Below are 67,577 nucleotides of genomic sequence, written 5' to 3' on the forward strand. Positions count from 1 at the left end.
AAGGAGGGAAGGTTTCTACACACTACAAGCCCCTTCGCGGGCGGAGACTGCAGGTGGCGGAAGGGGAAAGCTTCGGAGTAGCGGAGTAGAGCACAGCAACAGGGGTGCGGAGGGCAAAGCGGAGAGATTCTGGCACAGAGGATCAGTGCCCTCAGGCACACACCAGCCCGAGAGGCTTGTCTGCTCGGCCGCCGTGGCGGGCGGGGCTGGGAGCTGAGGCTCCGGTATCGGCTTTCAGTCGGAGCGCAGGGAGAGGACTGGGGCTGGCGGCAGGAAGAGAGCCTGAAGGGGTTAGTGCACCACGGCTAGCCCGGAGGGAGTCCGGGGAAAGGGTCTGGAGCTGCCGAAGAGGCAAGAGACTTTTTTCCCTTTTGTTTCCTGGTGCGCGAGAGGGCATTAAGAGGGCTGCTTGGGGAAGCGCCGGAGACAGGCGCGAGCCGCGGGTAAGGCGCGGACCACGGAGACGGGCGTGGGACGCTGGGGCCGCCGCCGCCGCCGCCACGCGGGGCCTGAGTGCGAGCGCGGGTCACTGTCCGCCCCGCCTTCCGGGGGGCCTGTGCACCCCGCCACTGCCGGGGTCCCGGGACCCGGGGACGGCTTTCCCGGGAATGCGCACGGAGCGCCACGGGCTGCTGCAACGTCACGCCGGCCTCTGCCGCCGCAGGCCCGCCCCACACTGCGCGCCCCTCCCTCCCCTCTGCCTGAGTGAGCCAGAGGCCCCGAATCATCAGCTCCTTTAAACCCGTCCTGTCGGAGCGAAGAACGGACGCCCTCCGGCGACCTACGCGCAGAGGCGGGGCCAGGTCCAAGGCTGAGACCCGGGAGCTGTGAGAGCAGAGACAGGGAAATCTCTCTGTGCAGCCTCGGAGGCAGCGGATTAAAGCTCCACGGTCCATTTGATGTGCCCTGCGTCTGTGGAGTACATGAATGGACAGCGAATCATCCCAAATTGAGGAAGTGGACTTTGAGGACAAGATTTAAGACTTTCCCCCCTTTTCCTCTTTTTACAACGAATTATCCCAAATTAAGGAGGTGGACTTAGAGAGCAAGATTTCAGACTTCTCGCCCTTTTCCTCTTTTTACAACGAATTATCCCAAATTGAGGAGGTGGACTTGGAGAGCAAAATTTTTGATTTTTCCCCCTGCTCTCTTTTTGTGAATGTGTATGTGTAATCTTCTGTGTAAGATTCTCTCTGTATAGCTTTGCTTCCACCATATGTCCCAGGGTTCTAATGGTCCGTTTTTTTTTTTTTTTAATAATTACTTTTTAATTTTAATAACGCTACTACATTTCATACTTTATTCTATTTTACTTTACCTGCTCTTTCTTTTTTTCCTACCTTCCCTTCCTCCCTCCGCTCCTCCTTTCCTTCTTTCTTTTTCTTTCCTCCCTCCCTCCCTCCCACCCTTCTTCTTTCCACTTACTTTTTCTTTCCTTCCTCCCTCCCTCCCTCCTGTCTTTCTTTCTTTCCTTCCTCCTTCCCTCCCTCCCTTCTTCCATTCACTCTTCCTTTTGCTTTCATTCCTCCCTCCCTCCCTCCTTTCTTTCCTTCTCTCTTTCCATCCTTCCTCCCTCCATCCCTCCTTTCTTTCTTTCTTCCTTCCTTCCTTCCTTCCCTTCTTCCTTTCTTTCCCTCTCTCTTTCTTTCTTCTACTAATTCTTTCTTTCTGCTTTTTCTCCCTGTTATTCTGAGCCGGGTGGATGAAAGGCTCTTGGTGCTGCAGCCAGGAGTCAGTGCTGTGCCTCTGAAGTGGGAGAGCCAACTTCAGGACACGGGTCCACAAGAGACCTCCCAGCTCCACATAATATCAAGCAGCGAAAATCTCCCAGAGATCTCCATCTCAACACCAGCACCCAGCTTCACTCAACGACCAGCAAGCTACAGTGCTGGTCACCCTATGCCAAGCAACTAGCAAGACAGGAACACAACACCACCCATTAGCAGAGAGCCTACCTAAAAACATAATAAGGCCACAGGCACCCCAAAACACACCACCAGACGTGGACCTGTCCACCAGAAACACAAGATCGAGCCTCAACCACCAGAACACAGGCATTAGTCCCCCCCACCAGGAAGCCTACACAACCAACTGAAACAAGCTTAGCCACTGGGGACAGACACCAAAAACAACGGGAACTACGAACCTGCAGCCTGCAAAAAGGAGACCCCAAACACAGTAACATAAGCAAAATGAGAAGACAGAGAAACACACAGCAGGTGAAGGAGCAAGATAAAAACCTACCAGACTTAACAAATGAAGAGGCAATAGGCAGTCTACCTGAAAAATAATTCAGAATAATGATAGTAAAGCTGATCCAAGATTCTATTTCCAAGATCCATAATCCTGGAAATAGAATAGACAAAATGCAAGAAACAGTTAACAAGGACCTAGAAGAATTAAAGATGAATCAAGCATCGATTAAAAACACAATAAATGAAATGAAACATACTCTAGATGGGATCAATAGCAGAATAACTGAGGCAGAAGAACAGATAAGTGAGGTGGAAGATAAAAGAGTGGAAATAACTGATGCAGAGCAAAATAAAGAAAAAAGAATGAAAAGAACAGAGGACAGTCTCAGAGACCACTGGGACAATATTAAACGCACCAACATTCGAATTATAGGGGTTCCAGAAGAAGAAGAGAAAAAGAAAGGGACTGAGAAAATATTTGAAGAGATTATAGTAGAAAACTTCCCTAATATGGGAAAGGAAATAGCTAATCAACTCCAGGAGGCACAGAGAGTCCCATACAGAATAAATCCAAGGAGAAATACGCCAAGACACATATTAATCAAACTGTCAAAAACTAAACACAAAGAAATCATATTAAAAGCAGCAAGGGAAAAACAACAAATAACACACAAGGGAATCCCCGTCAGGTTAACAGCTGATCTCTCAGCAGAAACTCTACAAGCCAGAAGGGAGTGGCAGGACATAATTAAAGTGATGAAGGAGAAAAACCTGCAACCAAGACTACCCTATCCAGCAAGGATCTCATTCAGATGTGATGGAGAAATGAAAACCTTTACAGACAAGCAAAAGCTAAGAGAGTTCAGCACCACCAAACCAGCTTTACAACAAATGCTAAAGGAACTTCTCTAGGCAAGAAACACAACAGAAGGAAAATACCTACAATAACGAACCAAAAACAATTAAGGAAATGGGAATAGGAACATACATATCGCTAATTACCTTAAATGTTAATGGACTAAATGCTCCCACCAAAAGACACAGATTGGCTGAATGGATACAAAAACAAGACCCATATATATGCTGTCTACAAGAGACCCACTTCAGACCTAGAGACACATACAGATTGAAAGTAAGGGGATGGAAAAAGATATTCCATACAAATGGAAATCAAAAGAAAGCTGGAGTTGCAATTCTTATATCAGACAAAATAGACTTTAAAATAAAGACTATTAGAAGAGACAAAGAACGACACTACATAACGATAAAGGGATCGATCGAAGAAGAAGATATAACAATTGTAAATATTTATACACCCAACATAGGAGCACCACAATACATAAGGCAAATACTAACAGCCATAAAAGGGAAAATTGACAGTAACACAATCATAGTAGGGGACTTTAACACCCCAGTTTCACCAATAGACAGATCATCCAAAATGAAAATAAATAAGGAAACACAAGCTTTAAATGACACATTAAACAAGATGGACTTAGTTGATATTTATAGGACATTCCATCCAAAAACAAGAAAATACACATTTTTCTCAAGTGCTCATGGAACATTCTCCAGGATAGATCATATCTTGGCTCACAAATCAAGGCTTGGTAAATTTAAGAAAATTGAAATTGTATCAAGTATCTTTTCCAACCACAATGCTATGAGACTAGACATCAATTACAGGAAAAGATCTGTAAAAAATACAAACACATGGAGGCTAAACAATACACTACTCAATAACGACGTGATCACTGAAGAAATCAAAGAGGAAATTAAAAAATACCTAGAAACAAATGACAGTGGAGACACGACGACCCAAAACCTATGGGACGCAGCAAAAGCAGTTCTAAGGGGGAAGTTTATAGCAATACAATCCCACCTTAAGAAACAGGAAACATTTCGAGTAAACAACCTGACCCTGCACCTAAAGCAATGAGAGAAATAAGAACAAAAAACCCCCAAAGTTAGCAGAAGGAACGAAATCATAAAGATCAGATCAGAAATAAATGAAAAAGAAATGAAGGAAACGATAGCAAAGATCAACCAAACTACAAGCTGGTTCTTTGAGAAGATAAACAAAATTGACAAACCATTAGCCAGACTCGTCAAGAAAAGAAGGGAGAAGACTCAAATCAATAGAATTAGAAATGAAAAAGGAGAAGTAACAACTGACACTACAGAAATACAAAAGATCATGAGAGATTACTCTAAGCAACACTATGCCAATAAAATGGACAACCTGGAAGAAATGGACAAATTCTTAGAACTGCACAACCTGCCAAGACTGACTCAGGAAGAAATAGAAGATATGAATAGACCAATCACAAGCACTGAAATTGAAACTGTGATTAAAAATTTTCCAACAAACAAAAGCCCAGGACCAGAGGGCTGCACAGGTGAATTCTATCAAACATTTAGAGAAGAGCTAACACAAATCCTTCTCAAACTCTTCCAAACAATATCAGAGGAAGGAACACTCCCAAACTCATTCTACGAGGCCACCATCACCTTGATACCAAAACCAGGCAAGGATGTCACAAAGAAAGAAAACTACAGGCCAATATCACTGATGAACATAGATGCAAAAATCCTCAACAAAATACTAGCAAACAGAATCCAACAGCACATTAAAAGGATCATACGCCATGATCAAGTGGGGTTTATTCCAGGAATGCAAGGATTCTTCAATATATGCAAATCAATCAATGTGATACACCATATTAACAAGTTGAAGGAGAAAAACCATATGATCATCTCAATAGATGCAGAGAAAGTTTTCGACAAAATTCAACACCCATTTATGATAAAAACCCTGCAGAAAGTAGGCATAGAGGGAACTTTCCTCAATATAATAAAGGCCATATATGACAAACCCACGGCCAACATTGTCCTCAATGGTGAAAAACTGAAACCATTTCCACGAAGATCAGGAACAACACAAGGCTGCCCACTCTCACCACTCTTATTCAACCTAGTTTTGGAAGTTTTAGCCACAGCAATCAGAGAAGAAAAGGAAATAAAAGGAATCCAAATTGGAAAAGAAGAAGTAAAGCTGTCACTGTTTGCAGATGACATGATACTATACATAGAGAATCCTAAAGATGCTACCGAAAAACTACTAGAGCTAAACAATGAATTTGGTAAAGTAGCAGGATACAAAATTAATGCACAGAAATCTCTGGCATTCCTGTACACTAATGATGAAAAATCTGAAACTGAAATCAAGAAAACACTCCCATTTACCATTGCAACAAAAAGAATAAAATATCTAGGAATAAACCTACCTAAGGAGACAAAAGACCTGTATGCAGAAAATTATAAGACACTGATGAAAGAAATTAAAGATGATACAAATAGATGGAGAGATATCCCATGCTCCTGGATTGGAAGAATCAATATTGTGAAAATGACTCTACTACCCAAAGCAATCTACAGATTCAATGCAATCCCTATCAAACTACCACTGGCATTTTTCACAAAATTAGAACAAAAAATTTCACAATTTGTTTGGTAAAACAAAAGACCCCGAATAGCCAAAGCAATCTTGAGAACGAAAAATGGAGCTGGAGGAATCAGGCTCCCTGACTTCAGACTATACTACAAAGCTACAGTAATTAAGACAGTGTGGTACTGGCATAAAAACAGAAAGATAGATCAGTGGATCAGGATAGAAAGCCCAGAGATAAACCCACGCACATATGGCCAACTTATCTTTGATAAAGGAGGCAGGAATGTACAGTGGAGAAAGGACAGCCTCTTCAATAAGTGGTGCTGAGAAAACTGGACAGGGACATGTAAAAATATGAGATTAGATCATTCCCTAACACCATACACAAAAATAAGCTCAAAATGGATTAAAGACCTAAATGTAAGGCCAGAAACTGTCAAACTCTTAGAGGAAAACATAGGCAGAACACTCTATGACATAAATCACAGCAAGATCCTTCTGGACCCACCTCCTAGAGAAATGGAAATAAAAACAAAGATAAACAAATGGGACCTAATGAAACTTCAAAGCTTTTGCACAGCAAAGGAAACCATAAACAAGACCAAAAGACAACCCTCAGAATGGGAGAAAATATTTGCAAATGAAGCAACTGACAAAGGATTAATCTCCAAAATTTATAAACAGCTCATGCAGCTCAATAGCAAAAAAACAAACAACCCAATCCAAAAATGGGCAGAAGACTTAAATAAGCATTTCTCCAAAGAAGATATACAGACTGCCAACAAACACATGAAAGAATGCTCAACATCATTAATCATTAGAGAGATGCAAATCAAAACTACAATGAGATATCATCTCACACCAGTCAGAATGGCCATCATCAAGAAATCTAGAAACAATAAATGCTGGAGAGGGTGTGGAGAAAAGGGAACACTCTTGCACTGCTGGTGGGAATGTGAATTGGTACAGCCACTATGGAGAACAGTATGGAGGTTCCTTAAAACACTAAAAATAGAACTACCATATGACCCAGCAATCCCACTACTAGGCATATACCCTGAGAAAACCATAATTCAAAAAGAGACATGTACCAAAATGTTCATTGCAGCTCTATTCACAATAGCCCGGAGCTGGAAACAACCTAAGTGTCCATCATCGGATGAATGGATAAAGAAGATGTGGCACATATATACAATGGAATATTACTCAGCCATAAAAAGAAACGAAACTGAGCTATTTGTAATGAGGTGGATAGACCTAGAGTCTGTCATACAGAGTGAAGTAAGTCAGAAAGAGAAAGACAAATACCATATGCTAACACATATATATGGAATTTAAAAAAAAAATGTCATGAAGAACCTAGGGGTAAAACGGGAATAAAGACACAGACCTACTTGAGAATGGACTTGAGGATATGGGGAGGGGGAAGGGTAAGCTGTGACAAAGCGAAAGAGAGGCATGGACTTATATACACTACCAAACGTAAGGTAGATAGATAGTGGGAAGCAGCCGCAGAGCACAGGGAGATCAGCTCGGTGCTTTGTGACCGCCTGGAGGGGTGGGATGGGGAGGGTGGGAGGGAGGGAGATGCATGAGGGAAGGGATGTGGGAACAGATGTATATGTATGACTGATTCACTTTGTTATAAAGCAGAAACTAATAAAAATAAATAAATAAATAAATAAAAATGTTCAGTTAAAAAGATGTGGAAATACATTCTTTATAGTAGAAGAGCTAGAAATATACCAGAGAGAAGTGAATACTATCTACATAAATATTTTTATGTGACTGTTCTTAGTAGCATTATTCATAATAGCCAAAAGAAGAAAACTATCCAATTGTCTATCAATTTATGAATAAATAAATTTATGGAGAAACAAAATCTGATATAACCATAAAATTAAATACTATTCAGCAATAAAAGAAATGAACTATGGTACAAACCACAACATAAATATCTTCAAAAACATTATGCTAAATGGTAGTAATCAAGTGCAAAGGACTACACATTGGAAATTCCATTTATATGAAATGTCTAGGAAAGGAATATATGTATATGTGTATATATATATATATATATATATATATATATATATATATATATATATATATATATATCAGCAGAAAAAATATTAGTTATTAACCTTGCGATGGGGACAGAATGGAATTTGGCTGCAAACAGTTAAGATGTATCTTTTGGGGATGATGAAAATGTCCTAAAACTTGATTGTGGTAATGATCACACAACTCTATCAAATAAAAGATTTGATACAAATTTGTACAAATAAAATGTGTGAATTTCATGGTATATTAAGCTATTTTAAAAGGTTATTTTGAAGGGAATTCAGATATATTTATGATTTAATTTTTCATATATGTATCTATTTTAATTACTAAATGGAGACCTTTGGAACTTTAAGATCCATTTAATTTTCATTATTTGAGTCCTTCTCTGGGATGCTTCAGTGTTTCTGGAACACATTACAGATCTTCAAAATATTCTGTTAAATAATTTTAAATATAAATTATATACATTTCTAGTCTGACAACTTAGGATTTACCATGGTAGTAATGCTCAATTCTATCTCCAAGCCCCAAATAATATAGCAATAAGTATATGCAAATAAACAGAAAAGAAGATCATATACCTGAACAGAGGATTGAGAAAGAGGTTCTACTGAATGTAGTATAGAGGGATTGAGTTAATTGTGAATTATGACAATTTATTTCACATGTCCCCCCCACCCCCACCTTTGAACAGCCATGACATAGACATTCAAGAAAAAGAATAATACAGTCTTCAGCTGATTCAAACCAGTGATACCAAAAGACTAATTATCTGTATTTATACACAGGATAACTATAATCTTAAGTAACCAGAGTTACTCCTACACCTTCTATTTTCTTTTCCTTACCCATCCTCGTCTCTATTTATAGATTCATGTGGAGTCCACCATACTTAAATCAAAACGTGTTCTGTTGCATGGTAATTGAATTGTGATACATAAACTGCCTTTAGAAAAAAATATTGTGGGCTTCCCTGGTGGCGCAGTGGTTGAGAGTCTGCCTGCTGATGCAGGGGACACGGGTTCATGCCCCAGTCTGGGAAGATCCCACATGCCACGGAGCGGCTGGGCCCGTGAGCCATGGCCACCGATCCTGCGCGTCCGGAGCCTGTGCTCCGCAATGGGAGAGGCCACAACAGTGAGAGGCCCGCATACCGCAAAAAAAAAAAAAAAAAAAATATTGTATATGGGTCAAGGAGTCATGAAAAGCATTGTAAATTGGAGTCAGGATTTCCAACAGTCTCTTCTGTTGTAAAAAAGCAAAGAAACATAGAGTAGTTTTGACTTTCTAGTCTAGCAAGGATAAACATAAAAACCTGATAACTGGGAAGACAAGAATGTATTTATTCATGTAGAATCCCATTAAGTAAAATTATCTTAGATCAAAATTATTCTTTATACTCAACACTTAACCTCCTGTCAAAGCCTAACAAGTAGAAATTAAAATATTTTAGAGTCTTTTTTATTCAATGTGTTAACAAATATTGGTCTCAAATAAATCTATGTTTGATCACGGATTAGGAAAAAGAACAAATCCCAAAGCAACATGGTATAAAACACGACGGCGTGGGCGATTCTTCCTGTGGCAGTGCAGGTATGAGGAGGTGGCTCACAAGGGTGAAGCGTTTAGGTGTGTGGCCTCTCAACTCTCATTGGGTGATGTAACACAGACCTTAGAGCCAGATTTGCTGGGTTTGTAAGCCAGCCCCAACTTTTAAGCACTCTATGGCTTTGGGCAACTCAGGTAGCATGAAACTCATCAGCACAGAGAGAAAGTTTCACTGAAAACTCACTGCAGAGTGGTGGGGGAAGCCAGATTCCACAATGGCAGCAGCAGGGTTCATGGTAAGAATCAAGGCTTGCAGGCCACACCAGGCGGTCTCTTCTTCCTGCAGCTTGTAGAGACTCAGGCTTAAGTGCTGTTTCAAGCACACAACCTTGAGAGAGTAAGCTGTTTGTGATACGATCTCTACCAAATCCATGACTGAACACAGTGAAGACCTCTATATAAACATTTAAGATTCTGGCAGCATATGCAGAGACCTAATCTTTTAGCCATCGGCTGTTGGAGACAGCCTCATAGACAAAGTACTACCAAGTCAGCCTGTTCTATCTGAAGAGTTATTGCAGACCCTCATCATCTGACTTCATAATGGAGACTGCCACATTCATTGCCATGTGGCTGACAGGGCCTTGGTGCTCCAGTCGGGTGGCAGGCCTGAGACTGTAAGGGGGGAGAGCCGAGTATAGTACATTGGACAACCAGAGACCTCCTGGCCCCACATAATATCAATCAGCAAGAGCTCTCCCAGAGATATCAGTCTCAACTCTAAGACCCAGTTCTATCCAATGACCAGCAAGATCTAGTGCAGCACACCCCATGCCAAACAACTAGCAAAACAGGAACACAGGCCCACCCATTAGAAGAGAGGCTGCCTAAAATCATACTAAGTCCACAGACACCCCAAAACACACCACCGAACTCAGCCCTAGCCAACAGAAAGTAAAGATCCAGTCTCATCGACCAGAACACAGGCACCAGTCCCCTCCACCAGGAAGCCTACACAACCCACTGAAACAACACTACCCACTGGGGGAAGACACCAAAAACAATGGGAGCTATGAACTTGGACCCTGCGAAAACGAGACTCCAAACACAGTAAGTTGAGCAAAATGAGAAGGCAGAGAAATACACAACAGATGAATGAGCAAGGTGAAAACACACCAGACCAAACAAATGAAGAGGAAATAGGCAGTCTACCTGAAAAAAGATTCAGAGTAATAATAGTAAAGGTTATCCAAAATTTTGGAAATAGACTGGAGAAAATACAAGAAATGTTTAACAAGGACCTAGAAGAACTAAAGAGCAAAAAAGCAATGATGAACAACACAATAAATGAAATTTAAAATTCCCTAGAAGGAATCAATAGCAGAATAACTGAGGCAGAAGAACGATAAGTGATCTGGAAGATAATATAGTGGAAATAACTACCACAGAGCAGAATAAAGAAGAAAGAATGGATTTCAGAGAGCTTCCAGGTTGGTGAAGCAGAATGCCTCTACATGCCACCATGCTGGGCTCCAAACTCCAAGAGGACTGAAATTTCTTTGTTCTCAACCTCACCCTATGAATCTCTTCATCTGGCTGTTGATTCCTGTGCTTTAATATCCTCAGTAATAAAGCACTCATCTGCATTTGGGATCTCAGTTCCACCACCAGGGATTGAAACCAGGCTACAGCAGTGAAAGTGCTGGATCCTAACCACTAGACCACCAGCCATGTGGAGGACAGGCTCCTGGTGCTCCAGCCAGGTGTCAGGACTGTGCCACTGAGGTGGGAGACCCCACTTTAGCACATTGGTCCACAAGAGACCTCCAAGCTCCATGTAATAACAAATGGCAAAAATCTCCCAGAGATCTCCATCTCAACGTCAAGACCCAGCTCCACTCACGACCAGCAAGCTACAGTGTTGGACACCCTATGCCAAGCATCTAGCAAGACAGTAACAAAACCCCATCCATCAGCACAGAGGCTGTCTAAAATCATAATAAGGCCACAGACAACCCAAAACACACCACCAGACGTGGACCTGCCCACCAGGAGGACAAGATCCAGCCTCTTCCACCAGAACACAGGCACTAGTCTCCTCCAACAGGAAGCCCACACAACCCACTGAACCGACCTTAACCACTGGAGACAGACACCAAAAACAATGGGAATTACGAACCTGCAGCCTGCGAAAAGGAGACCCCAAACACAGTAAGTTAAGCAAAATGAGAAGACAGAGAAACACACAGCAGATGAAGGAACAAGTCAAAAACCCACCAGACCTAAAAAATGATGAGGAAACAGGCAGTCTACCTGAAAAAGAATTCAGAATAATGGGAGTAAAGATCATCCAAAATCTTGGAAATAGAAATGGAGAAAATAAAAGAAACATTTAAAAAGGACCTAAAGGAACTAAAGAGCAAACAAACAGTGATGAACAACACAATCAATGAAATTAAAAATACTCTAGAAGGGATCAATAGCAGAATAACTGAGGCAGAAGAATGGATGAGTGACCTGGAAAATAAAATAGTGGAAATAACTACCACAGAGCACAATACAGAAAAGAATGAAAAGAATTGAGGACAAACTCAGAGACCTCTGGGACAAAATTAAATGCACCAACATTCAAACTATAGGGGTCCGAGAAGAAGAAGAGAAAAAGAAAGTTACTGAGAAAATATTTGAAGAGATTGTAGTTGAAAACTTCCCTAACATGGGATAGGAAATAGTCAATCAGGTCCAGGAAGCACAGAGAGTCCCATACACAATAAATCCAAGGAGAAACATGTCAAGACACATATTAATCAAACTATCAAAAATTAAGTACAAAGAAAAAAATATTGAAAGCAGCGAGGGAAAAACAATAAATAATATACAAGTGAATCCACATAAGGTTAACAGCTGATCTTTCAGCAGAAACTCTGCAAGCCAGAAGGGATTGGGGGGACATATTTAAAATGATGAAAGGGAAAAACCTACAACGAAGATTACTCAAACCAGCAAGGATCTCATTCAGATTCAACAGAGAAATCAAAATCTTTACAGACAAGCAAAAGCTAAGAGAATTCAGCACCACCAAAGCAGCTTTACAACAAATGCTAAAGAAAATTCTCCAGGCAGGAAACACAAGAAATGGAAAAGACCTACAATAATAAACCCAAAACAATTAAGAAAATTGTAATAGGAACATATGTATCAATAATTACCTTAAGTGTAAATGGATTAATTACTCCAACCAAGAGACATAGACTGGCTGAATGGATACAAAAACAAGACCCATATATATGCTATCTACAAGAGACCCACTTCAGACCTAGGTACACATACAGACCGAAAGTGAGGGGATGGAAAAAGATATTCCATGCAAATGGAAATCAAAAGAAAGCTGGAGTAGCAATTCTCATATCAGACAAAGTAGACTTTAAAACAAAGACAATTACAAGAGACAAAGAAGGACACTGCATAAAGATCAAGGGATCAATCCAAGAAGAAGATATAACAATTGTAAATATTTATGCACCCAACATAGGAGCACCTCAATACATAAGGCAAATGCTAACAGCCATAAAAGGGGAAATCAACATTAACACAATCATAGTAGGGGACTTTAACACCTCACTTTCACCAATGGACCGATCATTCAAAATGAAAATAAATAATGAAACACAAGCTTTAAATGATACATTAAACAAGATGGACTTAATTGATATTTATAGTACATTCCATCTGAAAACAACAGAATAAACATTCTTCTCAAGTGCTCATGGAACATTCTTCAGGAGAGATCATATCTTGGGTCACAAATCAAGCTTTGGTACATTTAAGAAAATTGAAATCATATCAAGTATCTTTTCTGACCACAACGCTATGAGACTAGGTATCAATTACAGGAAAAAATCTGTAAGAAATACAAAGACATGGAGGCTAAACAACACACTACTTAATAACCCAGAGATTACTGAAGAAATCAAAGAGGAAATAAAAAAAATACCTAGAAACAAATGACAATGAAAACACACAACAACCCAACACTTATGGGTTGCAGCAAAAGAAGTTCTAAGAGGGAAGTTTATAGCTATACAAGCCTACGTTAAGAAACAAGAAACATCTCAAATAAACAACCTAACCTTACACCTAAAGCAATTAGAGAAAGAAGAACAAAAAATCCCCAAAGTTAGCACAAGGAAAGAAATCATAAAGATCAGACTAAAAATAAATGAAAAAGAAATGAAAGAAATGATTAAAAAGATCAATAAAAGTAAAAGCTGGTTCTTTGAGAAGATAAACAAAATTGATAAACCATTAGCCAGACTAAGCATTAAAAAACGGGAGAAGACTCGAACAACGGACTGAGTTACTTCCGGGAGACAATGGGAGGGTAGAGAATTATCTGCGTTTAGCGGGTCTCTCTGTCTTCCTAAGTATTTGATCATCCCGCAGCCAAGGGAGCTGGACACGAGAGTACTTAGTAACATCTTCACTGCCGGAACAGGCTGCTTTAGGCTCCCCGATGACCATGTCTATGGATTTTAAAACTTATGTAGATCAGGCATGCAGAGCTGCTGAGGAATTTGTCAATATTTACTATGAGACAATGGACAAAAGAAGATGGGCACTAACCAGGCTGTATCTGGACAAGACCACTTTAATATAAAATGGAAATGTTGTAACAGGGCTGGAAGCCCTAACTAATTTTTTTGACATGTTGCCTTCTCGTGAGTTTCAGATCAATATGCTAGATTGCCAGCCAGTTCATGAGCAGGTTACTCAGGCCCAGACTACAGTTCTTGTGGTGACCAGTGGAACTGTGAAGTTTGATGGAAACAGACAACACTACTTCAACCAGACCTTCCTGCTGACTGCTTAGTCTACTCCTAACAATACAGTGTGGAAGATTGCAAGTGACTGCTTCCATTTTCAAGATTGGGCTAGGGACTTTGGGAAGATGGTGGAAGAGTAAGACGCGGAGGTCACCTTCCTCCCCACAGATACATCAGAAATTCATCTACACGTGGAACAATTCCTACAGAACACCTACTGAACGCTGACAGAAGACCTCAGACCTCCCAAAAGGCAAGAAACTCCCCACGTACCTGGGTAGGGCAAAAGAAAAAAGAATAAACAGAGACAAAAGAAAAGGGACAGAACCTGCACCAGTGGGAGGGAGCTGTGAAGGAGGAAAGGTTTCCACATACTAGGAAGCCCCTTCGCGGGCGGAGACTGCGGGGGGCGGAGGGGGAAAGCTTTGGAGTAGCGGAGGAGAGCACAGCAACAGGGGTGCAGAGGGCAAAGCGGAGAGATTCCCGCACAGAGGACCGGTGCCGACCAGCACTCACCAGCACGAGAGGCTTGTCTGCTCGGCCACCGGGGCGGGCAGGGCTGGGAGCTGAGGCTCGGGTTTCGGGTTTCGGTCAGAGCGCAACGAGAGGACTGGGGTTGGTGGCGTGAGCATAGCCTGAAGGGGTTAGTGCACCACGGCTAGCTGGGAGGGAGTCCGGGAAAAAGTCTGGAGCTGCCGAAGAGGCAAGAGACTTTTTCTTCCCTCTTTCTTTCTTGGTGCGCGAGGAGAGTGGATTAAGAGCACTGTTTAAAGGAGTTCCAGAGACGGGCGCGAGACGTGGCTAAAAGCGCGGACCCTAGAGACAGGCGTAGGATGCTGGAGCTGCTGCTGCGCCACCAAGAGGCCTCTGTGCGAGTGCAGGTCACAGTCCACGCCCCATTTCTGGGGAGCCTGTGCAGCCCGCCACTGCTGGGGCCCCGGGATCCAGGGACGGCTTCCCCGGGAGGACGCACGGCGCGCCTCGGGCTGGTGAAATGTCACGTCATGCCGGCCTCTGCCGCCACAGGCTCGCCCCGCACTCCTTGCCCCTCCCTCCCCCCCCAACCCGGCCTGAGTGAGCCAGAGCCCCCGAAGCAGCTGCTCCTTTAACCCAGTCCTGTCTGAGCGAAGAACGGACGCCCTCCGGGGACCTACAAGCAGAGGCGGGGCCAAATCCAAAACTGAGACCCGGGAGCTGTGAGAATAAAGAAGAGAAAGGGAAATCTCTCCCAGCAGCCTCAGAAGCAGCGGATTAAAGATCCACAATCAACTTGTACCCTGCATCTGTGGAATACATGAATAAACAACGAATCATCCCAAATTGAGGAGGTGGACTTTGAGAACAAGATATATGATTTTTTCCCCTTTTCCTCTTTTTACAGCGAATTATCCCAAATTGAGGAGGTGGACTTTGAGAGCAAGATTTACGGTTTTTTTCCTCTGGTTCTCTTTTTGTGAAAGTAAGTGTATGTGTATGCTTCTGTGTGAGATTTTGTCTATATAGCTTTGCTTCCACCACTTGTCCCAGGGGTCTACCCGTCTGTTTTTTTTTCTCTTGCTTTTTTTTTGTTTTTTGTTTTGTTTTGTTTTGTTTTTAATTTTTAATTTTTTTAATAATTTTTTATTTTAATAACGCTATTATATTTTATCATACTTTATCCTATTTTACATTATCTTTCTCTTTTTCCTACCTTCCCTCCTTCCTCACTCCCTCCCTCCCCTCCTCGCTCCTTTCTTTCTTTCTTTCTTTTTCTCTTTCTTTCTTTCCTTCCTCCCTCCCTCCTTTCCTTCTGTCTTTCTTTCCTTCCTCCCTCCTTTCTTTCTTTCTTTCTTTCTTTCTTCTACTAATTCTATCTTTCTAATTTTTCTCCTTTTATACTGAGCCAGGTGGATGAAAGGCTCTTGGTGCTGCAGCCAGGAGTCAGTGCTGTGCCTCTGAGGTGGGAGAGCCAAGTTCAGGACACTGGTCCACAAGAGACCTCCCAGCTCCACGTAATATCAAATGGCGAAAATCTCCCAGAGATCTCCATCTCAACACCAGCACCCAGCTTCACTCAATGACCAGCAAGCTACAGTGCTGGTCACCCTATGCCAAGCAACTAGCAAGACAGGAACACAACGCCACCCATTAGCAGAGAGGCTGCCTAAAAACATAATAAGGCCACAGACACCCCAAAACACACCACCAGACGTGGACCTGTCCACCAGAAAGACAAGATCGAGCCTCATCCACCAGAACACAGGCACTACTCAGCTCCACCAGGAAGCCTACACAAGCCACTGAAACAACCTTACCCACTGGGGAGAGACACCAAAAACAACGGGAACTACGAATCTGCAGCCTGCAAAAAGGAGACCACAAACACAGTAAGATAAGCAAAATGAGAAGACAGAAAAACACACAACAGGAGAAGGAGCAAGGTAAAAACCCACCAGACTTCACAAATGAAGAGGAAATAGGCAGTCTACCTGAAAAAGATTTCAGAATAATGAGAGTAAAGGTGATCCAAAATCTTGGAAATAGAATAGACAAAATGCAAGAAACAGTTAACAAGGACCTAGAAGAACTAAAGATGAATCAAGCAATGATTAAAAACACAATAAATGAAATGAAAAATACTCTAGATGGGATCAATAGCAGAATAACTGAGGCAGAAAAACGGATAAGTGATGTGGAAGATAAAATAGTAGAAATAACTGCTGTAGAGCAGAATAAAGAAAAAAAATGAAAAAAACTGAGGACAGTCTCAGAGACCTCTGGGACAACATTAAATGCACTAACATTCGAATTATATGGGTTCCAGAAGAAGAAGAGAAAAAGAAAGGGACTGAGAAAACATTTAAAGAGATTACAGTTGAAAACTTCCCTAATAAGGGAAAGGAAATAGTTAATCAAGTCCAGGAAGCACAGAGGGTCCCATACAGAATAAATCCAAGGAGAAATACACCAAGACACATATTAATCAAACTGCCAAAAATTAAACACAAAGGAAACATATTAAAAGAAAGAAGGGGGCCTCCCTGGTGGCACAGTGGTTGAGAGTCCACCTGCCGATGCAGGGGATACGGGTTCGTGCCCCGGTCTGGGAGGATCCCATATGCTGCGGAGTGGCTGGGCCCGTGAGCCATGGCCTCTGGGCCTGCGCGTCCGGAGTCTCTGCTCCGCAGCGGGAGAGGCCACAACAGTGAGAGGCCCGCGTACTGCAAAAAGAAAAAAAAAAAAAAAAGAAAGAAGGGAAAAACAACAAATAACACGTAAGGGAATCCCCATCAGGTTAACAGCTGATCTCTCAGCAGAAACTCTACAAGCCAGAAGGGATTGGCAGGACATATTTAAAGTGATGAAGGAGAAAAACCTGCAACCAAGATTACTCTACCCAGCAAGGATCTCATTCAGATTTGATGGAGAAATTAAAACCTTTACAGAGAAGCAAAAGCTGAGAGAGTTCAGCACCACCAAACCAGCTTTACAACAAATGTTAAAGGAACTTCTCTAGGCAAGAAACACAACAGAAGGAAAATACCTATAATAACGAACCCAAAACAATTAAGGAAATGGGAATAAGAAAATACATATTGGTAATTACCTTAAATGTAAATGGACTAAATGCACCCACCAAAAGACACAGATTGGCTGAATGGATACAACAACAAGACCTATATATATGCTGTCTACAAGACACCCACGTCAGACCTAGAGACACATACAGACTGAAAGTAAGGGGATGGAAAATGTTGTTCCATGCAAATGGAAACCAAAAGAAAGCTGGAGCATCAATTCTCATATCAGACAAAATACACTTTAAAATGCAGACTATTAGAAGAGACAAAGAAGGACACTACATAATGATCACGGGATTGATCAAAGAAGAAGGTATAACAACTGTAAATATTTCTACCACAAGTGAGAATGAATTCTGTACCTGAAGAATTCTCTAGAGAACAAAGCTGTGAATGTGGGAACAGGCTGAAAAAGATTCGAACAAGGAAACAACACAAGATCCATCTTCGCATTCAGTGAACAGCAGAGCAAGGCTGTGACTGTGGATAAAGGGAGAGTCACAACACAACAGGAAATTCAGACACAACAGGAAACTCTGCAGAATGGGAAACTCTGGACTTGAAAGCAACTGCAAACAGAGAAAGAAACAAAGGCACAGAAACAGTGACAGGTGATTAACAAAGCTGAAGTTTTTGATAGGCATTGATTTCCCGATGAATACTTGCTCCAAAGCAAGGTCAGTGTAGAGGACTTAGTCAAGAGACTCAAGAAAGTTTCAGAAACGAACTCCTCAGAATTACTTTGTCAATGATTACAGATCTATATTCGCTGTAGAAAGACCCTATATACAAGAACCAGAATGCAGACTATATGGTACCTTTTCTTTTCTGGTTCACCCCATCCTCTTACATATGCCTCCAGAATAGCCCTGGTTTCTCCCTCCAGCTTCTCTGATATGGGCAGTAGCTATTAATCACTACCTCCCATATCTGAGTCCTAGGAGTTTTATCTATTATTCAATTAATTATGTGATCCACCTATAAGCTCAGTAGACTAGATCAGCGTAGTTATTTCAATCTCTTTTATCCATTTATATTAAGCGCTGAAATATGACAGCATCTCCAGGGTCTTTCTATCCTTCTTCAAGGCTAAAATGTTTGCCTTGATCTACATCCTTCCCACAGAAAACTTCAGTTCTTTATGCCACAGTTTTATACAATAGTTATAAAATTCTATGCAATTTAAACGTAAAATACCAAATTTTCCTACCACTCACTGTGCACAAAGATATATTCCTCCTTGAATTTTATGGAAAAATAGATTCCCTCACAAAAAAAAGGAGATTTTTTAAATGTTGAGAGCATAAAGATTCAAGACTGTTCTAAAAACTCCAAATAAAAATTGATATTCCTGAAAGATGCACTAAAAATTATTCTATCATTGTGTGTAGTTCCGTGAAACCTCTAGAGTAATGTAGACTGAATTTTGAGAAGGCTGTTCCTCCCTAGAAAAGAGGCAAATAATGATTTTCATCTTTTATTCTAATATTTAGGTAAATATAGGTTTTTACTAATATGGTATTTTTATAAACTTTATACTCAGTAATTAATAAATTAAGTATTAAAATATAATAAAAACAAAAAGGCAGTGATAGGGCTTCCCTGGTGGCGCAGTAGTTGAGAGTCCGCCTGCCAATGCAGGGGACGCGGGTTCGTGCCCCTGTCCGGGAAGATCCCACATGCCGCAGAGCAGCTGGGCCCGTGAGCCATGGCCGCTGAGCCTGCGCGTCCGGAGCCTGTGCTCTGCAACGGGAGAGGCCACAACAGTGAGAGGCCCGCGTACCACAAAAAAAAAAAAAAAGAAAAGGCAGTGATATCATGGCTTATATAGCATGAAACTATAGCTAGATAAATCATAAGTAAGCACCACTTATAGTGTCATAATAATACTGTTTCAAATGAACCTAAAACTCAGTTTGTGATACTTGGACAATGAACTAGCTAGGAGCCAGTGTTCTTCTTTTTTCCAGCAAAAATGACTGCATTCAAATTCTATTTCTTGTGGGATCAGTATGGGGTTTCCATATAAAATGCAGGATGCCCAGTTAATTTTAAATTCTGGCAAACAAAAATGACAGATTTACTATAAGAATGCCCTTAATATTGCATGGGACATACTTAGACTAAAAAATTATATTTGTTGTTTATCTGAAATTCAAATATAACTGGGTATCCTCTGTTCATATTTGTTAAATCTTATAACTCTAGACCACTGGTTTTCTACCAGTGCAGGAAAGGGTAGAAAACTCAAATTCCCATGGGCCCATATATTGGGAAGCTGGCTTTCCTATAATTAGCTGTCACATAAACTCAGACAATCAAATAGCCTGCTTATTCTACTATTAGTAAGGATTCTGTCATTAATTTCCATTATGGTGTGAGTATATAGGTCTCAACTATGGAATCAATTAAGCACTCCATGATTATGACTCCAGTATTTAATTCTGATATAACTGTATCCACCTATTATGTTAGAGAACTTAGTAAAGTACAAATAATACTTATCAATATTTACTTTAAATGTCAATGGACTAAAAGATCCAATCAAAAGACAAGAGTGACTGATTGGATTAAAAAACAAGACCCATCTGTATGCTACTTACAAAAGATTCACTTCAGAACGAAAGATGCTCAGAGACTGAAAGGGAGGGGATGGAAAATGATATTTCACGAAAATGGAAACAACAAGAAAGCGGGGGTAGCAACACTCATATCGACAAAACAGACTTCATACTCCTTGAAAAAGTTTAGAGCCAAATTAACCCTCAAACACAAAAGAAAAGAAAGAGCATCTTAACTCCTGATCCACAACCATGTATACCCTTTCTTAAAACATGTTTCTTTATGTAATTTATTACATGCATCACAATATGATGAACATACTCTTTCACTGAAACAGCACAGTACTGATTCATATGCACAGATATCACTCTTAGAAACATCTTTTATACTTGTGTCTACATAGTGTATTATATGCACTGTAGTGTGGTGAACACATACATTCACTGCAGTAACATTACTCATGCAACAGAAAATAAGCGCTTTTAGAAACACCTCTTATGCATGTGTCTTTTTTTAATTGTGATGGGAGGGAGACACAAGAGGGAGGAGATATGGGGATATATGTATACGTATAGCTGATTCAACTTGTCATAAAGCAGAAACTAACACACCGTTGTAAAGCAATTATACTTCAATAAAGATGTTAAAAAATTTTTAAAAAGAAAAACCAAAAAACATACCATGAGATCTAAACTTGTGGCAAATTTTTAAATGTACAGTACAGTTTTGTTAACTATAAGCCCAATGTTGTACAGAAGATCCTTAGAAATTTTTGATATTGCATAACTGAAACTTTGTACTAATTGAACAGAATCTCACAATTTCCCCCACCCTCCAGCCCCTGATAACCACCATCCTCCTTTCTGTTTCTATGAGTTTGACTACTTTAGATACCTCATATTAGTGGAATCATACAGTATTTGTCCTTCTTTCACTGACTTATTTCACTTAGCACTATGCTCTCCAAGTTCATCAGTGTTTTTGCATTCTAGATGGTCTATTTATTGTTGAAAGTGGGGTAATGAAGTCTACCATTATGGGTTGTTGCGTGATTCTGCCTTCATATGTTAATAATGCTTGATATATTTAGGTGCTTCATTGTTGGGTACATAAATATCTACAACTGTTATATTCTCTTGATGACTTTTCCATTTTATCATTATATAAAGGCATTCTTTATCTCTCCTTCCTGTTTTTCTGACTAAAAGTCTATTTTGTCTGAAAAAAGAATAGCCACCCCTGCTCTTTCTTTCAAGAATTTTATTTATTTAACCTCAACTGTCATATTTATTGACATAAAGTTATTAATATTATTCCTTTATCCTCTTTATAAAATCTCCATGAATAATAAAAATGACTGCTCTTTCATTCCAGATATTAATAATTTTCATATTCTCTCTTTTATCAGTCTGGCTGGATGTTTATCTGCTTCTTTTATCTTTTGAACTATCTTTTGATTTAATTGATTTCTATAATTCTTCACATTTGCATCCATTCATTTTCACTCTTTTCTCTAAAATTTCCTTCCTTCAACTTCACTGTATTTAATATAGTCTTCTTTTTTTCTAGTTTCTTAAGGTGGCAATTTAAATCATTGAATTTAGATGCTCTTCCTTTCTAATTTAAGTATTTAAAGCTATAAATTTTCCTTTATACACTGTTAGGGTGCATCCTACAAATTTGCATATGTAGCCTTTTCATTTTGTTTAATTCAAAATATTGTACAATCTTTATTTTAACTTTCCTTTGAACCATGGATTATTCAGAAGTATTGCTTATTGCCAAATATATGGAGAGTTTCCAGAAATTTTTCATTATTTTTTCTTGTTTAATTGCCTTGTGATCACAGAACATTATTCATATGATTTTCAATCATTTTAAATATATGAAAATTTGTTTAACCATCCAGAATTTGGTTTTTCTTCATGAATGTTCCTTGTGCTCTTGAAAAGAATATGCTTTCTGCTATTGTTAGACGGAATGTTCATGTCAACAAGTCAAGTTGGTTGATAATGTGGTCAAGTCTCTCAGACCTCATGAGTCTCTTCTTATCTCCTCCCTGTAATACTTTTGCATCTTGTGAAAACATTTGGCACCCAGCCACACAAGTAACAGCTGAATTATCTGAACTTAACCCAATATCTTGTCACTACAGATAAGTGTATGGCTTCTTCACCACCACAAACGTACCACATGCTTATAGGTCATAGGTATCTACTCTCAGAAAAATGAAGGGCTTTTGATTTTTGTTTGTTTTTGTGGTAATATAAATGTAGTGTATGAGGTGGCCTTATTTTTTTAAATAAGGAAGTGAAGAGTGTCAGAGAGCTGTATTTTCTAAAACAAAAGCAAGGTGAGGACAAAGTTTTTTCTTTTATTGTAGATGTTCACCTTTAAATGGAAGGTGGAAAATTTCCCCTCCAAAATTCCACATTAAACATCCCCCCCCCATAATGTTTTCAAAGTAGACACATCCTATATCTAGGTCCACATTTCTGGCATAAGTCACTTCAGACACTTGGTAATTTCAGGCAGATTAATTAAGAGAGGTAGCGATTATGTTTTCAGCTTGAAGTTGATAAGAAACTTCTCATGAACTGAAATTCATTTGGAAGAATGCTCCTTGTAGTTGAAAGGTTAATTCAGACACTAAAAGTCCTTTCCCTGGGACCCACTTACTGGGGGGGTGGGGGCGCTGATCATTTTTAAATTGTGGATACAGACTCTTTCCTGGAGAAAAACTAAAATTTTGTCATATGTTTGACAAATGTAGACATTTACAATAATATCAATTACTGTAACCAATTCTCTTTTAATGTTTTATATTTCCTTAATTTCTAGCTGAAATATTGATACTTAAAATATCTTTATTTTTTTTCCATTTTCCCCAGACACAGTACTAACAGGTTATTTATTAAATTTTATCACTTTCGAGTGACACTGTTCTTGCTTTCCTTAAGAATAGGGTTCATAATGTTTTTCATAGGCAATGCTTAAATTGAAGTAATTGAAAAATTACTTTTACCACATTCCTAAACTTCAATTCTCCTATTTCTTTAATGAGAACAAAACCCCAAGTTATCTTTAACTTTCTCTTGCTTCTATTGATACTTTGAAGCCTGTTCTTGCAGGGCCCCTTAAGACATTTTTTTTCAATAGTGCTCATCCCATAAAGATAGTCCTGAGGCACACTTTACTGTGGGCCCAAGTACAGGCTCCAAGCCTCCCTTGAATTCCATCACAGAGACTGCTGGGATTATGTAGCTACTATTGACAAAACTTCCGGCAACTTTCAAGGAAGGGTGAAGGTCCATAGAAAGTAACTCTTCTTTGTTACTGGCTTGTTTTTGTTGTACACAGTAATCACTGAAAATGTCTCTTTTTTGACCCCTTAAATCCATTCTCTACATCAGACCCAGTTAACTTTCCAAAATGAAAACATCATATTTCATCCTTACCAAAAACTCTTCTCAGGTCGAAAAAAATAAAATAAAACATCCCCAGTGTAAGAAATGGGTGAACTGGGTCATCAGCTTTGTTTACAGCTTGGCAGGGGGAAGATCCCCTGTTAATGATGAAAACCAGGACTTGTGTCCTTTCAGATCTCTGTTTGACACAGTTTTATGCTTTCATGTTAGTTGTTGGGGAGTAAAAACATGATATTTCAACTTTAGACAAAGTTATATCTCTATTGTTTGCTGCTTTTTTTTTTCTTTTTGATTCTGACCTAATGTCTGCACACCTGGTATCTCAGGTAATCCTTGTACAGACGTCTTGTGTAAATAAAGACTTGGCCATGATGCTTTTATGAAACTGTGATATGAAATTATAATCACTCATTTTATGAGTATTCTGTTTCACAAATTCATCATTCCTCTTCTGCACCATCCCTGAAACTTTCACTTTTTAATGATTTCATCACCTTCACCTTGCTGATTTACTTGCTAGTACAGTAGTAAATTCTAACACATGCTTGATATCATTTTTTCTAAGAATTTTTAACATATTTTTAAAGCCACAACCTTTCATTTCTTATGAGATTACATTTAAATAATGCAGCATGTCATGCAAAGACCTTATGCCCCACTCCTTATTTCCAGTCTTTTATATGACCACGCCCACTTCTTCATGATCTATGTCTGTTCTTCTCAATCTTTCTGAGGTGAAAGACCAATTTTTCCCCAAATTTATTATGCACCAAAGATGTTGTAAAATATAATGAAAATGAGAGTGATTTCAAACACAAAATAAAAAGGTAATACAAGGCATTTTCTTGTTTTATTATTAGATTAACATACATGGAATCACTCTGTTGAACTGGTATAAAAGTTTCTAAACATTTACTTTCAGTTTTTATATTTATCTTGTTATGGACAAGTAGCAAATGTTCCCTAGTCTCCTTCTGTTCTTTGGTGTTGCTTTGTGCTTCAGATATTTCCAAATACGTAGAATCCCTACAACATTCAAAACTGAAATAATGTCTATCTATCTCCATGTTTTCACTCTCTCAGGTTGGAGTGTCCACAGAGTTGGCCTGGTATATGACCACCTTTCAAGTCTCAGTTTAAGTGGAACATCTGAAGTCTTTCTTGTAAACCTCAGCAGAACTGGCCACTCCTTCTCTTATGCCCTCAGCCTAATCCACAACACAAAACACTTGCTTCTGACCGGCAATCACAGCACTGTACTCCAACTATCCCTTCATATGACTATCTCCACCATTGGAAAGAAGTTCTCACACTTTTTGTTATTGTTCTCAAATAAGTGTCTTTAGCATGGATTCATCTCAGATCTAGACCTAAACCCAATGGACTGTTTGACCTTCCATTCTGAATCTTAATGGGCATTTCAAATTAAACACCTAAAACTGAATACTCCCTTTGCTCTCCAAATCTGTTCCTTCCATAGTCTCAGAGTGACCTACAAGACCACAAATTATCTGGAGGCTCATTCCTCTGAGACCTTGTTTCTGACGATTTCCACTGGCAGAGATTTACAAGGGGAAGAAGACAGTGGAGAGATGGCTTCATATCAGTTTCTTGCCTGGTTCCTTGGACTGAATTTGAATATGAACTTGTTGATATATATTTTTGTTGTCCGGTGAGACTTTTGTGTGTAGATGGGAAAACTCACTAAAATTTTTACTGGCTTAAAGCTTTTTAAGTAATAACACGAATACATTCAAACATTAAACCCTCACAATCCTTCTATATATGTAGGCATTAAATACACAACTAATTATAAAGCCTAGAATGTATGAAATTAGTAAAAATCAGTGAAACACTGGGAAGGCAAATCCTAGAAGAAAACTTAATGGGAATTTATATGAATTATATGTGTGTGTATTTGTGTATTTCTCCTTCAATAAAATGGTAGCATTTTAACTTTTTTCTTTTTTTTTAATATATTTATTTATTGACTGTGTTAGGACTTCGTTGCTGCATACAGCCTTTCTCTAGTTGCGGTGAGCGGGGGCTACTCTTCGTTGCGGTGAGCGGGCTTCTCATTGCAGTGACTTCTCTTGTTGTGGAGCACGGGCTCTAGGGCTGCGGGCTTCAGTAGTTGTGGCACGTGGGCTCAGTAGGTGTGGCTTGCAGGCTCTAGTTGTGGTGCACGGGCATAGTTGCTCCGTGGCATGAGCATTTTTAATTTTTATTTTTATTTCCTTCTATAATACAAATAGAGGTAGAAAATGACTAAGAATAAAAATATGAATAAGAATAAGGATTAAAATAATGAAGATCCGGCTGGGAATATTTAAGAATAAAATTCTGATTATTTTACCACAGAATTTTCAGGTCTATATTTTCCATATCTTTTAAATTTTTTAAACGTCATGTTTTTTCTGGAAATTACCACATTTTTAACCTGTGCGGAGCTGGCATTACCTAAGCTATTATACTATCCTTGTGATGTAATTACTTAGTAGGTAAGCATTAGTAAAACATATACTATGACATTTATTACAATTGTTACACAAAAGACCTTAGTATTTAATACAATTAGGAGAGACGTCTAAAATAGATGACTCAGGATATGAACATTTATTTTAGGTAGTTAGTTCTCCTCTTTAAAATATTTCACCAGAGGGAGGCAGCAGAGAGCAGCCATTGTGGCCTGGCGGGCCCCGAGGAAGACCCTTCTCCCTCCTCTCTGCTGTGTCTTCTAGGGCTGCTGCTGTCAGATAATCCCTTAGCAGAGCGGTGCGTGCTGCGATGCGGTACCGGGTCTCAAGATTCTGCGCTCCAAGAAAATCCTTTTATTTATTTATTTATTTACTTACTTACTTACTCACTTACTTATTTGTTTTTTTTTTAATATCTTTATTGGAGTAAAATTGCTTTACAACGTTGTGTTATTTTCTGCTGTGTAACAAAGTGAATCAGCTATATGTATACATATATCCCCATATCTCCTCCCTCTTGCATCTCCCTCCCATCCTCCCTATCCCACCACTCTAGTTGGACAAAAAGCAATAAGCTGATATTCCAGTGCTATGTAGCTGCTTCTCACAAGCTATATATTTTACATTTGATAGTGTATAAATGTCCATGCCACTCTCTCACTTCGTCCCAGCTTACCCTTCCCCCTCCCAGTGTCCTCAAGTCCATTCTCTACATCTGTGTCTTTGTTCCTGCCCTGCCCCTATGTTCTTCAGAAACTTTTTTTTTCTTTATATTCCATATATATGTGTTAGCATACAGTATTTGGTTTTCTCCTTCTGACTTACTTCACTCTGTATGACAGACTCTAGGTCCATCCACCTCACTACAAATAATTCAGTTTCGTTTCTTTCTATGGCTGAGTAATATTCCATTGTATATATGTGCCACATATTCTTTATCTATTCATCTGTTGATAGACACTTAGGTTGCTTCCACGTCCTGGTTATTGTAAATAGAGGTGCAATGAACATTGTGGTACATGACTCTTTTTGAATTATGGTTTTCTCAGGGTATATGCCCAGTAGTGGGATTGCTGGGTGATATGGTTGTTCTATTTTCAGTTTTATAAGGAACCTCCATACTATTCTCCATAGTGGTTGTATCAATTTACATTCCCACCAACAGTGTATGAGGGCTTCCGTTTCTGCACACCCTCTCCAGCATTTATTGTTTGTAGATTTTTTGATGATGGCCATTCTGACTGGTGTGAGATGATATCGCATTGTAGTTTTAATTTGCATTTCTCTAATGATTAATGACGTTGAGCATTCTTTCATGTGTTTGTTGGCAGTCTGTATATCTTCTTTAGAGAAATGTCTATTAAGGTTTTCTGCCCATTTATGGATTGGGTTTTTGGTTTTTTTTGATATTGAGCTGCATGAGCTTCTTTTAAATTTTGGAGATTAATCCTTTGTCAGTTGGTTCATTTGCAAATATTTTCTCCCATTTTGTGGATTGTCTTTTTGCCTTGTTTATGGTTTCCTTTGCTTTGCAAAAGCCTTTAAGTTCCATTTGTTTATTTTTGCTTTTATTCCCATTTCTCTAGGAGGTGGGTCAAAAAGGATCTGCTGTGATTTATGTCATAGAGTGTTCTGCCTATGTTTTCCTCTAAGAGTTTGATACTGTCTGGCCTTACATTTAGGTCTTTAATCCATTTTGAGTTTATTTTTGTGTATGGTGTTAGGGAGTGCTCTAATTTCATTCTTTTACATGCAGCTGTGCAGTTTTCCCAGCACCACTTATTGAAGAGGATATCTTTTCTCCATTGTATATTCTTGCCTCCTTTATCAAAAATAGGGTGCCCATATGTGCATGGGTTTATCTCTGGGCTTTCTATCCTGTTCCATTGATCTCTATTTCTGTTTTTGTGCCAGTACCATACTGTCTTGATTACTGTAGCTTTGTAGTATAGTCTGAAGACAGGGAGTCTGATTCCTCCAGCTCTGTTTTTCTTTGGCAAGTTTCCATACAAGTTGTGAAATTTTTTGTTCTACTTATGTGAAAGATGCCATTGGCAGTTTCATAGGGATTGCACTGAATCTGTGGATTGCTTTTGGTCATATAGTCTATTGCACAATGTTGATTCTTTCAATTCAAGGACATGGTATATCTCTCCATCTGTTTGTATCATCTTTAATTTCTTTCATCAGTATCTTATACTTTTCTACATACAGGTTTTGTCTCCTTAGGTAGGTTTACTCCTAGGTATTTTATTATTTTTGTTGCAATGGTAAATGAGAGTGTTTCCTTAGTTTCTTTTCCAGATTTTTCAGCATTAGTGTATAGGAATGGAAGACATTTCTGTGCATTACTTTTGTATCCTGCTACGTTACCAAATTCATTGATTAGCTCTAGTAGTTTTCTGGTAGCATCTTTAGGATTCTCTATATATAATATCATGTCATCTGCAAACAGTGACAGAGTTACTTATTCCTTTCTGATTTGGATTCATTTTATTTCTTTTTATTCTCTGACTGCTGTGGCTAAAATATCTAAAACTATGTTGAATAATAGTGGTGAGAGTGGGCAACCATATCATGTTCCTGATCTTAGAGGAAATTGTTTCAGTTTTTCACCACTGAGAAGATGTTGGCTGTAGGTTCGCCATATATGGCCTTTATTATGTTGAGGTAGGTTCCCTCTGTAACTACATTCTGTAGGGGTTTTATCATAAATAGGTGTTGAATTTTGTCAAAAGCTTCTTTATATCTATTGAGATGATCAAATGGTTTTTATCCTTCAGTTTGTTAATATTGTGTATCACATTGATTGATTTGTATATACTGAAGAATCCTTGCATTCTTGGAATAAACCCCACTTGTTCATGGTGTATGATCCTTTTAATGTGCTGTTGGATTTTGTTTACTAGTATTTTGTCGATGATTTTTGCATCTTTGTTCATCAGTAATATTGGCCTGTAGTTTTCTTTTCTTGTGATATCTTTGTCTGGTTTTGGTTTCAGGGTGATGGGAGCCTTGTAGAATGAGTTTGGGAGTGTTCCTCCCTCTGCTATATTTTGGAAGAGTTTGAGAAGGGTAGGTGTTAGCTCTTCTCTAAATGTTTGATAGAATTTGCCTATGAAGCATCTGGTCCTGGGCTTTTGTTTTTTGGAAGATTTTTAATCTCAGTCTCAATTTCAGTGCTTGTGATTAGTCTGTTTATATTCTCTGTATCTGCCTGGTTCAGTCTCAGAGGGTTGTGCTTTTCTAAGAATTTGTCCGTTTCTTCCAGGTTGTCCATTTTATTCCCGTATATTTGTTTGTGGTAATCATTAATGATCCATTGTATTTCTGCAATGTCAGTTGTTACTTCTCCTTTTTCATTTCTAATTCTATTTATTTTAGTCTTCTCCCTTTTTATCTTGATGAGTCTGGTTATCAATTGTGTTTATCCTCTCAAAGAAACAACTTTTAATTTTATTGATCTATGCTAACATTTCCTTCATTTCTTTTTCTTTTATTTCTGATCTGATATTTATGATTTCTTTCCTTCTGGTAAGTTTGGGGGTTTTTTGCTCTTCTTTCTCTAATTGCTTTAGGTGTAAGGTTAGGTTGTTTATTTGAGATGTTTCTTGTTTCTTGAGGTAAGATTGTATTGTTATAAACTTCTCACATAGAACTGCAGTTTCTGCATCCCGTAGGTTTTGGGTCATCGTGTTTTCATTGTCAGTTGTTTCTAGGGAATTTTTGAAGTCCTTGTCCTGGTAGAGCTTAGCATGAATACAGAAGAATAGATGAACACAGCTGTCATAAACACTGAATTTAGAAGTACACAGTGCTATGATGACTAATAATAAGAGGAATGGACAAAGGCAGGGAGATCAAAAAAGTGTTGCCAGAAAGTGATGACAGACCTGTATTCTGAGGGAAGTTTAGGAGTTAGCCTGGAAAAGAGACCACACTACATGCAAAGACCCAGTAAATAGAGGGAATATAGCCCATATGAGAAACTAAAAAGGCCACAATTTATGTATTTCATAACACAATATTTCTCAAATATCATTAAAATCTACTTCTCTGTTTTAAGTATATCTTTTCTCAAAAAATGGACAAAAGATATTTCTCGACATGATTATGAACTGAACCCCATAGAGTACACTAGTAAATGGTGTACCATGTTTACAACTAGGTAGCATATTCAGGAGGCTGATCATCTAATAATGATGCAGTCCACTCATAATAGTCTACAGCATCTGCAAGTCTCAAACTCAGTAATGAACATGTCAGATCTCATTGTTCTATCAAATCATTAAAGTGCCAGGTGCCTATGTGCTGGCCAGCCAACACTCTCAGAATAACAGCCTTTTATGTAACATCTGGATAACATAGGGTCTTCCTCCCCTACCCTCACCATGTAGAGCAGACATGAGCTAAAACTTGCATAATTAAATTATGTTACACCCACCACCATTCAGGAGGCTTCCAATGCATCTGTTGAAACTTTTACTTCTGTGAATGACACCTAGCCCTTAGTTAAGTGGGGGATATTCAGAATTCATCCTAACACTGTGCAGACTGAGGTGCTGCAGTAATTCTGACTCCTTAATTTCTCTAGTATGAGGAACTTCCACAGTGGTGGAGTAAAGACCTTGGCTAATCCTCTCCCCCAAAACAATGAAAAACGAGAATATTTTCAAAAACAGCCATATCGATACTCTGGAAATGGATCAAAGGTATATCACAAATTAATACGTGGGGTAAGAACAGCTGTGGTTCTAAGCTGGACTGCCCCCGTCTTTTTCCTATGCCCAGAACCTTCAGTGAAGTTCTACTAGGGCAGGGAAGGCCATGAAAGTCAGAGGCTTCCCTGCTGAAGGTGGCTAATGTGATTTAGAGAGAGTAAGGAAAACAGGCAAACCCAAGGGCATCACGGAAAATAATTGCAGACTCAAAGGCAAACAACTGGAAAAGTTTAACTTCCCAGTTATCCTGAGGGTTTAACGCTGAATGGAGCAACATACCTGCAGAACAACCAGAAAATTTAGAGGGAGAGTTTAGTGGGCATGGATAAACTGCCACACATCCCTGCCTGTCTGGAAGAATGCACACAGGAGCAAGGCCGCATGCATGTTCACAAGAGACCAGAAACAACCAATCCCAGATTTCTGCAGGTCCCTGGATGAAGATGTGGCTTGTGCACATGCTGCAAGGGGAAATAAGAAACTGGATGGGAAAGTAAAATCAGGGCTGACTTGAAACTTCCTGAACTTTGAACACTCTCTCCAACTCAAACAAAGATCCATTGGCAAAGGATAGAAGCCTTATTGGCTCAAAGTGTTTGAGCATGACCTTATTAAGCTATGCTTACACAGGAGTGATCCCTAAGAAACCACGCTTAAAAAGAAAAACAAGAATTACCAAAAAATTAGCAGAGACACCTGTGGCTGAATACTGTGGGAGAGTCAGACTGACAGATTAGCCCAGCCAAGTGACTAAACAAACATACAATACAAAGAAGCAAAGAACAACAACAACAATAACATGGGGATATCAGAATCAACATGTCATCTATAATTTCCATTTTTCAACAACAAAAAAGAAGGTATAAAAAGAAAGAGGGAAGTGTGACTATACACAGGGAGAAAGGAAGTCAATACAAACTGTCTTTGATGTTGTTCAAGTGTTAGACATAACTCACATAACCAAAAAACCTCAAAGCTGGAAAACAATGAACAATTAAATATTTTCAAGGAATAATGCACATGTTGAAGAATCAAAAATTAAAGTATGTCAATCATGATGCATCAAATAGAGTTATCATTAAAGAAATAGAAAATATTTTTAAAAAAAAACTAAGTGGAAATTCTCAAATTGAAAAGTACAATAAATTCCTAGCAGGACACAAGATAAATATATCAAAATCAATTATATTCCTATATACTAACAACAGATAATGAAAAATGAAATTAGGAAAGCAATTTCATTCACAAAAGCCTCAAAAACAATAAAATACATATCAACAAATTTAATAAAGGAAATGCAAGACATACGCTGAAAACTAAAGAAGGTTGTTGAGAGAAATTAATGATCTAAATAAATGGAGAAACATTTTATTCATTCATGGTGGCATCAAAAAGTAATGAGAAAAAGGAAGAAAATTAACAAAAATGTAATACCTGTATTCATTTTACATCTACATATGTCATAAACAATTATCTTGTTTTTCCTGCCAATAGAGTGTTTTTCTGTTTATACTGTTTTATTTTGTTTTTGCTGAATATCATTTTGGATAAGTGGGATTTAATGGAAATTTTTGTCTTATTATTATATTGATTTAGCAAGTTGATATTTTGTCCAGCTAAATTGCTGAATTATTTCCTTTTATGTTAATTTCTCTATTTTTCTGTAGAGAAAATCATATCATGTGCAAATAATGACAATCTCATCTTTCTTTATATGTTTTTTTGGTATTTACTCACTGAATGTACCACTTTAGTACCACTTTGAGTAGCAATGACAATAGCAGACACCATTGTCTTTTTCCTAATCATAATGGTAAATCTTAAAATTTTGGTACTATGTATACTTACTACATGTTGATGATGGCTAAACTAAACCATACAAAGGAAGCTCTCTTTTATTCAAAAATCAATAAGATTTTTTTCATCAATGTATGTGTAATTTTATTAAGAGTTTTATTCAGCAAGTAGTGAGATGATTAGATGGTTCATTTTTTCCCCTTTAATCTGTTAACATAGACAACCACATTAATGGATTTTCTAATGTTAAGTTATTCTTACACTCCTGGTAAAAACTCTATATGGTATATCTCAATTTTCTTCAATACCTAAGTGCAGTTGGATAATAGCTATTATGTGTTTGGTTTATTTGTTTGTTTTGTTTATCTTCAAGTATTTTTGTTGGGTTGCTGAGTTTTTGTGTTGTGATATTCTAGCCTCATAAAATGACTCCACTTGTTTTCCATTATTTTATATATCTTGAAACGTATCGTCATTAAGAGCCTGAGGCTTTTTGGATTAGTTAACAAATTTGCCCGCAGTTTCGATTTTTATGGTAACTGGTATCCTTAGGATTTTTTCTTTTGGGTCTTATTTGACTCATTTATAATTTTTAATAAAAATTTCCACCTCATTTTGATTTCAAATGACCTGAAATGAAGTTGTACATAGTTTTCTCTTATTTTCACTTTTTACTACATCCATTAACAACCAGTTTTTAAATCCCAGTGTTCTTTATTTGTGTATTATCTTGTTTATCATGCCTTCTTGAGTTTACTTTTATGTTATATTATATTTTTTCAAAAAAAGCTGTCTGTGTCTCATTTGGTCGTTTCTCTTATATTTGTTTTAATTTCTATTTTAATGATACAGCCTTTATATATATTTCCTGTGTTACTCTTTTTTTTTTTTTTTTTTTTTTTTTTCCTGTACGCAGGCCTCTCACTGTTGTGGCCTCTCCCATTGTGGAGCACAGGCTCCAGACGTGCAGGCTCAGCGGCCATGGCTCACGGGCCCAGCCGCTCCATGACATGTGGGATCTTCCAGGACTGGGGCACGAACCCGTGTCCCATGCATCGGCAGGAGGACTCTCATCCACTGCACCACCAGGGAAGCCCGTTACTCATTTTTTTATTTTACTTTCTTCCTGAGTGAATGTCTAGGTTACTTATTTTCAATATTTCTTCTTCTCTACAAATACATTTTAAGCTATAAAATGCTTGTAATTCTACTTTGGTTTCATAATACCATTACAGACTATGGACAAGGATAGATAGTAAAGAGAATACATACTACCCTACAAAAAACATAATATGTGGTCAAAAGATTCAAATGATATATGCCAAACATACTATATGTAACTGTACTACTTTAAAGAATTTTATAATCATTTACAAAATAAAATAAAGAAAAAACAATTTAGAGAAGAAAATAATTTCAGTATTACACAAGAAATTGCACTTTTATGTAGATGAAAATAACCAAACACCAGTTTTCAATTTTTGAGTTTACTGAAGCCACAAGTCACAGAAATGAACTGAGCAAAGGAGAAAGAAATTTCTGATAACAAAGCCACAATAATTAACAAAATCACTGAGATTTCTTCTAAATTTAAATCATGTAGGAGATAAATTCCAAGGGAAAAATTATCTAACTGTAATTTAACTTTTTGGTACACATTATGGTATGAGTACTTCCTCCTTGCTTGACAAATTTCATTAGCGGCTAACCAGTTTTGACTAAAAGTACTTACTCTTTGTGGCCAGGTCTCTTTTAAGAAGAAATTCCCCCTCCTTTGCTTTACTCTGGGGCTGACCCACAATCACAGTCACAGATCCCCTTTTGTTAACGTTCTTGCCAAAACTGAAAAATTAACTGGAAACATGTCATGGAAACATGACAAGAGATGTGGCTTTAGACAACGTAATCTTCCTAAGTATGAAAATGGTAGGGGGAAATCACCTAGAATTGATTTAAAATAGTATTTTTTAAACACATTTGTTTAAATGTAGGGAAGTGGTTCAATCTACTACTATTGAAAACTCTGTAATCATCAGGGTGACCTCCTTGTATTTCCTCCAAAGAAGTCTGATTTACAACTTTAATGATATTAGAATAAGCAGTGCCAACTTAATAAAATGTTAACAGAAATAATATCAACTCCTGTTATATCTACAAGTATTCAATATCTAACCAACCAATCACTATGTAATAAAATCTCATCTTTCAATTTGAGCGTTTCACTCTTTCTTCAAAGATGCAGGGAAAAGGAGAGAAAGTGCCCAGACAGTCCAATATGATCAAGTTGGGCTATTTCTAAGCTTCATTCATCTATTCAGCAATTGTTTAATCTTCCAACTCTGCCCACGCAGCCAACTCCTGCCTATGGTTAATTTCCAGGAGGTTTATATATTCCAGCTCTTTTCCTTCCAAATCTAATTCTAAAGCTCAGTGACATTTTCCCTCTGAGGTCTCATTCTTTTTCAGAGAGATTTCCATTTAGATAACAATTCCATTCGTGTGAATTTATGAAGCCAATGTTGTCCCAGATAACCACAATAACAGGGTGCAAAAAGGTCTCTTTGTCTGTTCTAATCTACATTGCTTTTATCATTGCCCTTACCTCTTATTGGATTTCCTTCAGATCCCCCAAAGTCTTAAATAATTATCCTAAGAGTACCTTTGTGATACTTCCATGAACTTACCGATGAGTCCATTTAGCTCCCACTTTTTGAAAACCTGTGTACAAGTTTCTTGGCCCTGTCTTCTGTGTCCTCAGCCATTCAGTGTCATGGGCCATTACAGTCATGGTTATTGACATGAACTGGGTCCACATGCTCCAAAGTAGTACTGTATGCTCTGAGGCCATCAAAGTGCTAATTCCAAATGGAAATACATGTCTTTCTCCCCAATTTTAGTTACATTTTTGTTATGTATCTTAAGGAGTTTTGAGTTATGCTAACCGCATCTTAGAGTAGTGCTGTCTAACAAAACTATTTGTATGATGGAAATATTCTATTCTGTGCTTTAATGGTACAGCATTTAGTTTACATTAGTTTAAATTTGGAAAGAGCATTCCTAGTGTTTAAACTGAAAATAATAACTTTCCATTTTTATCCACATCCCTATGGCTTTTTGTGTTTTAAATGTGTCCAGCTCAGACCTCGACCTCATGTCTGAATCCTGAAGACATTGTTCAACCCAGGCTGGAACCACTTACGCACTTGCATGCTGACTGCAGTGCTTCATTTAGGGAGTCTGAAGGCTCCATAATGACACCCTACCCTTCTCCATCCACACTACCCAGTCCATGATAGCTTTTATTCTATGGTTAAGATTACTATTTCCTAATTCTTTGCACTATTTTGTAGTACAGTAATTCAATATCTCTTCCATCTATTTTTTTTATTTTACATCTTTATTGGAGTATAATTGCTTTACAGTGGTGTGTTAGTTTCTGCTTTATAACAAAGTGAATCAGTTATACATATGTTCCCATATCTCTTCCCTCTTGCGTCTCCCTCCCTCCCACCCTTCCTATCCCACCCCTCCAGTCGGTCACAAAGCACCGAGCTGATCTCCCTGTGCTATGCGGCTGCTTCCCACTAGCTATCTACCTTACGTTTGGTAGTGTATATATGTCCATGCCTCTCTCTCGCTTTGTCACAGCTTACCCTTCTCCCTCCCCATATCCTCAAGTCCATTCTCTAGTATGTCTGTGTCTTCTTCTTTCACTGCTCTTACCTCAGGGAATTTATTTTTAGTTGTTCTTAGTTTATACCATAGTGTGTAGGCCCACTGAGTAAGTGCTATTTCATGTGGCACACACTTGTGTATGCCTTCTTACCAGTTCATATACTTTATTAACTCTGGCTACTTTTTTTAGACTTTACTAGGACTTTTAAATTTTTTTCAATAATTTTATATTTAAAGAAAAGTTGTAAGATAGCACAGAAAATTCTCCCCAGTTTCCCCTAAAGTTAACACCTTATTAACAGCTTATATAACAGTGATAAATTTGCCAAAACTAAGAAATTAATATTGGTACTTTATCATTAAAGTGCAGATTTGTTCAGATTTCACCAGTTTTTTCACTATTTTCCCACTATTCTCCACAAGCCACTCCACACTAATACCGTAAAGACTTCTCCTGCAATTGGCTCATGCCTCAAAAAAAAAAAAAAAAAAAGCCTGCGTGGAAAAAAATATTTTAAAATCAAGATTATTGCAAATCAAGAGTCAAAACGCAAGGTCCTGCAGTTATTGGTGGAAAGTAGAGTGAAAAGTTAGGAATGAAATTGTGAAAATTTACCTCTGATTGCCCCAAATTCCTAGCAACAGTAAATACAACAAATATCCTAAAATTCTACTCCAAAATCATAGAACACACACCTTGGATCCAAAGGTAAGATTTCTGCAGACCTGAGGACAACAGAGGACCTCCCACTGAAGTACAAGTGAGCTGGTATGTAACGGTTGCCTTCGGGCTGCTACTGTGTGCAATCCTATACAGTCTGAGAGGTGGTCACAGTACCTAAAGATGCTAAACTAGGCAGAGGAAACTGAAGGAAATGAGTAGCCCATGGTATTACTCTTTTTTTTTTTAATGCTGTGATTTTAACAAAGTAATAAACATTAACAATAAATCTAAAAAAGACAAGTATATTTTGACTTACGTATGTGTTTATGCATTTGTTCGTTCATTCAATAGTTATTAATTGAGTGCCTACTGCTTGCACGTATAGTAGCTCTTCACTACCTCTTCACCAATGAAATGTTATGACCCGTCCCACCTTATCCAAAACTTGGAAGTGAGTTCACGGACCCTTTTAGCTCGGAAAACTTGATTGGCTTAAATTTGTCTAGGATCCACAGATTTTTTTTTGGGGGGGGGAGTCAAACTTTTTCTAGTTTTATTGAGATATAATTAACATACAGCACTGTAAAAGTTTAAGGTGTACACAGAATAATGATTTGACTTGCATACATCATGAAATGATTACCACATTAAGATTAATGAACATATGTCAGCTCATATAAATACAAACTAAAGGAAAAAGAAAAAAACCTTTTTTTCTTGTGACAAAAACTCTTAGTATTTACTCTCTTAACAGTGCTCATATATAATGTACAGCAGTGATAATTATATTTAGCATGTTGTACATTACGTCCCTAGTGCTTATGTATCTTATAACTGGCAGTGTGTGCCTTGTGACCACCTTCTTCACTATACAAAGATGTTACATTTTCAGTGACCCTCCCCAACCCTGTACATTCCGTGCCTGTGACTCATCTATTTTGTAAGTGGAAGTGTGTACCTCTTAATCCCCCTCACCTGTTTCATTCATCGCCCCAGCCCCCTACCCTCTGGCCACCACCTGTTGTTCTCAGTATCTATGATTCTGTTTCAGTTTTGTTATTTTTGTTCATTTCTGTTTTTGTTCATTTGCTTTACAGATTCCACATGTAAGTGAAATCAGGGTATTTGTCTTCCTCTATCTGACATATTCGACTTAGCATAATACCCTCTAGTTTCACCCATGTTGTCTCAAATGGCAGGACTGCTTTTTTATGACTGAGTAATATTCCATTGTCTACAGATCCCACATCTTTTTTTTTCTTGCATTTTTTTTATTTTTTTATTTTTATTTTTTTTTGCTTTATAACAAATTTAATCAGTTATACATATACATATGTTCCCATATCCCCTTCCTTTTGCGTCTCCCTCCCACCCTCCCTATCCCACCCCTCCAGGCGGTCACAAAGCACCGAGCTGATCTCCCTGTGCTATGCGGCTGCTTCCCGCTAGCTATCTACCTTACGTTGGGTAGTGTATATATGTCCATGCCTCTCTTTCGCTTTGTCACAGCTTACCCTTCCCCCTCCCCATATCCTCAAGTCCATTCTCAAGCAGGTCAGTGTCTTTATTCCTGTCTTACCCCTATGTTCTTCATGACATTTTTTTTCTTAAATTCCATATATATGTGTCAGCATACAGTATTTGTCTTTCTCTTTCTGACTTACTTCACTCTATATGACAGACTCTAGGTCCATCCACCTCATTACAAATAGCTCAATTTCATTTCTTTTTATGGCTGAGTAATATTCCATTGTATATATGGGCCACATATTCTTTACCCATTCATCCGATGATGGACACTTAGGTTGTTTCCATCTCTGGGCTATTGTAAATAGGGCTGCTATGAACATTTTGGTACATGTCTCTTTTTGAATTATGGTTTTCTCAGGGTATATGCCCAGTAGTGGGATTGCTGGGTCATATGGTAGTTCTATTTGTAGTTTTTTAAGGAACCTCCATACCGTTCTCCATAGTGGCTGTACCAATTCACATTCCCACCAGCAGTGCAAGAGTGTTCCCTTTTTTCCACACCCTCTCCAGCATTTATTGTTTCTAGATTTTTTGATGATGGCCATTCCTACTGGTGTGAGATGATATCTCATTATAGCTTTGATTTGCATTTCTCTAATGAGTAAAGATGTTGAGCATCCTTTCATGTGTTTGCTGGCAGTCTGTATATCTTCTGTGGAGAAATGTCTATTTAGGTCTTCTGCCCATTTTTGGATTGGCTTGTTTGTTTTTTTGTTATTGAGCTGCATGAGCTGCTTATAAATTTTGGAGATTAATCCTTTGTCAGTTGCTTCATTTGCAAATATTTTCTCCCATTCTGAGGGTTGTCTTTTGGTCTTATTTATGGTTTCCTTTGCTGTGCAAAAGCTTTTAAGTTTCATTAGGTCCATTGTGTTTATTTTTGTCTTTATTTCCATTTCTCTGGGAGGTGAATCAAAAAGGATCTTGCAGTGATTTATGTCATAGAGTGTTCTGCCTATGTTTTCCTGTAAGAGTTTGATAGTGTCTGGCCTTACATTTAGGTCTTTAATCCATGTTGAGCTTATTTTTGTGTATGGTGTTAGGGAGTGATCTAATCTCATACTTTTACATGTCCCTATCCAGTTTTCTCAGCACCACTTATTGAAGAGACTGTCCTTTCTCCACTGTACATTCCTGCCTCCTTTATCAAAGATAAGGTGACCATATGTCCATGGGTTTATCTCTGGGCTTTCTATCCTGTTCCATTGATCTATCTTTCTGTTTTTGTGCCAGTACCATACTGTCTTGATTACTGTAACTTTGTAGTATAGTCTGAAGTCAGGAAGCCTGATTCCTCCAGCTCCATTTTTTGTTCTCAAGATTGCTTTGGCTATTCGGGGTCTTTTGTGTTTCCATACAAATTGTGAAATTTTTTGTTCTAGTTCTGTGAAAAATGCCAGTGGTAGTTTGATAGGGATTGCATTGAATCTGTAGATTGCTTTGGGTACTAGAGTCATTTTCACAATGTTGATTCTTCCAATCCAAGAACATGGTACATCTCTCCATCTATTTGTATCATCTTTAATTTCTTTCATCAGTGTCTTATACTTTTCTGCATACAGGTCTTGTGTCTCCTTAGGTAGGTTTATTCCTAGATATTTTATTCTTTTTGATGCAGTGGTCAATGGGAGTGTTTCCTTGATTTCACTTTCAGATTTTTCTTCATTAGTATATAGGAATGCCAGAGATTTCTGTGCATTCATTTTGTATCCTGCTACTTTACCAAATTCATTGATTAGCTCTAGTAGTTTTCTGGTAGCATCTTTAGGATTCTCTATGTATAGTATCATGTCATCTGCAAACAGTGACAGCTTTACTTCTTCTTTTCCGATTTGGATTCCTTTTATTTCCTTTTCTTCTCTGATTGCTGTGGCTAAAACTTCCAAATCTATGTTGAATAAGAGTGGTGAGAGTGGGCAGCCTTGTCTTGTTCCTGATCTTCGTGGAAATGGTTTCAGTTTTTCACCATTGAGGCTGATGCTGCCTGTGGGTTTGTCATCTATGTCCTTTATTATGTTGAGGAAAGTTCCCTCTATGCCTACTTTATGCAGAGTTTTTATCATAAATGGGTGTTGAATTTTGTCAAAAGCTTTCTCTGCATCTATTGAGATGATCATATGGTTTTTCTCCTTCAACTTGTTAATATGGTGTATCACATTGGTTAATTTGCATATATTGAAGAATCCTTGCATTCCTGGAATAAACCCCACTGGATCATGGTGTATGATCCTTTTAATGTGCTGTTGGATTCTGTTTGCTAGTATTTTGTTGAGGATTTTTGCATCTATGTTCATCAGTGATATTGGCCTGTAGTTTTCTTTCTTTGTGACATCCTTGCCTGGTTTTAATATCAAGGTAATGGTGGCCTTGTAGAATGAGTTTGGGAGTGTTCCTCCCTCTGCTATATTTTGGAAGAGTTTGAGAAGGATAGGTGTTAGCTCTTCTCTAAATGCTTGATAGAATTCGCCTGTGAAGTCATCTGGTCCTGGGCTTTTGTTTGTTGGAAGATTTTTAATCACACTTTCAATTTCAGTGCTTGTGATTGGTCTGTTCATATTTTCTATTTCTTCCTGATTCAGTCTTGGCAGGTTGTGCATTTCTAAGAATTTGTCCATTTCTTCCAGGTTGTCCATTTTATTGGCTAGAGTTGCTTATAGTAATCTCTCATGATGTTTTGTATTTCTGCAGTGTCAGTTGTTACTTCTCCTTTTTCGTTTCTAATTCTATTATTTGAGTCTTCTCCCTTTTTTCTTGATGAGTCTGGCTAATGGTTTATCAATTTTTTTTATCTTCTCAAAGAACCAGCTTTTAGTTTGATTGATCTTTGCTATCGTTTCCTTCATTTCTTTTTCATTTATTTCCGATCTGATTTTTATGATTTCTTTCCTTCTGCTAACTTTGGGATGTTTTTGTTCTTTTTTCTCTAATTGCTTTAGGTGCAACGTTAGGTTGTTTATTCGAGATGTTTCCTGTTTCTTAAGGTGGGATTGTATTGCGATAAACGTCCCTCTTAGAACTGCTTTTGTTGCATCCCATAGGTTTTGGGTCGTCGTGTCTCCATTGTCATTTGTTTCTAGGTATTTTTTAATTTCCTCTTTGATTTCCTCAGTGATCACTTTGTTATTAAGTAGTTTATTGTTTAGCCTCCATGTGTTTGTATTTTTTACAGATGTTTTCCTGTAATTGATATCTAGTCTCACAGCATTGTGGTCGGAAAAGATACTTGATACAATTTCAATTTTCTTAAATTTACCAAGGCTTGATTTGTGACCCAAGATATGATCTATCCTGGAGAATGTTCCATGAGCACTTGAGAAAAATGTGTATTCTGTTGTTTTTGGATGGAATGTCCTATAAATATCAATTCAGTCCATCTTGTTTAATGTATCATTTAAACCTTGTGTTTCCTTATTTATTTTCATTTTGGATGATCTGTCCATTGGTGAAAGTGGGGTGTTAAAGTCCCCTACTATGATTGTGTTACTGTCGATTTCTCCTTTTATGGCTGTTAGTATTTGCCTTATGTATTGAGGTCCTCCTATGTTGGGTGCATAAATATTTACAATTGTTATATCTTCTTCTTGGATCGATCCCTTGATCATTATGTAGTGTCCTTCTTTGTGTCTTCCAGTAGTCTTTATTTTAAAGTCTATTTTTCCTGATATGAGAATTGCTACTCCAGCTTTCTTTTGGTTTCCATTTGTATGGAATATCTTTTTCCATCCCCTTACTTTCAGTCTGTATGTGTCTCTAGGTCTGAAGTGGGTCTCTTGTAGACAGCATATATATGGGTCTTGTTTTTGTATCCATTCAGCCAATCTGTGTCTTTTGGTGGGAGCATTTAGTCCATTAACATTTAAGGTAATTATCGATATGTATGTTCCTATTCCCATTTCCTTAATTGTTTTGGGTTCGTTATTGTCGGTCTTTTCCTTCTGTTGTGTTTCTTGCCTAGAGAAGTTCCTTTAGCATTTGTTGTAAAGCTGGTTTGGTGGTGCTGAACTCTCTCAGCTTTTGCTTGTCTGTAAAGGTTTTCATTTCTCCATCACATCTGAATGAGATCCTTGCTGGGTAGAGTAGTCTTGGTTGCAGGTTTTTCTCCTTCATCACTTTAATTATGTCCTGCCACTCCCTTCTGGCTTGTAGAGTTTCTGCTGAGAGATCAGCTGTTAACCTGACGGGGATTCCCTTGTGTGTTATTTGTTGTTTTTCCCTTGCTGCTTTTAATATGATTTCTTTGTGTTTAATTTTTGACAGTTTGATTAATATGTGTCTTGGCGTATTTCTCCTTGGATTTATTCTGTATGGGACTCTCTGTGCCTCCTGGAGTTGATTACCTATTTCCTTTCCCATATTAGGGAAGTTTTCAACTATAATCTCTTCAAATATTTTCTCATTCCCTATCTTTTTCTCTTCTTCTTCTGGAACCCCTATAATTCGAATGTTGGTGCGTTTATGTTGTCCCAGAGGTCTCTGAGACTGTCCTCTGTTCTTTTCATTCTTTTTTCTCTATTTTGCTCTGCAGCAGTTATTTCCACTGTTTTATCTTCCACCTCACTTATCCATTCTTCTTCCTAAGTTATTCTGCTATTGATCCCATCTAGAGTATTTTTTATTTCATTTATTGTGTTTTTAATCGATGCTTGATTCATCTTTAGTTCTTCTAGGTCCTTGTTAACTGTTTCTTGCATTTTGTCTATTCTATTTCCAAGATTTTGGATCTTGCAAATAGATTCTTGGATCATCTTTACCATCATTATTCTGAATTCTTTTTCAGGTAGACTGCCTATTTCCTCTTCATTTGTTAGGTCTGGTGGGTTTTTATCTTGCTCCTTCTCCTGCTGTGTGTTTTTCTGTCTTCTCATTTTGCTTATCTTACTGTGTTTGGGGTCTCCTTTTTGCAGGCTGCCGGTTCGTAGTTCCCGTTGTTTTTGGTGTCTGTCCCCAGTGGCTAAGGTTTGTTTAGTGGGCTGTGTAGGCTTCCTGGTGGAGGGGACTAGTGCCTGTGTTCTGGTGGATGAGGCTGGATCTTGTCTTTCTGGTGGTCAGGTCCACGTCTGGTGGTGTGTTTTGGGGTGTCTGCAGACTTTTTATGATTTTAGGCCACCTCTCTGCTAATGGGTGGTGTTGTGTTCCTGTCTTGCTAGTTGTTTGGCATAGGGTGTCCAGCACTGTAGCTTGCTGGTCGTTGAGTGAAGCTGGGTGCTGGTGTTGAGATGGAGATCTCTGGGAGATTTTCGCCATTTGACATTATGTGGAGCTGGGACGTCTATTGTGGACCAGTGTCGGGAAGTTGGCTCTCCCACCTCAGAGGCACAGCACTGACTCCTGGCTCCTCAATTTGGGATGATTTGTTGTCTATTCATGTATTCCACAGATGCAGGGTACATCAAGTTGATTGTGGAGCTTTAATCCGCTGCTTCTGAGGCTGCTGAGAGAGATTTCCCTTTCTCTTCTTTTTTCTCACAGCTCCTGGGTCTCAGCTTTGGATTTGGCCCCGCCTCTGCGTGTAGGTCACCGGAGGGCGTCTGTTCTTCGCTCAGACAGGACAGGGTTAAAGGAGCAGCCTCTTCGGGACTCTGGCTCACTCAGGCCGGGCGGGAGGGAGGGACACGGAGTGCGGGGCGAGCCTGCAGCGGCAGAGTTCGGTGTGACGTTGCACCAGCCCGAGGCGCACCGTGCGTTCTCCCAGGGAAGCCGCCCCTGGATCCCGGCACGCCGGCAGTGGCGGGCTGCACAGGCTCCCGGAAGGGCGGTGTGGACAGTGACCTGCGCTCGCACACAGGCTTCTTGGCGGTGGCAGCAGCAGCCCCAGCGTCCCACGCCCGTCACTGGGCTCCGTGCTTTCAGCCGCGACTCGCGCCCGTCTGTGTAGCCCCTTTAAGCAGCGCTCTTAATCCCCTCTCCTCGCGCACCAGGAAACCAAGAGGGAAGAAAAAGTCTCTTGCCTCTTGGGCAGCTCCAGAGTTTTCCCGGACTCCCTGCCGGCTAGCTGTGGCACATTAGCCCCCTTCAGGCTGAGTTCTCACCGCCAGCTCCAGTCCTCTCCCTGCGCTCTGACCGAAGCCCAAGCCTCAGCTTCCAGTGCCGCCCGCCCCGGCGGGCGAGCAGACAAGCCTCTCGGGCCGGTGAGTGCCGCCTGGCACCGATCCTCTGTGCGGGAATCTCTCCGCTTTGCCCTACCCAGGTATGTGGGGAGTTTCTTGCCTTTTGGGAGGTCTGGGGTCTTCTGCCAGCGTTCAGTAGGTGTTCTGTAAGAGTTGTTCCACGTGTAGCTGTATTTCTGGTGTATCCGTGGGGAGGAGGATCCACAGATTTTTAAGAGTTGTAAAGAACCTCAAACTTGACCTGTAAGAAATATTTTTCCTGAAAAATTTTACGTGGCTCCTCAGTCATTTGGACACAGAGCGACCTAAACTTCTGAAACAGACTGATTGGCAAACCCATTGAATTTTCACCTTATTGGTCCTTCAATCCACACTGCATGTTTTGGGGTTCCATTATTTTACGATATTGTTTTTATAGATTTACTATTCTTTTTGCTGTTGTCTATCTTTTTGAAAAATTATTGAAATATAGTTGATTTACAATGTTGTGTTTAATTTCTGATGTATAGCAAAACGACTCAGCTATACCTATATATACATACAATATATACTCTTTTTCATAGTTTTTCCATTAAGACTTATCACAGCTTATTGAATATAGTTCCCTGTGCTATACAGTAGGACATTGTTGTTTGTCCATCCTATATATAATAGTTTCCATCTGCTAATCAGACGCTCCCAATATCTTTAAGTCATATAGTGGATTCATATGACCTTTATATCTGAATAGCAGATGTATGTCCAGATATATCTGGATTTCAAATTCTAGGGTCGAGTTATATTTTATAGTTTTCTTGCATCTATTTTTGAGGAAACTGCTATCATTCTATTTGTTACTACTTTGCTGGCAATTTTTTCTCTGCAAAGATTTTCCATCTTTTTTCCATTATTTCTTATTTTTTTGGAATTATAATTGACATTCAATGTTTTATTATTTTAAAGTATAGAATATAGTGATTTGAGATTTTTCCACATTATGATCTGCTCACCATGATAAATCTGGTTACCATCTGTCACCATCTAAAGTTATTACCATATTACTGATTATATTCCCTATTCTGTGTGTTACATCCCCATAACTTTATCCATTCATCTATCAATGGACACTTAGGTTGCTTTCATATCTTGGTTTGTGTAAATAATGCTGCATTGAAATTAGTGTAAATATATCTTTTTGAATCAGTGTTTTGTTTTCCTTAGGTAAATACCCAGAAGTGGGTTCCTGGATACTATGGTAGTTCTATTTTTATTTTTTCTGAGCAACTTCCATACAGTTTTCCATAGTAGCTGCACAAATTTACATTCCCACCAAGAGTGAATGACGATTTCTTTTTCTCTACATTCTTACCAACATTTGTTTATTTTTTGCCTTTTTTCATAATAGCCATTCTAACAGCGGTGCGGTGATATCTCATTGTGGTTTTAATTTGTGTTTCCTTAATGATTAGAGATGTTGAGCACTTTTTCATGTGCCTGTTGACCAGAAATGAAAATGTCTCTTCAAGTCCGCTGCCCATTTTTCAATCAGATTGTGGATTTTTTTATTATGTTGTATGTGTTCTTTCTATATTCTGTATAGTAATCCCTTATCAAATATATGATTTGCAAATATCTTCTCCCATTAAGTATTTTGCCTTTTTGCTTTGTTGATAGTTTCCTTCACTATGCAAAAGCTTTTTAGTTTGACATAGTCCCATTTGTTTATTTTTGTTTTTATTGAGGTGATAGATTTTTAAAAGTACTGTTAAGATTTATGACAAAATCTGACTCCCAGTGCTTTCTTCTAAGAGTTTTATGGTTTCAGGTTTTACATTCAAGTCTTTAATCCTCTGTGAGTTCATATGTGGTATAAGATAGTGGTTCAGAGTCATTTTTTGCATGTAGCTGTCCAGTTTATCCAGTACATTATTGAAGAGATTGTCTTTTCTCATTGTATATTCTTGATTCCTTTGCCATAGATTACTTGACCATATATGCATAGGTTTATTTATGAGCTCTCTATTCCGTTCCTTTGATCTATCTGTCTGTTCTTGTGCCAGTACCATATTATTTGATTATGATAACTTTGTAGTATAGTTTGAAGTCAAGGTGCATGATACCTTCAGTTTTGTTGTTCTTTCTCGTTTGCCTTTGCTATTCAGGGTTTTTTGTCGTTTCATACAAAATTTTTTGTTCCAGTATTATTTCTTCCAGTTCTGTGGAAAATGTTATTGGTATGTTCATAGGAATTGAATTGAATCTGTAGATTGTTTTGGATATTTTGAACATTTTAACAATATTAATTATTCCAATTCATAAGCAAGGTATATCTTTCCAATCATAGGCATACCTTGTTTTCTTGTGCTTTGCCTTTCTTGTGCTTCACAGATATTGCATTATTTACAAGTTTAAAATCTGTGGCAACCCTGCTTTGAGCAAGGCTATCAGCATCATTTTTCTAACAGCAGTTGCCTACTTTGTGTCTCTGTGTCACGTTTATTAATTCTCAAATGTTTCAAACCCTTCACTAGCAAAAAGATTATGACTCAGTGAAGGCTCAGATAATAGTCACCATCTTTCAGAAATAAAATATATTAAGTTAAGAGATGTACATTTTTTACACATGATGCTATTGTACACTTAATAGACTACAGTATACTATAAACATAACTATTATATGCACTGGGAAACCAAAAAAATATCTCACTGGCTTTATTGCACTATTTGCTTTATTGAGGTTGTCTGGAACTGAAACTGCAGTATCTCTGAGGTATGCCTATATTTGTGTCATCTTTACTTCCCTTTGTCAATGACTTATAGATTTCAGAGTAAAGATATTTCATGCTCTTGGTTAAATTTATTCCTAGGTGTTTTATTTTTTTGATGCAATTGTAAATGGGATGTTTTCTTAATTTTTTTCTGATAGTTTTTTATTAGTGTATAGAAATGAAACATCTTTCTTTATATTAATTTTGTAGCCTGAAATTTTAATTAATTCATTTGTTAGTTTTAATAGTATTTTGGTGAGTCCTTAAGCTTTCATATATGTGTGTATGTATATAGTATAACACCATCTGCAATTAATTACACTTTTATTTCTTCCTTTCCAACATGGATGCCTAGTATTTCTTTTCCTTCTCTGATTGCTATGGCTAGAACTTCCAATGTTATGTTAAATGAAAAAAGTGAGAGTGAGCTTCCACCAATGAAAGAAATGAAAGATTACATAAACAGATGGAGAGATATACCATGTTCTTGGATTGGAAGAATCAATATTGTGAAAATGACTATACTACCCAATGAAATCTACAGATTCAGTGCAATTCCTATCAAATCACCAATGGCATTATTTACAGAACTAGAACAAAAAAATCTTAAAATTTGTATGGAGACACATAGACCCCGAAAAGCCAAAACAATATTAAGGGGAAAAAATGGAGCTAGAGGAATCACACTCCCTGACTTGATACTATACTACAAAGCTACAATAATCAAGACAATATGGTACTGGCACAAAAACAGAAATATAGATAAATGGAACACGATAGAAAGCCCAGAGATAAACCTGTGCACCTATGGTCAACTAATCTATGACAAAGGAGACAAGGATATACAATGGAGAAAAGACACTCTCTTCAATAAGTGATGCTGGGAAAACTGGACAGCTACATGTAAAAGAATGAAATTAGAACACTCCCTAACACCATACACAAAAGTAAATTCAAAATGGATTAAAAACCTACATGTAAAACTGGACACTATAAAACTCTTAGAGGAAAACATAGGAAGAACACTCTTTGACATAAATCACAGCAAGATCTTTTTGACCCACCTCTTAGAGTAATGGAAATAAAAACAAAAATAAACAAATGAGACCTAATGAAGCTTATTATCTTTTGCACAGCCAAGGAGACTATAAACAAGATGAAAAGACAGTGCTCAGAATGGGAGAAAATATTAGTAAATGAAGCAACAGACAAAGGATTAACCTCCAAAATATATAAACAGTTCCTGCAGCTCAATATTAAAAAAAACAAACAACCCAATCAAAAAATGGGCAGAAGACGTAAATAGACATTTCTCCAAAGAAGACATACAGATGGCCAAGAGGCCCATGAAAAGCTGCTCAACATCACTAATTATTAGAAAAATGCAAATCAAACCTACAATGAAGTATCACCTCACACTGATCAGAATGGCCATCATCAGAAAATCTACAAACTATAAATGATGGAGAAGGTGTGGAGAAAAGGGAATCCTCTTGCACTGTTGGTGAGAATGTAAATTGATACAGCCTCTATGGAGAGCAGTATGGAGGTTCCTTAAAAAACTAAAAATAGAACTACCATATGACTCAGCAATCTCATTACCAGGCATATACCCAGAGAAAAACATAATTCAAAAAAAGTCATGCACCTCAATGTTCATTGTAGAACTATTTACAATAGCCAGGTCATGGAAGCAACCTAAGTGTCCATCAACAGATGAATGGATAAAGAAGATGTGGTACATATATACAATGGAATATTACTCAGCCATAAAAAGGAAAGAAATTATGTCATTTTTAGAGATGTGGATGGACCTACAGACTGTCATACAGAGTGAGGTAAATCTGAAAGACAAAAACAAATATCTTATATGTGGAATCTAGAAATTTGTACAGATGAAAAAGTTTGCAAGGCAGAAATAGAGACACAGATGTAGAGAACAAATGTATGGAAACCAAGGGGAGAAAGTGGGGAGGGGGTGGTGGTGGTGGTGGAATGAATTGGGCGATTGGGATTGACATATATACACTCATACGTATAAAATAGATAACAAATAAGAACTTGTAGTATTAAAATAAAATAAAATAAAATTCAAAAAAATGATATAAAAAATAAAAACCAGATTTAAAAAAAGGACTTTTTTATAACTCAGAAATATTAAAGTCTATGCCAAGTAAGGTTTCTAAGTATCCTAAAGGCATAAATTCTCTAAGTTAAACCATAGATATTTTTAAGAATCTTAATGGAATTGTCATACATCATCCTCATAGGCAGCACATAATAAAGAAAAGAATGTGGTTTTGACTTTAATCTAATGAAATTAATTTTATAAATTGATACATAAAGGACACACAAAGATTTTTTAAAGGAATCATATTAACTTGTGCTAAATTTGACAGAGAAAGTAAAAATGGAAAGAGATATTAAGACCCCCAAACTTCTTGCACAGAGTAATGAGACTGAGAAAAATATCATCTGAAAATATTGGCTATGTCTTATGGATAAGGAAGAATGATCAGAGAATGGGAAAAAGACTCCACAGGTTAGAACTAAGAGAGGTGGAGAATCATTTCCAGGACATAGGACTAGGTCCTAATCAGGGTCAACATGTGCCCAGTTGGATTTGAGAATTCCTATGGACCAATGACTGCTATGTACTTCACTTCCCCCTTTTTCAAAAGGGAGTGTCTATTGCAATTATCCTAAACCTATCTTTCCATTGCATTTTGGGTGTGCCAGGAGCAGATAACCTGCATCTTTAGTTCCTTTAGAACTTCAGATAGGAAGAAACTTCACTTAAAGCAACTCATATGTATGTGGATCTGATTTAGATCACAAGATCCTGGACCTTGAGAGAGCTAGCCAGATGCTGTAATTGGATGAGATTTTGAGTGGGCTTGGGAAGAAGGCGAGTATATTTTGCAAATGGTAAGAATGTAAATAATTTATGATCAAACGGAACACTATAAAATTAAAGATAACCACAAATATTTTGAGTCTTTTCCCAATGAGATGCATGGTCTAACGTCCCTTCCCCTTGAATATCACAATTATAACTGCTTGTGGTCCCAATTATGGCTGCTTGACCAATAAAATACATCATCATGGTGCTACACCATAAAAGACTACCAGCTCCCACTTCCTAAATTTTAGAGTATCTACTCTTTGAACCCAGTTACCATGCTGTGAGGAACTCTATGGAACTCCATGAAGAGGGCCACATGGAGAAAAATGAGACTCCAAGTCTACCATCCTAGATCAGCTCTTAACCACCAACCAGCACCATCTTGTCAGCCGTGAATGAACCATCTTAGACGTGGGCCCTTCCACTTAGTCAAGCTGCTCAGTTGACATTGTATGGAACAGAGACAAGGTATCCTCAAGCCCTCTCCAAATTAGAGATTTATGAGCAAAATAAATGATAATTGTTGTTTTAAATCACTAGGTTTTGGGGACATAAATATTACTACACCTTCATTTGTACTTTCAGGTGTTCCATTTAGCTAGATAGAGTAGTTATTTATTCAAATACAGTTGAGAGACATTTATCAGTCATCTGCATGCTGCATACTGTAACACAGAAATAGATAATAATAGGAGGGGTCAGTACATGAGTATGACAAAGTACTTCCCCCCATATTCTGATAATCTGGTAGAGAAGATAACAGGAGATAAGATATGAACATAACTACCTAAATAATTCATAACACAGTAAGAGGCATAAGAGAGGCTTAAATTGTTATGTTTTTTTGAAGAAAGGAAAGAAATAACTCATGAAATAGGTGAAAATGAAGGGATACTTTGATAGAGATGGGGTTATACATGGAGAAAAGTAGGTATTGGTCCCTTTGACTGAGATTCTTTAGTTTCTAAGTTAGCACAGGCACCATCTCCATGAGGATCCCACCTTAGAAGCACTAAGTGGAGGGATCTGATGTCCAATTCAGGTTTATCTTTTATTGTATTTTTATGTAACTATGGATGTAATTAATCCATAACTAGTATGTAAGAGTGGCCAAGGTGGTCATTCTTCTATCACTGTAAAGTATTTTTCTGGAAAAATTGTATACTCCTAATTATTATAGCATATTATATTATAAGGTGTTAATATCCAACATATATAAACAGCTCATACAACTCAACATGAAAAAAACAAACAACCTGATTAAAATGTGGCAGAAGAACTTAATAGACAGTTTTCCAAGGAAGACATGCACATGGACAACAGGTACATGAAAAGATGCTCAACTCACTAATCATCAGGGTTATGCAAATCAAAACCACAATGAAATATCACCTCACACCTGTCAGAATAGCTATCATCTAAAAGAACACAGCTAACAAATGTTGGTGAGGATGTGGAGAAAAGGGAACCCTTGTACACTTGGTGGGAATGTAATTTGGTGCAGCCACTGCAGAAAATAATATGGAGGTTTCTCAAAAAACTAAAAAAAAAAACCACCATATGACCCAGCAATTCCACTCCTGGATGTATAACCAAAAGAAACCAAAGCACTAATTCAAAAAGACATACATATGTCAATGTTCATTGCAGAGCTATTTACAATAGCCAAGTTATGGAAGCAACTTAAGTGTTAATTGATAGATGAGTGGATAAAGCAATTGTGGTATATATATGCAATTGAATATTACTCAGCCATAAAAAAAATAAAATATTATCATTTGAAGCAACATGGATGGACCTAGAAGGTATTTTCTAAGTGAACTAAGATAGACAGAGAAAAACAAGTACCATATGATTTCACTTACATGCAGAATATTAAAAAAACAAAACAAACAAAACAAAGAAGAAACAAAATTGTAGTTACAGAGAACAAACTGGTGGTCTCCAAAGGAGAAGAAGGAGAAGGGACAGATGAAATAGGTAAAGAGGATTAATAGGTACAAAATTTCCAACTATAAAATAAATGTCACAGGAATATAGTGTACATATAAGGAATACAGTCAATAACATTTCAACAAGTTTGTGTGTTGATGGATGGTAATTGGACTTATTTTGGTGATCATCTCGTAATGTATGCATATATTGAATTACAATGTTTTACGTCTGAAACTAATACAATATTGTATGTTAATTGTAACTCAGTAAAAATGAAACTGAGAAACTGCTGCCAAACAAAGTAATGTACAGCAACACTTCCCCAAATGTAGTCACCAGCAGTGACCTTGGGAGGTAAACAAATGAGTCTGTTTTATTTTAATTTTTTATATTTATTTTAATTGCATTAGAAAATTTGAGTATATCAAACCTTGGTAGTAAAAGATATCAATGCAAGGAATTAGCTAAAGTTGGTACATATGTTTAAAAGGAAGTCAATTTGGAAAAAAATTAGATGAATAAAAAATAAAATAAGAATGTTTATAAAATATAAGACAACATATATATGTAATTTTACAGATATGCAGAGTGAGGTTCAGAGGGGGTACACTACTTGACCAAGTATATACAGCTTTCAGATTTTCAGATTTTAAAACTTTCAGTTCTATGTGATATGAAATAGAAATTTGTGGGAGTCTCTTCCTTTACAGGAATATCAATGCATAGTTTACTGAATGATGTTTTTAGTATTAAGATGAAATTTATGCTGATTACTTCATGCTACCTTACTCCATACCTTTGTGAACAAAGGCATTGTTTGATTAAATGACTGGACAGATTTGATCAAGGAGAACAAAGCTATTGAACAGACTAAGCTAAATTATTGCCATTGAAAAAAAAACAGTATTGGGGGTAATACTGGCTTTGACTTCCTCCCTTCTCCTGAAGGAAAAAAATTTCTTCAGATCTCAGAGGAGTTTCAGTGAAGAATAGAGGAGAAAACCAAAGTCCATTCCACAGATGAGAATCCTAGGACTGATATTGTGGTCACTGCAATGAAGCCACCAAGCCAGCATTAGTTCCTAAGATTGGCACTAGATTCATCTTGTAAAATGTTTTCTGGAAAGGCTCTTTTAACACTGACCTTCCACCACCTTTTAGAGAACTATGTTTCAAAGGAAATCAAGAACAAGGGGGTCACAATCTCACAAGGAGGGAGGAGAACCAGACTAAGAATAATTGGGACACCTTCAAGATGGCGGAAGAGTAAGAGGTGGAGATCACCTTCCTCCCCACAAATACATCAGAAAAACATCTACATGTGGAACAACTCCTACAGAACACCTACTGAATGCTGGCAGAAGATATCCAAAAGAAGACTTCCCAAAGGATAAGCTCAGGCGACCTACACAGAGGCAGGGCAAAATACAAACCTGACCCCAGGAGTTGCATGAACAAAGAAGAGGAAGGGAAATTCCTCCCAGCAGCCTCAGGTGCAGTGGATTAAATCTCCAAAATCAACTTGATGTACCCTGCATCTCTGGAATAACTGAATAGACAATTAATCGTCCCAAAACTGAGGTGGTGGACATTGGGAGCCACTGTAGACATGGGTTTTGCTTTCTGCATCTAATTTGTTTCTGGTTTCAGGTTTATCTTAGATTAGATTTAAGTGTGTATTATCATTGGTAGAATTGTTTATGGATTTGGTTGCTGTCTTCCTTTTTTTATATATATAGATTTTTTTTTCCTTTGTCTCTTTTCATGAGACTGTATATATATGCCTGTTTGTGTGATTTTGTCTATATAGCTTTGATTTTACCATTTGTCCTAGGGTTCTTTCTGTCAGTTTTTTTTTTTTTTTAGTATATTATTTAGCACATGTTATCATTAGATTTATGGATTTGTTTATTGGTTTGGTTGCTCTGTTCTTTCACGCTTTCTTTTTTATTACTTTTTAATTTTTTATTTTTAATAATATTTCTTTATTTTAATAACTTTATTTTATTTTATTATGTTTTTCTTTCTTTTTCTCCCTTTTATTCTGAGCCGTGTGGCTAACAGGGTCTATGTGCTCCGACAGGGTGTCAGGCCTGTGCTTCTGATGTGGGAGAGCTGAGTTCAGGACATCAGTCCACCAGAGAACTAGCGGCTCCATAAAATATCAAACAGTGAAAGCTCACCCAGAGTTCTCTATCTCAATGTTAAGACACAGCTCAACTCAGTGACCAGCAAGCTATAGCACTGGACACCCTATGCCAAACAGCTATGAAGACAGGAACACAACCCCACCCATTAGCAGAGAGGCTGCCTAAAATCATAATAAACTCACAAACATCCAAAAACTCACCACCAGACACTGTCCAGCTCACCAGAAAGACAAGATCCAGCCTCATCCACCAGAACACAGGCACTAGTCCCCTCCACCAGGAAGCCTACAAAACCCACTGAACCAACCTTAGCCATTGGGGGCAGACACCAAAAACAACGAGAACTACAAACATGCAGCCCGCGAAAAGGAGACCACAAACAGAGTAAGTTCAGAAAATGAGAAGACAGAGGATCACACAGCAGATGAAGGATCAAGATAAAAACCCACCAGGCCAAAAAAATGAAGAGTAAATAGGCAGTCTGCTTGAAAAATAATTCAGAATAATGAGAGTAAAGATGATCCAAAATCCTGGAAATAGAATGGAGAAAATACAAGAAACGTTTAACAAGGACCTAGAAGAACTAAACAGCAAACAAACAATGATGAACAACACAATAAATGAAATTAAAAATTCTCTAGAAGGAATCAATAGCAGAATAACTGAGGCAGAAAACGGATAAATTACCTGGAAGATAAAATAGTGGAAATAACTACCACAGAGCACAATAAAGAAAAAGAATGAAAAGAACTGAGGACAGTCTGAGACCTCTGGGACAAAATTAAATGCACCACCATTCAAACTATAGGGGTCTGAGAAGAGGAGAAAAAAAAAGGGACTGAGAAAATATTTGAAGAGATTATAGTTAAAAACTTCCCTAACATGGTATAGGAAAGAGTCAATCAGGTCCAAGAAGCACAGAGAGTCCCATACACGATAAATCCAAGGAGAAACATGCCAAGACACATATTAATCAAACTATCAAAAATTAAGTACAAAGAGAAAATATTGTAAGCAGCAAGGGAAAAACAATAAATAATATACAAGTGAATCCCCATAAGGTTAACAGATGATCTTTCAGCAGAAACTCTGTAAACCAGAAGGAATTGGGAGGGCATATTTAAAATGATGAAAGGGAAAAACCTACAACCAAGATTACTCAACCCAGCAAAGATCTCATTTAGATTCAACAGAGAAATCAAAATCTTTACAGACAAGCAAAAGCTAAGAGAATTCAGCACCACCAAACCAGCTTTACAACAAATGCTAAAGGAACTTCTCTAGGCAGGAAACACAAGAGAAGGAAAAGACCTACAAAAACAAACCCAAAACAATTTAAAAAATGGTAATAGGAACACACATATCAATAATTACCTTAAGTGTAAACGGATTAAATGCTCCAACCAAAAGACATAGACTGGCTAAATAGACACAAAAACAAGACGGGTATATATGCAGTCTACAGGAGACCCATGTCAGACCTAGGGACACATACAGACTGAAAGTCAGGGGATGGAAAAAGATACTCCATGCAAATGGAAATCAAAAGAAACCTGGATTAGCAATTCTCATATGATATAAAATAGAATTTAAAATAAAGATTATTACAAGAGACAAAGAAGGAGACTACATAATGATCAAGGGATCAATCCAAGAAGAAGATATAACAATTGTAAATATTTATGCACCCAACATAGGAGCACCTCAATACATAAGGCAAATGCTAACAGCCATAAAAGGGGAAGTTGACAGTAACACAATCATAGTAGGGGACTTTAACACCGCACTTTCACCAATGGACAGATCATCCAAAATGAAAATATATAAGGAAACACAAACTTTAAAGGATACGTTAAACAAGATGGAGGTAATTGATATTTAAAGGACAATCCACCCAAAACAACAGAATACCCTTTCTTCTCAAGTGCTCATGGAAAATTCTCCAGGATAGATCATATCTTGGGTCACAAACCAAGCCTTGGTACATTTAAGAAAATTGAAATTGTATCAAGTATCTTTTCCAACCACAACGCGATGAGACTAGAAATCAGTTACAGGAAAAAAATCTGTAAAAAATACAAACACATGGAGGCTAAACAATACACTACTAACTAACCAAGATATCACTGAAGAAAGGATCTCCCCAATTAATCCCCTCTACCTGGTGACTCCTACTTACCCTTTAGTTTATAGGTTATACATCAATTTCGTAGGGAAGTCATCTCCACACTATTCAATCTGAATTAGACTTATTTTAGTATTTCCTCCCCTAGCACCTACAAATGCCTTTCCTTTAAAAAGCACAGTTCAACATGTGGTAAATTATTTTTGCCTGATTTTACCTCTTTACTGAGACTGTCTCAAACCAGAACATAGTTCTAGAGGGCAAAGACCACACATAGTTGTTTATCATTGATGTCAAGCTGCTAAAATACTATTTTGTACATATTAAGCAATGAATAAAAATTTTTGTTGAAATAATAAATGGTATAATAAAAATAGATCCTGATGACCATAAGAACACAAGGCAGAGCCTACTATCATGAGCAGGTTGCAATAAGGAGGCAAGGAAGGCTTTACAGAGAAAGTGAGAGAGTAGCTCAGGCTATCTTGAAATATACAGTTTAAACAGAGGGGAGGAGTTCTTCCACAGAGAAGAAGGAGCGCATGAGGAAACACAGCAGAATACAGAATGACACTTTGAGGACCATCATATGGTTGATTAGCTTCAGAGGGCACAACTATGAGAAATGAATAATAATAAATTTAGAAATGATAATGTCAGAGAGGTAGGCAGAGACTAGGTGATAAATTCTTGCTAACAGTGGATTCTTGGCTTTATCCTATAGGGCAAGGGAAGTCATTGAATGTATTTCCACAGGTTTTCTAGTCATTAGGGAAGACTAGCTCTCTACCTTATTATATTGTCTCAATCCTTTTGCTTAGATTACCTGAGATACTTCAGCAATTATGCAGTGTTAGTAGCTTCCTGGAAGAGAAGCAATAGGTATGATGGACATGGAGTGAAGGTGGGGGCGAACACAGGAGAGTATGGGAAGGAAATGCATACATATAAGAAGGAGACTCCATAATGAGGTTCCAACCTCAAACAAAGGAAGAACAAAACAATCCCAAGGTAAGCAAAGACATTTCAATATGTAGGTCAAGGCGGGTAGATTAGGGACCAAAAAGGGCCACCAAGGATAGCTGCAGAGTGAAGGGTACCAAGATTGCCTGTTTTCTTCATGGAAAGAAAAAATTGCTAGGAGGAGGGGTAAGAATAGACAATCAGATTATCTGCTACTGTTTCATGGAACTAGACAGTGTTGTCCTAAAAAATAAAGCAGTCAGTTACTTTACCAGCATAATCGGTTTATTTGAGAATAGCAGAGAACTGCAATTTAAGACAAGTGTGCTATAGCAAAAACTATAGACAAGTCTAACAGACAAATGAGTTAAACGTTGCTTTGTACAGAAAAGAGTGGAAGTTGGAAGGGGTTGTTTTGAATGAAATTACATTGAAGGAAAATAAGAGTTTAGGACAGTGCAGCACTTCCCTTTGTCTGTGCTTGTTGCCGTGCAATGAGAATTCTTCCTATTGGGGTCTGTAGTTGCTGCCTTTCTATAGGGGTCTGTAATTGAAGTCAAGTTGTAGTGTGTGAAGACTCTCACTTCTGGCTTCCAACCTGTTTTATTTTATTTATTTATTTAGATTCCATATATATGTGTTAGCACACGGTATTTCTTTTTCTATTTCTGACTTACTTCACTCTGTATGACAGACTCTAGGTCCATCCATCTCATTACGAATAACTCAATTTCATTTCTTTTTATGGCTGAGTAATATTCCATTGTATATATATTCCACATCTTCTTTATCCATTCATCTGTTGATGGACACTTAGGTTGCTTCCACGTCCTGGCTATTGTAAATAGAGCTGCAATGAATATTGTGGTACATGACTCTTTTTGAATTATGTTTTTCTTGGGGTATATGCCCAGTAGTGGGATTGCTGGGTCATATGGTAGTTCTATTTTTAGTTTTTTAAGGACCCTCCATACTGTTCTCCATAGTGGCTGTATCAATTTACATTCCCACCAACAGTGCAAGAGGGTTCCCTTTTCTCCACACCCTCTCCAGCATTTATTGTCCAACCCATTTTAAATGAGGTTTCTCTTCTACACTATTGGTGGGAATGTAAACTGCTATAGCCTCTATGGAGAACAGTATGGGGGTTTCTTAAAAAACAAAATATAGAGCTACCATATGATCCTGTAATCCCACCCTGTGGCATATTTCCAGAGAAAACCAAAATTTGAAAATATACATGCACCCCCATGTTCATAGCAGCTCTATTTATAATAACCAAGACATGGAAGCAACCTAATAGTCCATCAACAGATGAATGGATAGAGAAGATGTTGTACATATATACAATGTAACACTATTCATCCATAAAAAAGAATGAAATAATGCCATTCACAGCAAAATAGATGGACCTAGAGATTATCATACTGAGTGAAGTAAGTCAGAGAAATACAAATATCATATGATATCACTTATATGTGGAATCTAAAAAAAAAAAATAGATACAGGGCTTCCCTGGTGGCGCAGTGGTTGAGAATCTGCCTGCTAATGCAGGGGACACGGGTTCGAGCCCTCTGAGAATACCCCACATGCTGCGGAGCAACTAGGCCCGTGAGCCACAACTACTGAGCCTGCGCGTCTGAAGCCTGTGCTCCGCAACAAGAGAGGCTGCGATAGTGAGAGGCCCGTTCACCGCGATGAAGAGTGGCCCCTGCTTGCCACAACTAGAGAAAGCCCTCGCACAGAAACGAAGACCCAACACAGCCAAAAGTTAATTAATTAATTAATTAATTAATTTAATTAAAAAGTAACTGTAAAAAAAATAAATAAATAAAATTTTAAAAATGATACAAATGAACTTACAGAACAGAAACAGACTCACAGACACAGAAAACAAAGTTACTGTTATCAAAGGGTAAAGGGGAGGGATACATTAGGAGGTTGGGATTAACATATATACACTACTGTATATAAAAAATAACCAACCAGGACCTAGTGTATAGCACAGAGAACTATCAATATTTTGTAATAATCTATATGGGAAAAATCTGAAATTATATAATATATATTACATATATATATATATATATATGTATATATATATATATATATAACATTGTACGGAAAAACCTGAACGAACGTTTTGACCAACACAATATATACTTGAATCACTTTGTCGTACACCTGAGGATAGCACAACATTGTAAATTAGCTCTACTTCAGTCAAAAAATGAGGCTCCTTGGGAATTCCCTGGTAGTCCAGTGGTTAGGAAACCACACTCTCCCTGCCAAGGGCCTGGGTTCAATCTCTAGTCAGGGAACAAAAATCCCACAAGCCATGAGGCGAGGCAAAAAAAAAATGTTTTTTAAATGAGGTTTCCTTTATTCTGTTTCAAAGAACTTGGATGTATCTTTGCTCTCCTCTGTTGACATATATGTTTTTGAATAATCAGACTTTATAGCAGTGAAATATAATGAAATTTTTGTTCCATAAATGAGTAATTAGTCCCTACATTTGCATAACCTTCTTAGAGATCACTGATGGTAGAAACTCAAAATATCTTAACTTCTCTGAGCCTCATTCTCCTAATATGTAAAAGATCTTTATGGTATAGCGTGAATTCTACACTTAGATGAGAAACTGTGTGAAAGCACACGTGTTACCTGGCACATAAAATGCACACAGTTAACTGAATAGTGAAAAATTTGCTCTTTAATTAATAGGACATGAAGTCTGGACCATTGTTCTTCGAAGGGCTGATTTGAATTCCTTACTTCTCAGACTGTAAATCATTGGATTGAACAATGGAGTGAGGATGGTATAAGACACAGATATTAGGGTGTCTTGACTTGAAGAGTAATTGGAATTAGGCCTTAAGTAGATGAAAGAGGCACAACCATAATGAGTAGTTACCACAATGAGATGGGAGGCACAGGTAGAGAAAGCTTTGTATCTTCCAACAGAGGATGGGATTTTTAGAATGACAGAGATGATGTGGATATAGGAGACCAGGATAAGTAACAGTGGAATAACCAAGACAAACACACCAATCATGAATATGACCAACTGACTGAGGCGAGAGTGATAAGATGCCACCTTGAGGACAGGAGAGATATCATAGAAGTAGTGATGGAGATGGTTGGAGGAGTGGAATGGCAGTTGAAATATCAGGGAGGTGATGACCACTGAGACAGCGAAGCCACAGGCACAGGCAGCCGCCACAAGTCCCAAACACCCCCTATAACCCATGAGCACTGTGTACCTCAGACGGTTACAGATGGCCACATAACGATCATAACCCATGGCTGTCAGCAGGAAGGAGTGAGAGCAGATGAGGAACAGGAAGGTAAACATTTGGATGGCACAGCCCAGGAAGGAGATGGTCTTCTTCTGGGCCAACAGGTCAACCAGCATCTTGGGTATAATGACGAATGTGTAGCAAGTCTCAGAACAGGAGAGGACACCAAGGAAGAAGTACATAGGTGTATGGAGGGCTCTGTCCAGTACAATGGTAGAAATGATGATGGCATTGGTTCCCATCATGAACAGGTACAGAAGCAGAAAGACAACGAAGAGCAGCTGTTGCAGCCCAGCCAGAGATGAGAGGCCAAGGAAGAAAAACTCTCTCACCGAGGTTTCACTGACCCACTCCATGGCCACTGTTATATAGGAGAGCAAGAGCCAGAGGCCAGGGTCCAGGGAGGGAGAAATAGAGAACTCAGCACAAAGCCTACAGGTGGCAGGCATTTCCAGATGTTTGGTGGAACTCATTCATTTCCTCCAAATATATCTGCCAAAATAAGAATTAAGGCTAAATATGGAACAGAATAACTGACAACCAACTAGCAGACTTTTTTCCAATACCAAGAACATGTTATCTCTCTAGCCAAGGATTAAGGCATTATCTGATAATTTTCCCTTTTATCTTACTTATGGTTTATTTTGATTTTCTTGCTCACTACAAGCCTAAGGAAACCAGCTCTCCAAAAGTGAAAAATATGGTTAATTTCAGCTACCTAAGCATGATCAGAAAGTGGAATGAAAGAATGAGTAATTAATATTCAGATACAGTATGTGAACTTCAGTTTATCAACTGTAAAATGGGGAGGGAGAGGAAGAATTAGATGATCCCTGAACAAAAGTGTGAAGGGATCTGTATTAATTGACAACTTAGTATATGCTAAGATATGTGGTAAGAATATCATATACCTTATGTCAATATTCATTACAACAATTTTATGTCAATACCCAAAATAATAAAAAAAAAGAAAAAAGCTTTTAGTGTTATTTCTAACAGAATGACCAACGATAGACCAATTAGAAACACTTCTGGATGATCCACAAACTAGAGCACTGAGCCAAGGATAGAACAGATGATAACATTAGTTTTAAAAAATATTCTTTTTCAGGAAGACAGTCACTAAGTTGGTTTAAAAAAGAGAGAAACTCATTAACTTTGTGACATTTTACAACACCCTTCACTTTTCCCATTATAGTTGCCTCAGAGAAACTCAGAAAAATAGTTTTGCAAAAAATGACCAAGACCTTGTCACAGAAAGCGAGAGATAATGGGAAAACTGGGAGCTTTCGAGATTCCCTCCAATGACATAAACCATAAGCTTTATATCTTTTATATATTATTATGTCAATAAAATTCCTTTTGAATATTCTGCTGCTAAATACAGTTTGCAAACTGCTAGAAAGGATTATTTGTAAAGTCATTTTTAGGCCTTATATAAGATAATTTTTCATGGGTATGTTTCCCACTGACCAAGCCTAAGAAGTAAGAAAGTATTCTCTGGATACAAAATCATCTAGCATGTATTGGTTGTGTCCAGTGTTTGTTTATATACTTTTCAGTATATTTGTATAAATTTTACATCACTTTGTGTTGAAGAATTATTTGAATCTGCTACCACAAGGGTTTTTTTTTTTTTTTTGCATTTTTCAAGTCAACAGCAAACCTTAGTTCTCTAGACCCTAAGTTAAACGATTGGAAATTTCTGAAACTCTTTGTATCTATTCCTAGAATTTAAAGGTAATTTTTGTACTTTCTTAATTACTAGAAACTGGTCCTCAACTTAGTAGTTATAATTATTCATTTATTTGAAGTTAGTATTAGGATACTCACATACACTTGTTTTAAAGCTCTTTAACACAAATAATAGGAATTTTTCACTCTGTAACTGTAAAGATATTTCTGTTATACATATAAATATGAAGAATGTGTATATCCATGTATATCCCCATTATATACATATGTATATGTATACTAGTTATATGTTTTCTATATCAAGAAAGGCAGACTAATGAGACAGTTTCACTATATAACACTCCCACCTGGACATATGAATTTCCATCTATTCCAAGACACAGAGGGAAATCTAAATTTACGGTCATTGCTTATCCTTGTCTTGTCAATTTTCCAAGATTTTTCTGGATCTCCTTTCAACTAACCCATGTCTAATCCCCACTATATCCTCACTCCACTGACTATGAATTGTAGAGTAGAACATAGAAGTCAGAATTACCTGATTCTGAAAGAGTGCCTGGATCTACCCAATACCAATAAATAAATAAATAAATAAATAAATAAATAAATAAATAAAACTGTTTGGAGTTTTTGTCACTCAGACCCATGAGGACAACGTTTGCCAGTTAAGTGGATTTTGACATACTGTTAATATAACCTCACAGTCTAAATGAGTTGTATGATTGATATATTTGCCCTTTTCGTGGTGTATGGAGACTCACTGGCACAGTACACCTGAGAAGGTAGCCCCCATCTGCTCAAGAAGACATCAAAGACCACCACAGTGTGTTATATCAGTACTATGGATAGAAAGGTATAAGAGCAGAAGAATAAAAAGATCTTCCAGCTAAATACCCACAGGCTATAAGATTAAGGTAAAATATCCCTCAATTTGGACTGAGAAGATCTATATTTTAGGTCTAGCTTTGTGTGACTTTGGGCAAAGTACTTAACTTGGATATTGTCTCCTTATTTTAAAATTAAAGGGGACAGGTCAATAACTGTAAAAAACTGTTAAGATGCATGGAAAGTATTTAAGAAGAGGCTCCTTGCATGATATCTTACAGAAAGAGATTTGACTTAGGGTAACAGCTGAGTACTGACTTTTAAGAACATTTTCAGATGACCCTGAAAGTCCTCTTATAATTTTCTAGAGCCTGTGGATGGAATTCAGGTTATGATCCTTAGAGATGACACTTCCCAACTTATTTTTCTGACTTCTTAGATACTCCATATGGATTTTATGTAGTTTAGATTTAAATAGTGACTCAATATTTGAGGATACTGTGTACCTCAAAAGCGGGTAAATCTATATGTTTTTCAGGTGTAATACTTGTGAGATATTCAATCTATCTTAAGAAAAGCATCAATCTATTAGCTGGTATAAATTATGTAGGCAGCCTCAGACAGTAAAGAAGTGGAAATTTTATATTCTTAAATACACATGAACATCCTGAATTTACCTTATTAAAATTGAGTTTAAATACTGTATCAGTTTTCAGTTATAGCTAAAATCATGCATTCATGAGTAGACAGTAGAAAGAGAAGTAGAGATTTGATAAGTATAAGTATTATTTCATTTGATCCATAAATCAACCAATCTTTAAAAAGAAGAAGAAAACGAAGAAAGAAAGAAGAAAGGAAAATCTAACTGGGAGCTAAAATGACCCAGTGTAATCATGAAGAAAAATTTAGAGAACAACATGGAGCATGCCAAATCACTTTTAGTACCTGGAGTTAAAAGCAGCCCCTGTTTCTCCTTCTTAACTTTGCCACTTGCCAGAATTGTAATGGGGGAAAGTGTTCACAAGCACTAGCCTTCACTCAGGTTTTGACCCCACAAAACCCCAGACTAGATCAATATTCCCACTGCTCAGCAAGTACCTACATTGCTCTCCTCCTTTCAATTCAGACAGAGGCAGGTATTCAGTATCTAGGAACCCATTAGGAATAAGCCAAAGACCAGAACCTGAGGAAATAACAGCAGAAGAAAGTGAATCTGCCTTGAGACAAAAGCTCTCATCTGCATCAGGAGAGGTAGCCTCCCCTATCCATCAGGACTCTCAGCTTGTCCAGCCGAAGTCACGATCTTGAGAAGCTCTGGTTCATGCAGTTCTTAGTATCACATGGGAAGTGATTATTAGAAGCATATACTGTGATTATTGGACTCCTGAGGCTTGATCTACTGCCCTAAAGACTTTGTCTTGGGGTTAATTAGAAGTCAAGTTTATTTTGGAAAAATAATGTTTCCAGTTTCTCAAGGTACCCTTAGTTGAGGAGCCTGGGGATCAGGAGCTATGAACATAATTAGTCTGAATTGGAAGTTCAGTCATTTGTGATGGATTCTGAAAGAGAAATCGCCATGATTTAGTCTGTAATACAGCAGACCAAGTGGACATTTTTCACTGAATTTTAAGTTAGGATATTGGTGTATTTATGCAGTGATTCTCACCTTTAGTGTTTATAAGAGCCAAAGTAGGGCTTAATTACAAATTCATCTTATCAGATTCCTGTTCATAAAAATTCTAGTCAAGAATATTGGGGTGATCTACAAAAACCTAACTTTTAACAAGTATTTTATGTCTAGTTGAGCGTTATCATTAAGTTACTTGTTATCTTACAAATAAAGTTTAAAGTTTAAAATAAATGAGATGTGTGAATCAAAAACTAATTGTATTAACCTTCTGGAGGTTTCACTTAAATACCATAAAATGTTCCCAATTTAAATGTACAGTTTGGTGAGTTTTACAAATGCATACATAAAAGCCCCAACCACCCAATAAAGTTATAGAATATTTTTACAAGCCTGAAGAGTTTCCTTCTCTCCTTTGTGGTCAGTCCCACTCAGTCCTAGCACAAGAAAAATAATTATCTTGCTTTCTGTTGAGATGGTTTTACCTTTGCCAGAATTTAATATAAATGGAATCAAATCATATACTCAGTTTTGTGTCTTGTTTTTTTCCACTTGCCATAATGTTTTGGAGACTCACTCATATTGTTAAATTTTTAGTTCACTTTTTACTGCTTAGAGTATTCCATTTATTAATAATCACAATTTTTAATTTATTTATTTTTGGCTGCATTGGGTCTTCGTTGCTGCATGCTGGCTTTCTCTAGTTGCTGTGAGTGAGAGCTACTCTTCGTGTGGTGCACAGGCTTCTCATTGCAGTGTCTTCTCTTGTGGTGGAGCACAGGCTCTAGGCATGTGGACTTCAGTAGTTGTGGCATACAGGCTCAGTAGTTGTGGTGCATGGGCTGAGTTGCTCCACAGCATGTGGGATCTTCCTGGACCAGGGCTCGAACCTGTGTTCCCTGAATTGGAAGGTGGATTTTTAATGACTGCACCACCAGGGAAGTCCCTAATCATCACAATTTATTCACCTGTCGAACTGTTGAAGGACATTTAGATTACTTCCAGTTTGAGACTATTAGGAATAAAATTCTTATGAATATTAATTTCTAAGTCATTGCTTAGACGTACATGTTCATTTATCTTTGGTGAGTACCTATGAATGGAATGGCTGTTTAACTATTTATAAACTGCTAGACTATTTTCCAGAGAGGTTGTATCATAATTAATTTCCATGAGCAATGTATGCATGTACAGGTGCTTGCACATCCTAGCCAACTATTGGTGTAGTCAGTCTTTTAAATTTCTTAAATGTATAGTGATATTTCACTTTTATCATGTGTTTTCTTGAATATTAATTATGTTGATCATTTTTCATGTGCTCTGGCTATTTGTACATCTTGTTTTGTGAAGTATGTATTCAAATGTTTGACTATGTTTTAATTAACTTGTTTTTTTTCCTTTGTAAGAGTGATTTTTGCATTTTGAATACAAGTCCTTTATCAGATATACATTTTGTAAATATGTACTCCTACTATGTAGTTTATTTTTCCATTTTATTAATCATGCCTTTTTTATAACAGTTTTAATAAAATATAATTTTCATACCATAAAATATACACTTTTAAAGTGTACAGTTCAGTGGTTTTTAGTATACTCACAGAGTTGTGTAACCATAAACATTATCTAATTTAGGATAGCAGAAGTTTTTAATTTTGATATAGCCCAATTTAGCATTATTGTTCTTTTTATTATTCACATGGTCTTTCTCCTCTCTAATAAATATCTGTCTACTCCAAGCTGCAGATTATCTCCTATGTTTTATTATGAAATGTGTGTAGCTTTGATATTTTTAAAATATTGTATATGAGAATAGGTAAGACTCAAGGTTTATATTTTTTTAAATATGTACATCCAGTATTTCCATCCACAGTATGTTGACATGACTATTCTTTCCTTATTGAAATACCTTCACAATTTTGTTGAAAATTTATTGACCTTATATTTATGGTACTATTTCCATATTGTACTTTCTGTTACATTGATACATGTGTCTACACTTCTTTTCATTTTTAATATCTATTTTCTTTCTAATTTTACAAGCAATACATATTCATTGCTGACAACTAGAAATACATGAAAGCATAAGTTAAAAATTAGCAATCACCCATGTTCCCCACTACCCCAGATGTAACTATTATTACCATTTGGATGCATTTCCTCCCAGTGTCTACATATTTCTTTAACTGAAGTATAATTGAACTACTATGTTAGTTCCAGGTGTACAACATAGTGAGTTGGTATTTCTATACATTACAAAATATTCACCATATTATATCTAGTTTCCATCTGTCACCATACAAAGATATTACAATATAAATTACTATAATCCTTATGCTGTACATTTTATCCCAATGACTCATTTATTTTGTTAATGGAAGTTTGTACCTCTTGACCTCTGTCACTTATTTGTGTCGATTCTTATGTCAATACCACTTGGTCAACATTGTGCTACAGTATGTCTTGATATCTGGGTCATCTGTTTCTAAATTGTGCTCATCTATTTTAAATGTTTTCATCTGTTTCTAAATTGTTTTGTTTATTCTATGTGCTTTGCACTATCATATAAAATTTAGAGTCAATTTCTAGAGAAAAGCATGCTGGGATTTGTATTGTACTTGTGTTTAACAATAAATCAAATTGAGGATAATTGCCATGTTAACAATTTTGAGTCTCTTAGTCTATGGTCATGTTACAACTTTAC

The 67,577-nt window shown here is 37.6% G+C and overlaps 1 protein-coding gene and 1 pseudogene across 2 annotated transcripts; one reads left to right on the forward strand and one right to left on the reverse strand.

Annotated features, from left to right (window-relative positions):
* The first annotated feature begins 13,774 nt into the window (after positions 1-13,774).
* Positions 13,775-14,224, forward strand: LOC308612500 (NTF2-related export protein 2-like; annotated as a pseudogene). Its single transcript has one exon. The product of its transcript is annotated as an NTF2-related export protein 2-like (transcript).
* A 45,919-nt stretch (positions 14,225-60,143) lies between these two features.
* Positions 60,144-61,085, reverse strand: LOC308613170 (olfactory receptor 10K1-like; the record flags this gene model as incomplete). The annotated part of the gene is made up of 1 exon (XM_081226214.1): positions 60,144-61,085. One exon carries the CDS (start codon positions 61,083-61,085, stop codon positions 60,144-60,146), a length of 942 nt encoding a protein of 313 aa, XP_081082340.1.
* Between the last annotated feature and the right edge of the window lie 6,492 nt (positions 61,086-67,577).

The sequence above is a fragment of the Mesoplodon bidens genome (genome assembly GCF_964165515.1).
Source record: "Mesoplodon bidens genome assembly, chromosome: 2".
Classification (NCBI taxonomy): Eukaryota; Metazoa; Chordata; class Mammalia; order Artiodactyla; family Ziphiidae; genus Mesoplodon; species Mesoplodon bidens.